Source organism: Nicotiana tabacum, chromosome 19, assembly GCF_000715075.1.
Source record: "Nicotiana tabacum cultivar K326 chromosome 19, ASM71507v2, whole genome shotgun sequence".
NCBI lineage: Eukaryota > Viridiplantae > Streptophyta > Magnoliopsida > Solanales > Solanaceae > Nicotiana > Nicotiana tabacum.
The window spans coordinates 48,112,584-48,184,672 of record NC_134098.1 but is presented as its reverse complement, the minus strand read 5'-3'; the positions used below and the strand labels follow the sequence as shown (position 1 = coordinate 48,184,672).

General features: G+C 40.2%; 2 protein-coding genes across 2 annotated transcripts; one reads left to right on the top strand and one right to left on the bottom strand.

Annotated features, from left to right (window-relative positions):
• The first annotated feature begins 39,196 nt into the window (after positions 1–39,196).
• LOC107784911 (GDSL esterase/lipase At4g28780) lies at positions 39,197–42,559 on the top strand. The gene is made up of 5 exons (XM_016606109.2): positions 39,197–39,515; positions 40,086–40,213; positions 40,756–40,998; positions 41,682–41,934; positions 42,245–42,559. The coding sequence occupies exons 1-5, from the start codon at positions 39,266–39,268 to the stop codon at positions 42,472–42,474; spliced, it is 1,104 nt and encodes a 367-aa protein (XP_016461595.1). The 5' UTR covers positions 39,197–39,265; the 3' UTR covers positions 42,475–42,559.
• A 4,776-nt stretch (positions 42,560–47,335) lies between these two features.
• Positions 47,336–51,749, bottom strand: LOC142173464 (uncharacterized). Its single transcript, XM_075239061.1, has 9 exons — positions 51,423–51,749; positions 50,991–51,296; positions 50,763–50,930; positions 48,615–50,702; positions 48,370–48,554; positions 48,083–48,282; positions 47,778–47,866; positions 47,597–47,689; positions 47,336–47,440 (listed from the first exon to the last, which is right to left on the bottom strand). The coding sequence occupies exons 1-9, from the start codon at positions 51,747–51,749 to the stop codon at positions 47,336–47,338; spliced, it is 3,561 nt and encodes a 1,186-aa protein (XP_075095162.1).
• Between the last annotated feature and the right edge of the window lie 20,340 nt (positions 51,750–72,089).

Sequence of the window (72,089 nt, the reverse complement as noted above, 5' to 3'; positions counted from 1 at the left end):
TTAAGTCTCAAAATACATATTTCTTATAGTTCGAATGGAACAAGTGATCAAACACAACATAACTGGTTTAACATTCCCAACACTCATATACAATCCACATAGTATCTACAGAGCCTCTAAAAATACAAAAGAGAGTAAAGATGGTGTCGGCAACAAGGCCCCGGCTATACCTCAAAAAGTGACCCCAATATAAACAAAAGGTACAATACTTGACCCCGGAATGAAATGGGGCTCACCGAGTCCACTGGGAAGATGATGATGTACCACTAACTGAGATCAACATTGTATGCTATGTATCCACCTGCATCTATTTAAAGATGCAGCGCCCCCGGCAAAAGAGACGTTAGTACCGTCGAATAGTACTAGTACGAAAACCAAACACCAATTTAAGAATTTATAAATACAATATGAATATGATAAATTAACGCGGCAATAGAATAATATAGATAACCGTTGAAACCTGAATAAGCTTATCAAGAGCAATCAATAACATTTAGAGGATTTAAGATGAGATCGTCTGTAACCATCTTCACACAAAGCGGCCCCGCCGCCTCACCCGATGTATGCAGGTGGAGGTGTAAGTACAATACCACAACTCTACTCAAGCGGCCCTGCCGCCTCACCCCAATGTATGCGGGTGGATATATAACCACAGTACCAAGAACCTACACAAAGCGGCTATGCCTTCTTACCCCAATGTATGCTGGTGGAAATGCATCAACGATACCAATACCAACACAAAGCAGTTATGCCGCCTCACCTCAATGTATGCGGGTGGAGGTGCACTCCCACAATACAATAATCCCTACAGAAAACGGTCATGCTGCCTCACCCCAATATATGTGGGTGGAGGTGTATCACAATCACAATCTCTACACAACTTGGCATAATAACTTTCACATAAATCACGACTTGAAACTATAACATATGGATACACAATCCATAGTTTGGAATACATCCTCAATTTATAATGCAATATGATAAGAGCATTTGAAACATGAATTGAACATATATTTTGTATCACAAAACTTATCGGAATACTTGATTTATAATCAACATCTTGGAACTTACAAGTATAATGGGAATTCCAATTCTTAAAGAAGAATTTATCCAACATACCTCACTTGAGCTTCCTTACACTCTAAATGTTCTGGAATATTTAGCAACTTCAATCTATTTTAGAAATATTACAAGCTGGACCAAGATTAGGAAGATGAACATGGTTTTAGCTCACTTGAGCATATTATCAAATACTAGGTGTGCATCAATATTTTAAGCCCACTTTTTGAAGGATTACATATTTCCCCAACCCATTTTCTACCATTCTTAGCTCAACAATCTTCTTACACCATTTGATAACACATGCATGCAAGATTAACAACTCCCATGCCCAAATATTATCTTACTAATTACCCAATTCTAGACAAAATTCGAAATTGAGGGTTAGGGTATAGAACCTTACCTCTAGGGTGAAGATTTAGTGAATTTTCCTTATTAATCTTCAATGATTTGAGCAAGAATTGATGGATAATTGATTGAAGATCACTCCCGCACACTAAGCACTCTCTCTCTCACTCTAAAAGTATCAGATTTTCCAAAAAAAAAATGATCCACAATGCTTATATAACGAGATTGGGTGGGGTTATAAAAATAGGAGAATGGATACTCCGAAATTCCAGATCAGGCTACAGACCTGGCCTTGCGAGCTCTGTAGCGAGCTACAGACCTGGCCTCACGAGCTCTGTAGCGAGCTACATACCAGCCTTTTGGTATTTGAACATAACTTCTTGTAGGAATGTCCAAATGACAAACGGTTTGAAGCGTTAGAAACTAGACTCAAAGGGCTTTAATTTGATAGGTAGATCGCCTTATAAGTCGTTACAGTTTGGTATCAGCATGGGTTTGAATTAGGATCGTGTGCGAATTAAGACATCCTTTCCACTTAATGTATCCTACTTGTTCCACACGAATTCTTTCCATTCACAAATCTCCTTAGTATGTTTCAACACACCATAAACATATACTTTTCATTTCGAAATAATGTGGTTCTATCCCATGGGTCTCCTTTAATACACTAACACATTATTCCCAAATACCGTTGGCGTACTTTAAAATATTAAATCATTGGAAGAATTTTAACGGGGCCTTACAAAATTGTCAGAAGGTAAAGTATGAGCATCAGAGACCTGTTGGATTGTTTCAGAAGTTAGAGATTCCCGAGTGAAAGTGGGAGTGTGTCACTATGGATTTCGTTGTTGGACTCCCACAGAGCGCACTATTCAGATATTGGAGGATATGCTCCACGCTTGTGTTATAGACTTCGGAGGTTCTTGGGATCAGTTCTTGCCACTTGCAGAGTTTGCCTACAACAACAGCTACCAGTCGAGCATTCGAATGGCTCCCTATGAGGAATTATACGGTAGGCGGTGCCGTTCTCCAGTTGGATGGTTAGAGCCGGGGGAGGCTCAATTGTTAGGTACAGATTTGGTAAAGGATGCCTTGGATAAGGTCAATATTATTCAGGATCGACTTCGAATAGCTCAGTCTAGGCAGAAGAGTTATGCCGACCATAGAATTTGTGATGTTCATTCATGGTCGGAGAGAGGGTATTGCTACGGGTTTCACCCATGAAGGGTGTGATGAGGTTCGAAAAGAAGGGCAAGTTGGGCCCTAGGTATATCGAGCCTTTTGAGATTCTTTAGAGAGTGGGTGAGGTAGCTTACAAGCTCACTACCACCCAGTTTATCAGCGGTTCATCCGGTGTTTCACGTGTCTATGCTCCGGAAATATCACGATGATCCATCCCATGTGTTAGATTTTAGCTCTGTCCAGTTGGACAAGGATTTGACTTATGAGGAGGAGCCGGTGGCTTTTCTAGCCTGGCAGGTTGGTCAGTTAAGGTCGAAGAGTTATCCTTTAGTTCGAGTGCAGTGGAGAGGTCAGCCCATCGAGGCATCTACTTGGGAGTCCGAGTCGGACATGCGGAGTAGATACACTCACCTTTTCACTAACCCAGGTACTTTTTTATGTCTGTTCGAGGACGAACAATTGTTTTAAAGGTAGAGAATATGATGACCCGATCGGTCATCTTATGTTTTAGAACCTAATTCTATACTTTGAAGCCTTAAATACCTCATCTTAACCCTCCTTGATTTGCATGCGCAGTCCGGGTATTTTTCCGGAAAGCGTTTATGTTAAAAAAATTGATAAAATATGAAATTTTTGCCTTAAGATCCATTTGAGTTGACTTTGGTCAATGTTTTGAGCAAACGGACCCGAATTTATGTTTTGGCGGTCCTTGTGGGTCTGTATCGTGATTTGGGACTTGGGCGTACGCCCAGAAAGTTATTCGGAAGTCCCTAGCCCGAGTTATCGGACTTTATTGAAATTTGAAAGTTTGAAAGCTTAATGACTTTGAATGTTTGACCAATGTTAGACTTTATTGATATCGGGTCCGTATTTTTGTTTCAAAACCTGGTATAGGTCCAATACTATATTTATGACTTATCTGTCAAATTTGGTGTGAAACGGAGTTGGTTTGACGTGATTCGGACATCCAGTTGTTAATATAGCAATTCTAAAGTTTCTTGAAAATTTCATTTGATTTTGGTGTCCGATTCATAGTTCCAGGTGTTATTTTGGTGATTTGATCTCGCGAGCAAGTTCGTATGATATTTTTAGACTTGTGTGCATGTTTGGTTTAGATCCCCCAGGGCTCGAGTGAGTTTCGAATATTCTACGGAGTGGTTTGAACTTAGAAAACTCAGCCGGTTCTGCTATTTCTGATAACTGGTGTCTGATTTCGCAATTACGAGCTCAATGTTCGCATTTTCGAACATTCCCCAATCCTGTCAGGCTCACATTTGCGAGCAAATTCTTCGCATTTGTGAAGAGTACCTGGGTCAGCATGAGTTCGCATTTGCGATCAAGATGTCGCAATTGCGGGGAGGCCAGAGTTCGCATTTGCGAATATTACTTCGCATTTGAGAAGTGGGGCTGGGGCATGCTTAGTCGCATTTACGATCAATTTGGTCGCAAGTGTGGAAGATCAATATTCGCATTTGCGAACAAGTCATCGCAAAAGGGATGAAAGTAGAGATGGGAGGGCTTCGCTTTTGCGACTGTTTCTTCGCATTTGCGGGGCTCGCATTTGCGAACCCCTGGTCGCAAATGCGATATCTGCGACTGATCAAATAGCTGAGAAACGGGATTTTTGTTCAATCTCTCAAATTTTCAAACTTAGAAACCCTAGAGGCGATTTTCCCAAGAGCACTTCTTCCCCAAATCATTGGTAAGTGATTCTAACCTATTTTCTTTCAATCTTTCATTACATTTCCTAAGATTTCAACCTAAAATCTAGTGTTTTCATGGTAGAAATTGGGGATTTGGGTAGAATTAAGAATTTTTGTAAAATTGGGAATTAAACCTCAAATTTAGGTCTGATTCTAAAATGAATTACATAATCGGGCTCGGGGGTGAATGGGTAATTGGGTTTTGGTCCGAATTTCGGGTTTGGACTAAGCGGGCCGGGAGTTGACTTTTTCAATAATGACCTAAATTGAATCCTTTGCAATCGTGGGTAGTTCCTAAGACTTAATTTGAATCGTTTGGTTGGTAATTTGCTAGATTCTATTGGTTCGGAGGCTTGTTTGAAAGGCAAAGCTATGATTGAGCTTTGAGTGGACCTTTGGAGCGAGGTAAGTGTCGTGGTTAACCTTGACTTGAGGGATTAAGACTTTTTTGTCTATATGCTACATGTTTAGATATTAGGTACAACGTATATGTGAGGTGACGAGTACTTATGCGTTGTTGTCAGGTTAAAGCATGCGGGTGGGACTTGTTCCTTGCAATTATTGCTTACTTTGAGCATGTTATCCATGCTTAGACTAGTTATTCGTTAAATTGATCATTCTTCCCGTGTTTATGTGTTGGTATTGTGGAACTATTGTTGTAGTCATGCTTGTTCTTGTTGATCCTATCTCCTTGTTATTATTTGTTCATTGTTATGTGTAAGGGAGAGTGTTAATGCATGAAGAGTGATGTCGTGCCATATGTGAGTGTTAATGCACGAAGGGTGATGCCGTGCCATATTGTGAGTGTTAATGCACGAAGGGTAATGCCGTGCCATGTTATGAGAGTTAATGCATGAAGGGTGATGTCGTGTCGTATCTACTGATTTACAGTGAGAGTGAGAGTAAAAGAACGAAGGGTGATGTCGTGCAGAATCATTGTTTCATTGTGAGGTTGAGAGTAAAATTACGAAGTGTGATGTCGTGCAATTTTCTTCATTGTGCTTAATTGTTTTTACTGGTTAAAGGCATAGTAACTGTTCTAGTTATCATTTCCGTTTTATCTCTCGTATCTTGTATCCCCTTAGCATGCCCCCTCCCAATAGTACGTGTTTAGCTTTTATTTGTTGTTATCTTGTACATATACTGTTATCTGCACAGGTTTATTATGTGGGTGTCTTGTCATAGCCTCGTCACTACTTTGTCGAGGTTAGGCTCGACACTTACAAGTACATGGGGTCAGTTGTACTCATACTACACTCTGCACTTCTTGTGTAGACTTTGGTACCGGTCCTAGCTGTTCGTGAGGCATAGCAGCTTGGATTTGCTCATTGGAGACTCGAGGTAGATGTGCTGGCGTCCGCAGACCTTGGAGTTCCCTTCTATTTTCCCTATTTTACCGTTTTTTTCCGTATAAAACAGTTGTATTTCTTTCAGAATCTGTTTGTAAAAAATCTTAGAAGCTCATTAGTTGTGACTCCAGATCCGGATTGTAGTATATATTATGGGCATATATGTTTTTTCACACTCGATTTTGTTTCATTTTTGCTTAATTGAATTTATTTGTTAAAACTTAATAACAATTGACTTAACGGTTCTCTAACGTTGTCTTGCCTAGCAAGTGAAATCTTAGGCGCCATCACGGTCCTGAAGGTGGGAATCCTGGGTCATGACAAGTTGGTATCAGAGCACTAGGTTTTCTAGGTCTTACAAGTTACGAGCAGGCTTAGTAGAATCTGGAGGATCGGTACATAGACGTCTGTACTTATCTCTCAGAGGATATGAAGTTTAGGAACAAATTTCACTTCTATTCTTCTCTGTCGTGCGATCTCGTTCTCTCATTGCTAATTGAACATTTCTACTCTTGTTCTCTCGCAGATGGCGAGAACACGTACAACATCTTCAGCTGAGCAGCAGCCAGAGCCCCCAGTGGCAGCTCCTACGAGGGGCAGAGGATGAGGCCGAGTTCGTGCCAGAGGAGGAGGCAGGGGCAGAGCTCAGCCCAGAGCTCGAACAGCAACACCAGCAGTAGAGCCTCAGGTGGAGTTTGATGAGGAGGTTCCAGCCTAGATTGTGCCTGTTGGACCAGCTCAAGTCCCGGAGGGGTTCATCGACACCCCAATGCTTTAGGATGCTTTGGTCCGTTTGGTGGGCCTTATAGAGAGTGTGACTCAGGCCGGTACATTTCCCATGGCACCAGTCGTCTCTCAGGCTGGGGGAGGAGCACAGACTCCCGCTACTCACACACCGGAGCAGATGACTCCCCAGTATCAAACTCCAGCAGCTCAGCCAGTTGGAGTAGTTCAGCCAGTTGTTGTGGCACAGGCCAGTGATGGACCAGCTATGCCTTCTAAGGGCTTATTAAGATTGGACAAGTTCACTAAGCTCTTTCTAGTTCACTTCAGTGGTATACCTTCTGAGGACCCACATGATTATCTTGACCGCTGCCATGAGGTTCGATGGAACATGGGGATAGTTGAGACCAATGGGGTAGATTTTGTTGTATTTTAGATGATGGGTTCCGCCAAGAGATGGTGGAAGGATTTTGTATCGACCAGACCAGCTGGGTCGCCTGCTCTTACTTTGGACCAGTTCTCTCAGATATTTCTTGAGAAGTTCCTTCTTGTCACACTGAGAGAGGATTATCGCAGGTAGTTCGAGCGTCTCCAGCGGGGCAGTATGTCCATCACTCAATATGAGACCCGTTTTGTGGATCTGGCCTATCGTGCTACTCAGAGAGAGAGAGAGAGAGAGAGAGAGAGAGAGAGAGAGAGAGAGAGAGAGAGAGAGAGAGAGAGAGAGAGAGAGGGTGAGGAGGTTTATTGAGGGACTTGCTGAGCCTATCAAGTTGTAGATGGCCAAGGATACCGGGAGTGATATTTCTTTTTAGACAGTTGCCAATGTCGCCAGGTGAGTCGAGATGGTTTTTACACAGGGGGAGGTCAGGGGTCTGACAAGAGGCCTCGTCATTCCGATAGGTTTAGCGGTGCCTTGTCTGGAGGCAGGGGTACCTTTGGTAGAGGCCATCCTCCAAGGCCGTTTCATTCAGCACTCCGACATCCCTTGGTGCTTCAGGTGACCGTGAATCTCATATGCCTTATTTCGACCAGCTAGTCTATAGTGCACCACCAACTTCTATTAGCACACCTCCACTCCAGAGCTTTCAGGGTGGTTACTCAGGCCGACAGAGTCAGTTTCAGGGTCAACAGTCACAACAGCCGAGGTCCTATTGTACTTGTGGTGATCCGAGGCACATTGCAAGATTTTGCTCTCGGGCATCGGGCAGCTCACAACATCAGGGTTCGCGTGCCATGGTCCCGACACTGGCCAGCTAGAGGTAGGGGTGAGGCAGCTAGAGGTGGAGGTCAGGACATTAGAGGTGGAGGTCAGGCAGCTAGAGGTGGAGTCCAGCCAGCTAGGGCCCGTCCTAGAGATGTAGTTCAGAGTGGTGGGGCCCAGCCCCGATGCTATGCATTTCCAGCCATGCCTGAGACTGAGTCATCTGACGCTATTATCACAGGTGCTGTTTCAGTTTGCAGTAGAGATGCTTCAGTTCTATTTGATCCGGGTTCTACTTATTCCTACGTGTCATCCTATTTTGCTTCATATTTGGTTGTGCCTCGTGATTCTTTGAGTGCTTCTGTGTATGTGTCTACACCTATGGGAGATGCTATCATTGTAGATCGTGTTTATCGTTCGTGTGTGGTTACTATTGGGAGTTTTGAGACTAGCGTAGATCTTCTACTTCTTGATATGGTAGACTTTGATGTTATCTTGGGTATAGATTGGCTGTCACCCTATCACGCTATATTGTATTATCACGCCAAGACGATGACCTTAGCCTTGCCGGGGTTGCCTCGATTAGAGTGGAGAGGAACTCCTGGCCATTTTACCAGTAGGGTTATCTCTTACATGAAGGCTCGGCGTATGGTCGAGAAGGGGTGTCTAGCTTATTTGGCTTATGTCCGTGATTCTAGTGCAGAGGTTCCTTTCATGGATTCAATACTAGTTGTCCGTGAGTTTCCAGAGGTGTTTCCTGCAGACCTGCCAGGTATGCCACCCGACAGGGATATCGACTTCTGTATTGACTTGGTTTCGGGCACTCAGCCCATTTCTATTCCGCCATATCATATGGCCCCGCGCAGAGTTGAAAGAATCGAAGGATCAGTTGCAAGATTTGCTTGATAAGGGCATCATTAGACCTAGTGTCTCACCCTAGGGTGTGCCCGCGTTGTTCATGAAGAAGAAGGATGGATCGATAAGGATGTTCATAGATTATCGGCAGTTGAACAAAGGTCACCATCAAGAACAAATATCCATTGCCGAGGATTGATGACTTATTTAATCAGCTTCAGGGCATAAAGGTATTTTCAAAGATTGATTTGAGATCTGGCTACCATCAGTTGAGGATTAGGGCATCCGATGTCCCTAAGACGTCTTTTCGAACTCTATGGGCATTATGAGTTTCTAGTGATGTCATTTGGGCTAACAAATGCCCCAACAACATTTATGAATTTGTTGAACTGGGTGTTCAAGCCTTATCTGGATTTCTTTGTGATTTTGTTCATTGATGGCATCTTGATCTACTCCCGCAGTCGAGAGGAGCACGAGCAGCATCTTCGGATTGTACTTCAGACTCTGAGAGACAGCCAGTTATATGCCAAGTTTTCAAAGTGCTAGTTTTGGTTAGATTCAATCACTTTCTTGGGGCACGTTGTATCAGCAGAGGGCATTCAGGTAGACCCTAAGAAGATTGAGGCAATTTAGAACTGACCTAGAACCACTTCAGCCATAGAGATTCGGAGTTTCTTGGGTTTTGCGAGTTATTACCGTCGGTATGTGGAGGGGTTTTCATCTATTGCAGCCTCGTTGACCGGTTTCACCCAGAAGGGTGCCCCATTTAGATGGTCAGACGAGTGTGAGACAAGCTTTCAGAAGCTCAAGACTACTTTGACTACGGCGCTGATGTTGTTGTTGCCCACAGGTTCAAGATTTTACACGGTATATTGTGATGCATCTCGTATTGGACTTGGTGCGGTATTGATGCAGGATGGCAAGGTAATTGCATATGCTTCACGGCAACTGAAGGTTCACGAAAAGAATTACCCTATTCATAACTTAGAGCTGGCAGCCATTGTTCATGTGCTGAAGATTTGGAGGCACTATCTTTACGGCGTATCGTGTGAGGTATTCACGGATCATCGAAGCTTGCAGTACTTGTTCAAATAAAAGGAGCTCAATTTGCGGTATAGGAGGTGGTTGGAGCTATTGAAAGACTATGATCCAATCGGTGAGAGACCGCTTGCATTAGATGTTCAGGCTTTGGCTAATTAGTTCATGAGGTTAGATATTTCTGAGCCTAGTCCTGTTCTAGCTTGTACAGTCGCTCGGTCTTCATTGTTTGAGCGCATCAGGGAGCTTCAGTATGATGACCCTCATTTGCTTGTCCTTAGGGACACACTGCGACACAGTGGTGCTAAGCAGGTTTTTGTTGGAGATGATGGAGTTTTGAGGATGCAGGGTCGTGTTTGTGTGCCTAATGTGAATGGACTTCGTGAGTTGATTCTTGAGGAGGCTCACAGTTCATGGTATTCTATTCATCCGGGTGCCACCAAGATGTATCAGGACTTACAGCAACATTATTGGTGGAGGAGGATGAATAAAGATATAGTTGCATATGTAGCTCGGTGTCTAAATTGTCAGTAGATAAAGTATGAGCATCAGAGACCTGTTGGTTTGCTTCAGAAGTTAGAGTTTCCTGAGTGGAAGTGGGAGCGTGTCACTATGGATTTAGTTGTTGGACTCCCACGGACTCAGAAGAAGTTCGATACAGTTTGGGTTATTGTGGACAGGCTGACCAAGTCAGAGCATTTCATTCCTCTGGCAGTTACCTATTCTTTAGAGCGGTTGGCTGAGTCTTACATCTGTGAGATTGTTCGTCTTCACGGTGTGCCCGTGTCTATCATTTCTGATTGAGGTACGCAGTTCACCTCGCACTTCTGGAGGGCAGTACAACGTGAGTTGGGTATGCAGGTTAAGTTGAGCACAACATTTCATCCTCAGACAGACGGATAGTCCGAGCGCACTATTCAGATATTGGAGGATATGCTCCGCGCTTGTGTTATAGACTTTGAAGGTTCTTGGGATCAGTTCTTGCCACATACGGAGTTTGCCTACAACAACAACTACCAGTCGAGCATTCAGATGGCTCCCTATAAGGCATTATTCGGTAGGCGGTACCATTCGCCAGTTGGATGATTCGAGCCGGGGGAGGCTCGATTGTTGGGTATAGATTTGGTACAGGATGCCTTGGATAAGGTCAAGATTATTCAGGATCGACTTCGCACAGCTCAGTCCAGTCAGAAGAGTTATGTCAACCGTAGAGTTTGTGATGTTGCATTCATGGTCGGAGAGAGGGTATTGCTCCGGGTTTCACCCATGAAGGATGTAATGAGGTTCGAAAAGAAGGGCAAGTTGAGCCCTAGGTATATCGGGCCATTTTAGATTCGTCAGAAAGTGGGTGAGGTGGCTTACAAGCTCGCACTACCACCCAGTTTATCAGTGGTTCATCCGGTGTTCCACATGTCCATGCTCCGGAAGAATCACGGCGATCCGTCCCATGTGTTAGATTTCAGCTCTGTTCAGTTGGACAAGGATTTGACTTATAAGGAGGAGCCGGTGGCTATTCTAGCTCGGCAAGTTCGTCAGTTGGGATAGAAGAGTTATCCTTCAGTTCGAGTGTAGTGGATAGGTCAGCCCGTTGAGGTAGCTACTTAAGAGTCCGAGTCGAACATACGGAGTAGATATCTCCACCTTTTCACCAGCCCAGGTATTTTCTATGTCCGTTCGAGGATGAACGGTTATTTTTGAGGTGGAGAATGTGATGACCTGATAGGTCATCTTATATTTTAGAACCTAATTCTGCGCTTTGAAGCCTTAAATACCTCATCTTAACTATCCTCGATTTGTGTGTGTAGTCCAGGTATTATTTCGGAAAGCTTCTATGCTAAAAAAACAAAGAAAATATGAAACTTTTGCCTTAAGATCTATTTGAGTTGACTTTGGTCAACGTTTTGAGCAAACGGACCCGGATTCGTGTTTTGACGGTCCTTGTGGGTCCGTATCGTGATTTGGGACTTGGGCGTATGCCCGAAATCGAATTCAGAAGTCCCTAGCCCGAGTTATCGGAATTTGTTAAAATTTGAAAGTTTGAAACCTTAATGACTTTGAAAGTTTGACCAATATTTGACTTTATTCATATCGGGTCCGTATTTTATTTTCGAAACTCGGTATAGGTCCAATACTACATTTATGACTTATCTGTCAAATTTGGTGTCAAACGAAGTTGGTTTGACGTGATTCGGACGTCTGGTTGTTAATATAGCAATTTTAAAGTTTCTTGAAAATTTCATTTGATTTTGGTGTCCAATTCATAGTTCTAGGTGTTATTTTGGTGATTTGATCGCACGAGCAAGTTTGTATAATGTTTTTAGACTTGTGTGCATGTTTGGTTTGGAGCCCCGAGGGCTCGGGTGAGTTTCAGATAGGCTACGGAGTGGTTTGGACTTAGAAAATTCAGTCGGTTCTGCAGTTTCTGGTAACTGGTGTCTGATCTCGCAATTGCGAGATCAGTGTTCGCATTTGCGAATATTCCCCAATCCTGACAGGCTCGTATTTGCGAGCAAATTCTTCGTATTTGCGAAGAGTACCTTGGTCAGCATGAGTTCGCATTTGCCTTCAAGAGGTCACAATTGAAGGGAGGCCAGAGTTCGCATTTGCGAAGTGGGGCTGGGGCAGGCTTGGTCACATTTGCAATCAATTTGGTCGCAAATGCGGAAGATCAATGTTCGCATTTGTGAACAAGTCATCGCAAATGCGATAAAAGCAGAGATGGGAGGACTTCGCTTTTGCGACTGTTTCTTCGCATTTGCGGGGATCGCATTTGCGAACCCCAGGTCACAAATGCGACATCTGCGACTGATCAAATAGTTGAGAAACGGGATTTTTGTTCATTATCTCAAATTTTCAAACTTAGAAACCCTAGAGACGATTTGCCAAAGAGCACTTCTTCCCCAAATTATTGGTAAGTGATTCTAATCTATTTTCTTTCAATCTTTCATTACATTTCCTAAGATTTCAACCTAAAATTTAGTGTTTTCATGGTGGAAATTGGGGGTTTGGGTAGTATTAGGGATTTTTGTAAAATTGGGAATTAGACCTCAAATTGAGGTCGGATTCAAAAACAAATTATATAATCGGGCTCGGGAGTGAATGGGTAATCGGGTTTTGATCAGAATTTCGGGTTTGGACCAAGCAAACCCGGGAGTTGACTTTTGTTGACCTTTTCAATAATGACCTAAATTAAATCCTTTTCAATAGTGGGTAGTTCCTAAAACTTAATTTGAATCGTTTGGTTGGTAATTTGCTAGATTCTATTGGTTCGGAGGCTTGTTTGAAAGGCAAAACTGTGATTGAGCTTTGAGTGGACCTTTGGAGCAAGGTAAGTGCCATGGTTAACTTTGACTTGAGGGATTAAGACTTATTTGTCTATATGCTACATGTTTAGATGTTGGATATAACGTATATGTGAAGTGACGAGTACTTATGCATTGTTTTCGGGTTAAAGCATACGGGTGAGACTTGTTCCTTGCAATTATTGCTTACTTTGATCATGTTATCCATGCTTAGACTAGTTATTCATTAAATTGACCGTTCTTCCCATGTTTATGGGCTTTGTGATAATTGAATACTGATTCTAATGTTGAGGTTGGTATTGTGGAACTATTGTTAAAGTCAGGCTTGTTCTTGTTAATCCTATCTCCCTGTTATTTTTTGTTCATTGTTACGTGTAAGGGAGAGTGTTAATTCACGAAGGGTGATGTCGTGCCGTATGTGAGAGTTAATGCAGGAAGGGTGATGTTATGCCGTATCTACTGATTTACACTGAGAGTGAGAGTAAAAGAACGAAGGGTAATGCCGTGCAGAATCATTGTTTCATTGTTAGGTTGAGAGTAAAAGCACGAAGGGTGATGCCGTGAAATTTTCTTCATTGTGCTTAATTGTTTTTACTGGTTAAAGGCATATTTACTGTTCTGGTTATCATTTCCGCTGTATCTCTCGTATTTTGTATCCTCTTAGCATGTCCCCCTCCCAATAGTACGTGTTTAGCTTTTATTTGTTGTTATCTTGTACATATACTGTTATCTGCACAGGTTTATTATGTGGGTGTCTTGTCATAGCCTCATCACTACTTCATCGAGGTTAGGCTCGACACTTACGAGTACATGGGGTCGGTTGTACTCATACTACACTCTGCACTTCTTGTACAGACTTTGGTATCGGCCCTAGCTATTTGTAAGGTATAACAGCTTGGATTTTCTTATTGGAGACTCGAGGTAGATCTGCTGGCGTCCGCAGACCTTGGAGTCCCCTTCTATTTTCCCTATTTTACTATTTCTTTTCGTTCAAAACAATTGTATTTCTTTCAGACTTTATTTGTAGAAAATCTTAGAAGCTCGTGAGTTGTGACTCCCGATCCGGATTGTAGTAGATATTATGGGCATATATGTTATTCCGCACTCGGTTTGTTTTATTTTGTCTTAATTGACTTTATTTGTTAAAGCTGAATAACAATTGACTTAACGGTTCTCTAACGTTGGCTTGCCTAGCAAGTGAAATGTTAGGTGCTATCACGGTTCCGACGGTGGGAATTACGGGTCGTCACACTTACATTCGGTTCTGTCCCCATGGCCATTCATGAAATGGGGGGTGGACATCGTCGGACCGCTACCACCGGCTCCCGGAAAGGTAAGGTTTCTTTTAATTTTGACTGACTATTTTTCTAAATGGGTGGAGGCAGGTCCTTATCACAAGATCGGAGAACGCGAAGTGGTTGATTTCATGTGGGAAAACATAATTTGCAGGTTCGTAATATCAAAAGAGATAGAATGCGACAATGGGCCACAATTTATTGGTGCAAAACTTACAAAATTCCTTGAATATTTGAAGATAAAGAGGATCAAATCTTCTCCTTATCATCCAAGTGCAAACGGTCAGGCGGAGTCAACAAACAAAGTAATTATTCAAAACCTCAAGAAAAGGTTGGAAGCAGCAAAAGGCAAATGGCCTGAAGAATTGCCCGGAGTTCTATAGGCCTACCGAACAATGGCCAAATCGAGTACAGGAGAAATTTTTTTTTTCCCTTGTGTAGGATACTGAAGCCTTAATCCCGGTGGAAGTAGGTGAACCCACTTTGAGATATTTTCGGGCAGATGAAGAATCGAACAACAAAGCGATGCTAATCAACTTGGAACTGCTCGAGGAACGCAGAGACTTGGCCCATGTAAGAATGGTAGCTCAAAAGGAGAGAATGAAGCGATATTATAATTGAATAGCCAACTTCCGTTATTTCAAACTAGGAGACTTGATTTTGAGGAAAGTAACCCAAAATACCCGGGAGCTCAACACGGGGAAGCTAGGCCCAACGTGGGAAGGTCCCTACCAGATTTCAGCTATCACTGGGAAAGGATCATACGAGTTAAAGAACCAGAATGGAGACAAGTTGCCTAGCAACTGGAACATGGCACACCTCAAAAGATATTATTGATGATGAACATTATTCAAGCAGAAAGTATATGCTGCACTCTTTTTTCCTTCGTTCAAATTTTGTCCTAATTGGGTTTTTCTGGCAAGGTTTTTAATAAGGCAGCAACATAAAGCATACTACGAAGACAACAACAATAAGACCTTCGATAGTAAGGCAAACAAGCAAGCTTACACTCGGGGATGGTTAGATAATCTTTGGTTCGATAGCAAATTCCCATTGGGAAGTTAAGTTTGCTACCGAACAAAGGTTACCCAACCATTCACGAGCACAAACCACTAATGGGTTGTTAGATATTCCTTTGCTCGATAGCAAAAATTTCCGAGGGGAAGTAAAGTTATGTTACCAAGTTGAGGATTATCTGGCAATTCATTAGTGGGATCTTCGAAGATACAAGACTTCCAGTGTTCCAATTCGCACTTTTCACATTCGAACACTGGGGGGGAATGATATTAGGATACGGCAACAACGACTGCCACGTCAATTGGGGAACAAAAATCCAAAAACGCATCATCGAGACCGAGAACTGCGCAGCCAACCCCGTAGAAATAAGTTGTACAAGATAGCCACAAGTAATGGCAATTTCCTTTCAGCATAGCAAATGCTTATGTATTGTTTTTTGAAAATAGAAGGAATAAAATGAAATCCTTTTGTTTTTATCTTGTTTCTTATCTAAACGATGAATAAATTTTATCATTTGAAAGTTAAACAAGTACTTCAAATGTTAGTGCCGTAATGAACAGGAGACGTCCTCTTCAAGAGTATCGTAAACATAAGAGGGCCCTCTCTTATAAAAACCCTTACGTTAAACGGTTGGTTCCAGAAGAATCTATGCCCGGAATAAAAAATGCCTTCGGGGAAAAATACACCCAAAGCCACATATGAAAAGGACGCAAAAATTAAACTTGCGCAAATACTTATAAAAACCCTCACGTTAAAGGGCTGGTTCCGGAAGAATCTCTGCCCGAAATCAAAAATGCCTTCGGGGAAAATTACACCCGAAGCCACGTATGAAAAGGACTCAAAAAGTAAACTTGCGCAAATACTTATAGAAACCCTCACATAAAAGGGATAATGCTCGGAACCAAAGTGCTTCGAGGAAAACACATTTGAGACTACACATAGTAAAGCTCGAACAAGAAAACGTGCGCTGAACTCTTTAGCAAACGCAAAAATTAAAGATTTGCGTGGATGTTCAAACGAAAGTAAGACTCAAACGATACTTGAGCAGAAATATGTCTTTATTTACAAGAACATTCCAAAACGGTGAAAGTTCAAAATGGGAAAAAGAAAAGAAAGTCTAAACTGCAGCGCTTCCGGAACCAGGAGGAAGACAAGTGTCCGCCTTCCCGGGAGAAATAGGTGGGTCCACCGATGGCTCGATGTTTTCCCTAGTTTGGCCTTCAGCATCGTCACCTTCTGGTCCCTCTTCAGTTTCCGAAAACTCTGAATCAAAACTAGAAGAACTAGGAGCATCAGATTGCACTAAGGCTAGCAAGTGGGCCGGTCCCGGGCCTAAACGGGACAAGTGGGCCGGTCCAAACGGTCCCGGGCTAAATGGGCTTTTTGTAGAAACCGGCCCGGGACCGGGAACGTTTGGTCCTGGGCTAAACGGTCCTGGCCCGCGGGCTAAACGGACTAAGTGGGCTAAGTAGGCCCAACATATATATATATATATTTTTAAAAAAAAGATTAAATAGATATTAGAGACAAAAGGATGTTAAAAAAAATATCTAAGGCAATGCTTTGTAAATTTTATTATAGAATTGTGACCTAAATTTTATTTAACATCCTAAATTTTAATATTCAATATTTAATATCGAATATATATGGTGAATAAGATGTATATATAGTATATCGATATGTATATATATATATATATATATATATATATATATATATATATATATATATATATATATATATATATATATATATATATATATATATATATATATATATATATATATATATATATATATATATATATATATATATATATATATATATATATATATATCCAACATATATATATTTAAAAAAAAGATTAAATAGATATTAGAGACAAAAGGATGTTAAAAAAAATATCTAAGGCAATGCTTTGTAAATTTTATTATAGAATTGTGACCTAAATTTTATTTAACATCCTAAATTTTAATATTCAATATTTAATATCGAATATATATGGTGAATAAGATGTATATATAGTATATCGATATAAGATATATATATATATATATATATATATATATATATATATATATATATATAGTAATAAGCTATATTCGATAAGCTATATATACATCTTATATACTATATATAAGATGTATATATAGTATAGTATAGTATAGTATAGTATAGTATAGTATAGATGTATTAGTATATAAGATGTATATATAGTATAGTATAGTATATATATTAAATGTATAAAAAGTTTGGGATTAAAACAAAGTTGGGGGGGTTAAATGGATATTTTATAAATAGCCAACGGCTATTTTTAACAGCCCAACGGCTATATTTTAAAAAAAAATAGCCGTTGGGACCGTTTGGCCCGCTAAGGGACCGGTCCGGTCCCGGTGCCTGGCGGGCTAAATGGTCCCGGGGCGGTCTCGGACCGGTCCCGGGCCTGGACCAGCCCACTTGCCACCCTTAGACTGCACTAGGAGTCAATTTTTAGCAGCTAACTCAAGCTCTCACGCCTTAGCAATTTCGGCATCAAAGTCAATGATACCAGCTTTAGCCTCCTCCAAGGTTATATATATATATATATGAGTAATAAGCTATATTCGATAAACTATATATACATCTTATATACTATATATAAGATGTATATATAGTATAGTATAGTATAGTATATATATTAAATATAATATATATATATATATATATATATATATATATATATATATATAGTATAGTATAGGAAAAAAATATAATTATAAAAAGTTTGGGATTAAAACAAAGTTGGGGGGTTAAATGGCTATTTTATAAATAGCCAACGGCTATTTTTAACAGCCCAACGGCTATATTTTAAAAAAAAATAGCCGTTGGGACCGTTTGGCCCGCTAAGGGACCGGTCCGGTCCCGGTGCCTGGCGGGCTAAATGGTCCCGGGGCGGTCTCGGACCGGTCCCGGGCCTGGACCAGCCCACTTGCCACCCTTAGACTGCACTAGGAGTCAATTTTTAGCAGCTAACTCAAGCTCTCACGCCTTAGCAATTTCGGCATCAAAGTCAATGATACCAGCTTTAGCCTCCTCCAAGGTTTTTCTCCTCATGCTGTACATGGCGTAAGTTTTTTCAACAATGAGGGAAGCCGCTCGACGCTTAAATTCTTCTTTGAGTCGGGTAACCTCGGCAGAAAGGCTTTCCCGGGCGGACTAGCAGATTTGAGGCTGACGTCAAGGTCGTTGACAGTTGAACTAAAGAGCTTATTATGCTCGATAGTTTTCTTGTACTTCTCTTCTGGCTGGGCGTGTTTCCTCCCGACAACAGCAAGCTCTTTGATTTTGGAGTTCAAGGCTGCTTCTAAGTTAGTTACTTTTTCGGCAGTAGCAACCTCGCGCTCGGTTGCAGCAAGAACGGCGTCCTGGACTTCAGCCCATTTGGACTTAGCCTCATCAAATCTAACCCTCAGCGGGCCAATTTCTTGGCTAAGGGTTACCACTTCTTGCTAGCTTTGCTGCAAGAGAGCCTCCAAAACAACGGCCTCAGTAGCTTTGCTTTCCAGTTCCGAGAGGCGGAGAACAGTTTGGTCTCGTTCCCCTAAAAGCTAATTCCGTGCGGAAGTAAATTCTTCCTTTTCACGAATCAACCTTTGAAGGCCCTCAGAAGCACGAAAGTTGGCCTACAAAACAAGAAGAAGTAAAGCTTAGAATACATTCATATAAAAGTAGAAGAAGTAATGAAGCAAGAAAAGAACGTACCGCTGCGGCGTTGTGCATGGCATTGTTCAACAAGCACTCTCCCGAGAGTGCCTGAATCTTTTCCCAGTCTTTTTATGAAGCCAAATGCTTCAGATAATTAGTAAGCTCCACCGGACGGGATAGCAAGTTGCATCCGTTAGAGACCGAAAGAGTAGCGTTCCTCCTCCTTTGTGGATCTTCAGAAAGAGCAGCATAAGTTTGCCCCAAATTCCCATGAACTGGGGACTGTGGAAGAGGAATACCTTCTTCATGGTCAGATGCGGCCGATGGAGGTGATGGAGCAACTGTTGGTGGGAGAGTGGATGAAGATGGAAGTGATATAGCAGTTGCTAGTGTTGGTGAAGTTGGAGATGAAGCTGATAGAGTTGAAGAGTCAGAAGTAGCTGCATCAAATGCATTGCTGGTTGTTGGATGCTTGCAAACCAAAGACGGCAAGGACCTGGTACTCAGCCCTGCAGCACCGGTTACAACAATTGCGGCCCGAAAATGGGAGTTGGCATTTTCTACCAAATCAGATTCTCTCCAAAGTGCCGAGACATCGTCTTCAGTTGGTGTAACTATCTCAACAGGTCGAGTATCTTGTTGAGATGATGAGGATCGTTGCCTTCTATGTAGAGAAACTCGCTCATCACTAGCTTCTTCATCATCATCAATCATCACGGTGTCTATGACCGGCCCGGAAGAAGGACCGGTGGTCATCTTCAGCGAAGATGACTTGGGGGCATCAGTCTTTGCCCTCTTATTCTTTTCCTAGGCCGCGGAGAAACGTCTTCTCTTTGGTTGCTTATCCTCCGGTCGGAGACTCCGTAAAGAAGTGTTTGCGCCCGAAACAGGCCCGGAGATACCTGTTCGAGTAAGTGCTTCTTAAAGCAGCCTCGCTGCATCATCAGGATCAGCCAAAACATCCTCCTTGGGGATAACAACAGAGCCCGCAGGTAGACCTAATTTCGTTAACAAGTTAGAAGGGTTCAACCAAGTTCTCCATATACGAAAAAAATGGAAGCAAGGTAAATTAAAATTACTATGATTTTTGGCCTTCCACCTGTATTTAAGAGCCAGTTCTTTCCACAAACGAGTTTCGAGCGTCGTGACGTCCAAGATCTTCTAAACCCACCGGTCCAAACCTCCCACCACCGGTGGGATCCATCGAGGTGCTGAAACATGCGAAGGGTGAAGAGTTGATATGGCCAGAAAGGAATATCTATTAAAAAGAATACTAAACAAAGAGCTTACGAGTGCGGTTCCAAGCGGCCGGAAAGGATGAAGCCGTTGTCGGAATGATGTCGTTGGTGGTGACTGCAACGAACCGTTCCATCCACCCATGGTCATTTTCATCATCCATGTTGGACAGTAAATCATGGTGGCCACACTTGTAGAGGTTTATCATTCCTCCGCGGAAGATTTTGGGAGAATAGAGATTCATCATATGAGCTAAGGTTAGCTCTTCTCCAGTCTCCTAGCACAAGTGTCGAAGAAAGGCGACCGTTCTCCATACTGAAGGACTTACCTGTGCCAAATACACTTGGTAGCGAAGGCAAAACTTCGCAATCACGGAATCCCCAAAGTAAAAGGGATATGTGTAAAAGTATGTAAAACCTTCTTTGGGAAGGATCACTCGCTCCGATAGATCAGGAGCAATGATATCCAACTCATGGCAGCGGCAGTCTTCCTTCACAGCAGGAATACTGGAAGGACGAATGAAAAAAGGGTACCTGCTAACAACCCATGTAGGAGGGTTAGTAGTAGGGAATTTCTCTTCAAGGTCCTTTGTGATACTGAGTTTTCTTGGGATGATGGAACCCACCGTTAGAGGAGCAAAGTCCTCGGCTTTGTTCTTGTTCTTTGAAGAACCAACACGCTTGGAGGAAGAATCCATTGAAAAGGAAAAAGGAAAAGGTTTTGTGTTTGAAGAGAATTGGAGAAATGATGGAAAACAAAGATGCAAATCGGAAGCTCGAAAAATTATGAAACGCAAAGGAAAAGAATGTTGCGTATAAGTAAAATTTTGGCGGCTAAATTTATGGCCATGATTACCTCGATAATCGCAAAAGTTTTGTTGAATCATGGGATAACGCGTGTTCGGGGCATTAAATGCGGAGAGACGTACGTCTAATCAACTGTCAGGAACCTTCAGAGGGAGATAGTAATTTTCGCCAAAAAGGTGTTTCTACCAACTTCCCGGTAATATGAAGTTATGTCACTGGAAAGCAGGGGGACTATTTGTATAGGATGAAATATGATATGACACGTGGTCGTCTAAAGGGAGGACACATGGAACCCAAGACGGGGATGGCCGAAGACCGAACGCAGCCATTTCGCTTGTCACCGGAAAGGATAACGTTCATAAAGGTGTATTAAATGCTCTGCGTCCGGTAGCATTTAATAGAAAATATTCTGCATCATTAAGAGCGACAGTCCATTATAGAGAATTTGTCATTTGTGCTCACCGTTACGTCTTCACCAATGACACTCATAATTGACATTAAAGGAGGGCACGATCCTAGGACCCCTTTCCATAGACATAGGTATAAATAGTGAGCTCAGTTATCATTGTAAGGAATACGAATTTTCTGGCTAAACATATACTACATTCTATACAAAACTTAATACAATCTTACTTTCTTTCTTTTTGATCTCATCATTATTGTGCCCGAAAATCTCGTTCTCGGAACTGTCATTTCTGTTGTTTCGTCTGTATTTCAAGGCTAAGTATTATACATTTCTTCAATTATTGCATTATTTCAGGATCAAATTAGTTCACTTGTCTAGAAATCACGTATAAATTCAACTGTATCGTTTTACGGGTAAACACTATGAGCAGCAATTACGCTATACAAGAGATTAATGTACTAAGAAAAAGCAGATTCAGTAATATGAATATTAAGAAAACACAGATTTCTTTGTTTAATTGCAATCTTCAATGCTTATGCTAATTTTCTCTCTTCCTTGCTATCATATAGAATATTTATTATTTGTTAAAAATTAAGAGGTGGATGAAGAGTGTTACTAATACTTTTAAGAATGATTCCATATGTAAAAGTTTTACGACATTTTACACTAGCCTCTTCCGTACTTTTTCCGTAGTTCCCTCGGACTACATTTAAAATTAATTGAGTTTCAAGCTAGAAAAACGAAAAAAGCAAAAGCAAAAGCAAAAGAAAAGAGAAGAAAGAGACGAAGTTTTGCTCAGTGAAAACTCTCGAACACTCGTTTCTAGGAGATTAAATATAAGGATTTAAATTATACCCATATAAAGTTAGAAATTGTTTATACCATTACTATAATTTAAAATATTATAATTATCATTTTATTCAGAGGCGGATTCAGAATTTAAATTCTATGAGTTCAAATTTTAAAGTTTTTAGCATTGAACTTATTATATTTTTAATGTTATGAGTTCATATCTACAATTTTTGTAATTTTAATGAATTTTTACATATAAAAATTTACTCCGCGTCAAAAGTTATGGGTTCAGTTGAACCCATTGATACTACGCTACATCTGCCACTGATTTTATCAGACTATCCATTAATGTTTATCGTAAAATTTTATCTTTAAATATCTATAAGTAATATTTTTTACATTGTGAGTACATGTAACTCAAAATTTAAATTGTTTCAGACCATCTTTTCAGGGGTATTTGAAATTTAATCCAAAGCATACGGTATATTAAGCCATGGGAGGGAATTAAATGACCGAAAAAGCAAAAAACTAATAAATTAATTACTCCTACTATTTACAACCTCTTTCGTTTGACTATTAGCCCGTCAAACACATCAATATCAGCGAGTCATTCTCAAATCACTCTCGTTAGTTAGTCAAATCAATAAATACGGTCTTTTATCAAATATTACCTACTAAAGTATGCTTATTAATAGTCATTTATAAACCCTTATAATTTTTCCAACATCCTGTAAATGCTAATCTCTCTACCCCTTTTATACAACTTTTTTTTTCTTTTTCGTGAAGCCGAATAATGACATTTTTTCTTTTTCTTATTGCGACTTTGTAAGGATAGCTTACCTATGGACGAAGTGCTCTCTTAGATGATTTTCTAATTGTTCTCCGATATTTCACATTTTTATAACTATTTTCAATTAATTATTAAGTATTTTTGATAAGTGTAAATATCTTTTATTTTTTGTGTATATAATTCAATTTTATTTAAATAGAACAAACGCAAGAACTGTGTAACAAAGGAAATTGATATTGATAGATAAATTGAAAGCATGTCATCAAATGGGTCAAATGGTTTCGTGGCCATTACAAATTTATTTCTAGTGTTATGACTCATCTTTTTTTTTAATTTTTACATATGCCAACATTGTAAAAAGCCACGAAGGCCAATTACCTTGTCACAAAGAGGAACATGTTCCTCAACTTCTTGGAATCACAAAGAGCAAAATAAAAGGAAAAATTATTATTCCGGTGGTTGCCCTTTTATATTCCCCCACCCCGTTATTACCTTTAATACATCACTTGATATTTCTGTTGCTATATATATATATATATATATATATATATATATATATATATATATATATATATATATATATATATATATATATATATAGTGGACGGCGTGCCACACGATCACTTATTCCTTCGCTAATTTTTTTGCGAAGTTTGTTTTCCTTTTGCTTCTGGGAAGATGTACAGGTCTAGGTACTTTGGCACTCGTTGGTCCCTGGTACTACGGCTGGTGTAGTCCAACATGTCCTGCTGAGTCATTATATTGCCAGCCCCCTTCCCACGTAACGTCTTTAATAGGCAAGCCTACCCATTTGACAAGGCTTTGATGCACCTGATGTGCCCCCGTTGGTGACAAACCTCTGGTGCAAAATGTCTTCAGGAGTAGGTGTGATGGTAGGCTAGAAATTTGTGTTTTAGCCGTATTTTTCTTTTAAATTACTATACTTTATCCGTGTTTTAGCTTAAATAATTGTGATTTGCAATTATTACGTGTTTTATGCATTGGAGGACATGACTCCGAGTCAAGAAGATGATTTGGAGCTAAATCGAACAATTTGAAACTTTGAAGACTAAGTAGAAGCCCAAAAAATTTCTCCGGGATCACATTCGGGGGTCGAGAACCAAGTCTGGATGTCAAAAAGTGAGGAAAAAAATTACTCTACAAAAATGCACTACCACGCCGTGGGGCGCGATGCGGCTCAAGGTGCTAGTGCAAACTTCCTGCAGAGTGAAAAAAATTAATTCTCTGAAAATCCTTACTAATACGGCACAAGGGGCCAGGGGCGGCCCAACCTCATCGGAGGCCTAAAGCAAAATCTTAATAAGAGACCTTAATATATATATATATATATATATATATATATATATATATATATATATATATATATATATATATATATATATATATAATGAACATCGTTTTTAAAAAAATTAGACAAGTGAGGATGTAGAATTAAAAAAAATGAGAACTTAGTTTTATAAAATACAGAAAATTAAATGAATTTAACGTTGATTGCATCACAACTGAAATGGGAGAACCCAGAAAATATAAGTGACTCCTTTTTTTTAGTAAGTCCCTTTCTATATTTGATAACAATTCAACTTTAGATTTTTCTTTTTACCATTAATGAGATGATTTCTAGCCCAAAAACTTCTATGATTTATTTAAGATTACAAGTTTCAAAAGTCTTCCTTTATTTCATAAAATCCATGTCCAGTCAAACACTTTCATATAAATTGGGACGGAGAGAGTATAATTTATGTAAGAAAAATAAATAATAAGTTAGATTATTAGATATAGTTACGTGACCAACTAATGAATAGAAAAATATAATTAAGTAAAAAGTAAAATAAAATAGATAGAAAACTATTTTAGTTATATTAATTAGAGGAAGAAATCGAGTTATTAAAAATTAATATAACAATAAAGAAATAAATTTATAAATAATAAAAGATAATTATATAAATAATATACTACTATATATAGAGAATACTAGTAATTTTGGGTCCCTTAAATTTTTGGGGCCTAAAGCAAGTGTTTCACTTGCTTTAGGGTTGGGCCGCCTCTGCAAGGGGCGCGCATGGGGTGGCGCGCCAATGTATTTTTGCGGTCAAGTTATCCCACTTTGGCTTGAAAAGGGTATTTTGGGCCTGTTCCTACATGGTATAATTACATCAAAAATACGATTTTTAGAGGACTTTTGACCTAGGAAGCTATTGGAGAGCATTGGAGGCTTCAAGACACATGTTTCATCATCCTTCGACCAATTCAATACGCGAGTTTGGATTGTAACGTTGGATTAATATTTTCTATATTCTTAAACTTAGTTGTGATGACTTTCTCCATATCTATGGAGTAGTTTACCTTAGGGTTTGATATGATTTAGTGACTTGATTGTTATCTATGGATTTGATTATTGTTTGATCGCTTGAATTTATTGGAAGAATTTAAACTCTAATTGTGATTTCATTCATTATCGTGTTTAATCAGAAGAGGAGTATAGTATTGAATATTGTTGCTAACACATGCCTTAATTTATCATGATGAATACAAATATCGATGAGCTCATCAATACATGATGAATTCTAGAAGAGGGTAGCAGATTGAGCTTATAAGCCACATTACCATGCGTTGAATGATCTGAAAGGGGCCAAAGAAACGCCTGCTCAATTTGGAATGGTGTTGAAGATGAACTGAAAGTTGTCTATAAGGTCGAAGACGTACATAAACCCAATCTATGATATTAAATATCACATCCCTACGACCTTTGTTGGCCTGAAATTTCATCCTATCTTGTGCCTGCAACAAATTGGAGTTCAACACAGTTAATATTTCATCTTGTTGCCGCAGAGAAGCAGAGACTTCACTGTTTGAAGTGTTGTCCAAGGCAAAACGAGAAACAGTTAGAGGAGGCCTACCATAGACTGCCTCAAAAGGAGTCATCGTGGAGTTGTATTGGGATGAAGTATTGTACCAAAACTCTGCCCAAGAAGCAGAAGAACCCATGTAAAGAGTGTCAGTAGCAAAGCAACAGAGATACATTTCAAGGCATTTGTTTAGCGACTCTGTTTCGCCATCCGACTGTGGGTGGTAAGCTGAACACTTGGCCAATTGAGTGCCCTGAAGTTTTTTGATTTCAGTCCAAAATTTAGAAATAAAAACAGGATCAGGATCAGATACAATTTTGGTAGGGAAGCCATGTAAGCGTACAAACTCTTGCACAAAGACTTCTGCCACGTTTTGACTAGTAAAATTGGTAGATAGAGCAATAAAATATCCATACTTAGACAATATATCTACGATCACCAAAATAACAGTGCGCCCACAAGATTGGAGAAGACCCATGATAAAGTTCATGTAAATTTCTTCAAAAATTATAGAAGGGATTGGCAACGGGGATAGTAAACCCCCAGGTTTGAGGTTTGAATCCGTCATTTGCTGACAAACCTGGCATTCCAAGACAAACTTCTTGACATCAGATTTCATACCCACCTAATAAAAATTAGAAGGCAACCTATTAAAGGTGCGTGAAATGCCGGCATGACTCCCAATTTTGGAAGCATGAAACTCTTCCAACAATATTTGGTGCAAGGATGTATCCCTGGGAATAACCAAACAATTTCGGAATAAAAGGAGACCATCCTGAAATGAATATTGGGACATAGATTCCGGCTCATTTGATAATATCTGTTGAAGTGCTAATAATTCCTCATGAGTTTTGCTTAAAGCTTTAAGCTTGTCAACTAAAGCTAATGGGGGAATGACCAACGCCAAAGGGAAGTAGGCTGGAACTCGAGATAAAGCATCACAACTAATTTTAGTTCGCCAGGACGAAAGTGTATCTCAAAATCGTAGCCAACTAACTTGCTAAACCAACGTTATTGTTCAGGGGTTTAGATAACTTGATTAGTGAGGGACTTCAAGGGCTGTTGGTCAGTTAAAATGATGAAATGCCTACCCGGTAAATATTATCGCCATTTTTGAACACCTTGAGTTATGGCAAACATTTCGCGATTGTAAGTAGAAGCTGCTTGCATCCTGGAAGATATCTTTTTACTAAAGAATGCAATAGGATGACTATCCTGAAAAATAACTGCACCAATGTCAATACTAGATGCATCTGTTTCCACCATAAAATCCTTGGAAGAATCTGGTAAGGATAAAACTGGTACTGAGCTAAGAGCCTCTTTCAATTTGGCAAAAGCAGTAGAGGCTGATTCAGACCACACAAATAAGTCCCTTGAAAAAACAATGATAGTACCTACATAGACCCAAGAAAGTACGAACGTCCCTTATAGACGAGGACAAAGGCCAAGAAAGAATAGCAACAATCTTCTCAGAGCAACTTGGAGGCCTTTCACAGATAGTATATGACCCAAGTAAGAAAGGAAGGATTTCTTAAATGGACACTTCGATTGTTTAACCACCAATGAATTTTCTTTGAGAAGATCAAAGAATGATCTAAGGTGCTTCGAGTGATCCTTCAAGGACTTTCTATAAACGAGGATATCGTCAAAGAAATTGGCGCAAAAATGTCTTAAAAATGGAGTTCATGGTGGATTGAAACATAGAAGCGGCATTAGAAAGACCGAACGGCATAACAGTGAACTCATACTGACATTCATGACTTTGAACTGCGGTCTTTTTGATATTCGATGGATGAAGGCAAATTTGATGATATCCGGCTAAGAGGTCCAACTTAAAAAAAAAAAGCAGTGTGTAATTCATCAATAAGCTCGTCGATCGTTGGATTGGAAATTGTAGGAATTTGAGGAAGAGAATTGTGAAATTTTCTGTATATTTCTGAATGGATTATTGTACAAGAGGATTGTGTATTTATACAACTATTAAATATTTAGATGGAATCAAAAAATAAAAAATAGCCTATGTATTATGTATACTTGTCCTATTTCTACTAGCTCAATTCTAACAATATAACTAACTATTATTCTTTCAGCATGTGAGTCTTTGTGTGCATGTGAGAAGAGTCTAGAATGTGACCATGCTTTGAACGGTCCCGATTAAATCTTCATTATTTTGTTTGTTGGCTGAGATGATACCACGTTACCTGTCACGTGGATTTTCAAAGGATGGACTAAGACCAAGTCTTAGCATTGTTTTGTCCGAATTTATTTTGTCTAAGACCTTCAGTCCTTTCTTCTCTTCTTCTTCTTCTTCTTTATCGATTACTTTATTCTCTTCTTTTGTACCAATTCCTTTCTGAGAAATCAAAGAGTGAGATCGATGTATTCCAACATCCCCCTTCAAGTTGGAGGGGATAGAAGATACCCCTAACTTGCCAAGAATCAATCTGTGAGAAGACTGATCTCGTCCAATTTCACTCCTCACTTTGAGGTTATGAAAACGGTCGATGCAATAGTAATATCCAACAAGAGTCGGGGTCAAATTCCGCAAGGAGCTATATGAATGGGTGTTAGTAGTATATATCTTAGCGCGTGAGTTTGTATATCTAAATTTGCACTTCCGCAATATTTGGTTTTGTTTAAAAATCTAACTAAATTACGATTGCGATTCAAAGAATGAAACTAGAATTTTTTTTTGTTGTTTTCCAAATGATATAAAAGGCCTAGGGCTATGACCTTCATCTAGGTGTTTGCCTAATGGGTTATAAATTTTAAAGCTTGTTTTATTGGTCGGGGTATATTATAGCTGTCAACACTTAAGTACCCACTCAATACCTCTCGGTCAGAAAGTGATTTTGCTAAATTTGGCTTTCTCAAGTCCAAATGGGTATTGAACACAATAGTTGATAAGAAGCTCAAGTTGGATTTTACTATCTCTAGGTTCAACCATTTAATTGGGCTTATCAATCTCTCGATTGACCCAATTTCTTGCTAGCCAAGTTTTTCTAGACTATGTATCTCTTTCTCAAGTAGAGACTAAGTCAAATAGGCATGAATTAATATTTGCAATCATTAATTCTTTAAATAGAAATAAGAACAAGGCTAGATTTACACATGAAGTTTACACACTACGGTTAAGTCATAACCCTAGTGAACATTTAGCTACTCATGCTTAAACTAGAAGAAACTGGAGAAGAAATGATAAAACCCATATTGATAATTAAAATGATGAAATCAATATTCAAAAAGCTCAAACTAGCAAAAAAATACTAAAAAGAGTAAAAGAAACCGTCTACTGTAGCAACTAATGTCAAAAGTTAACCCAAAAAAATGAAAGTCTTCTATTTATACAAAGCTGAAATTTCGGACAACAATGCCCTTTCGGAGGTTCTGCGGCCGCACAATTCCATATGCGGTCCACACTTTTCTTCAGCTTGACAGGAGTGGAAATCTGTGGCTGCATAATTCTGATCTGCGTCCGCACTGCTTTCTTTCTAGGTCTGCACAATTTTGAGTGCGGCCGCACCTTGCTCTTCTGCGGTCCGCACAATTTTGAGTGCGGCCGCGTGGCTCTTCTTCTGCGGCCGCACAATAATTATGTGGTCCGCACTTTGAGATGCAGGTTCTTTGTAGTTTTTCTCTAACCCGGCTTCTGCGGCCGCACAATTTATGTGCGAACCACACTTTTCACATTTCTCTGATGAGAATTTCTTCATGACCTGCGGCCGCAGATGATATTCTACGGTCCGCACTTCGGAGCTTTTATGCCTGTTTTTTGTTCTTTAGTTCAAATTACTCATTCTTGAGTTGGATTTCATCTTGGGAGCTCATCTTCCAATATTTCTGCAATTAAGCATATCTCATTAGTTTTCAGAAACACAATTAAATGCTTTTGGACTAAAACGAGAGCTAAAATGTGCAAAAAAGTAGTTAAAACCCCCACTTATCAACTCCCCCAAACTTAAGCTTTTGCTTGTCCTCAAGAAAATAAAGTAGTTCCCACCTCCACAAGTTAAGAGCCATTCCAGCTAATCAAAGGTGAATCAATCACACATTAATTGAGACCAACAATTACCCACACCACTTATAAATTATTAACAAGGCAACAAGTTAAACTTTTAAGTACAAATAGTTCTAATGCAACACCTGAGCATCAAGAGTTGAATTTATTCATCAAGGAAGCTCGTTCTTTCATGTAGGTCATTTTGGATCCCAAACTCCTCCTCCTCAACTCTTCGTTTGCCTATCTCACTTAAGAATTTAGCGCTCAATCCACAAATTTGTGAAAGGTTCGCTCATCTCTCTCAAAGGAATGTTACAAGTACGGATTTAAGTACCATAGGCTTGCCTCTCATGTAGATCACCACTAATGTAAGCTCACTCGGCTTGAAATCACGTAGGGCTTTTTCGGAATGCAATGAAGGCTTTTGGACTAAGGTTGGATATGCTATGATAGAATGGGTTCATCTTTCCTTAAGTACTCTATTTTCTTTAATCGGCTCATGTTTTGTCAACTCTTTGAGGTATTTTCTTTTCCTTAGTGGAACTAGAGAGACTTAACATCACTCTTTCTTGGTCATGATATTCATTTTCTCCTTCCGTGCTTTCTCCATGTTTTGCATCATTACTTTTCTTTGAATACCTTTAACTTTTCAACTTATTCACTTTCTTTTTGCTTTTTGTTTTCTTTTTCTTGCCTTTCCTTCTCTTCATTTCTTTTCTCTTTTGTCCCTTGATACTTTGATCTCCTCGTCTCTCCCCCAAACTTACGATTTTAACCAATTATTTCACAAGAGTGTTAAAGAAAGCCCGGGTACCAAGAGAGGGTCACGACAAAACGGGTAAAGGCTTGTAACATGGTTGTCAAATGAAAAAGGTTTTAGGCTCAAATGGGTTGACTATGGATAACAACATTGGTGGAAAATGGAAAATTTCAAGCGAGTCAAGGAGAGCCTACAATCAATTCTCAAGCCAAGCAAAACTTAAAATTTCGCCTAGAAACACATTCGGGCCAAGTTCTAGACCATTCACATAGGTACTTGGACTAGCAACAAAAACATCTCACCTCTCATGCAGCTAGATTGTTAAAGACGATAGAGTCAAGGGCCCACAACGACCATATTCAAGATTGAGAATTACTCTGGTTCGACTAAACCACTTGATGATTGCCTAAGTCAACACAAGAGTCAAAAGGTCACTAAATAGAGCTATTTCTTTCCAAAAACCTTATTTTTAATCATAAGCACGTAGTTAAGTGTGTTGGTACTAAGTGAAGCATGTTTGACTCTTCGAGCATGAGTCAAATAGGTCTTTTTATTTATTATTACTACTATTACTACCTAACTACCAACAACGGACTCAATCCCTTAAGAAGGTTGTCACACCATCCATCGTTGGGAAGAGTCACCCGGTTTATACAAAAATCCACCTTTGGAAAGAACTGTGGCATTAAAAAACTAAAGGCTTAGTATCCACTAAAACATAAAAAGAAACTATTAAAGAAAAAAGAAGCTACTACTTCAAAAAGCAAATAAAAAAGAAGCTACCAAGTTTAAAAGAAGACAAACATAAAGATAAAGAAGCTAATAAAGCAAAAAGCTATTAAAAGCTAAACGAATATACATAAAGAGGGATAAGAGAGAATATATACATAACGAGAAATAAGGAAAAAATAGTACTAATTTAATTGCAGGCCAATTTGTCTCATAGTTATCAAAATACATCATTAGAATCATCAAAATGCCAAAGAAACTCCACCCCCTCCCCCCGAATAAAAATAAGCATTGTCCCCAATGCTTAACAAAATAAGAGTATAAGAAGGGCGAGAGTGAAGAAAACTCCCTATGGCTTAGTGGACATCTCCGTGTCCCCAGCAGTGGCACCGACCTCAGTCTCCAATTAGATCCCATCATCCTCAAGTCCGGGAGTAGCTGGGTTGGTGAACATCTGACGGACTGCCTCAGCAGTATTATCAACAAGGTCTGGCTCCTCAGACTAGCCAACTGTTATGGTGGGCTCTGTGGGAACTGGGCCTGGGTGGTGCGGGTCTATCAACATGTCTAATGGAATTTCTCCGGCTGCTACAAGCTTGGTGACCAGTCGCCGGAGCTTATCCACCGATTTCTTTGAAGCTTGTGACTTCTGCATCTTCTTTACTTCTTTTCCCAATTCTTCAATCACGGACCTATGTTGTACCAGAGTAGCCATGATAGTGTTCTGGTTGTCCAGGATCTTTTTCAATGTTTCTTCGACTGTGGGAGGAATCTGGGGTGCCGGAGAGGATGACTGTGCTGCAACCTGACTGGATATGTCAGTCAGCTTTACAGTAGATGTCTGCATTCAGTTGTTGAGGCTCTCTAGTGTCTGGGAGACTCGCAGCGCAGAGAGTGGAGAAGATGGCATCGGTACCGGCTTCAAAGTCGAGGTGGGAGGTATTGAGGCTGAAGGTGGAGGTAGAGGCATGACAGTTGCACTGATAGAAGGCTCTGCTGAAATGGATGGTATATCAGCTGTATCTGTACCCACCATCGATGGCTCATCAGACTGTCCTACGGTGGTAGTCGACTAACCCTTTCTCTTGGGGTTGTGTGCATCCATTAGAGAATACCAAGAGAAGGGCTTCTTTTCCCGAACCTTCATTTCATAGTCTCTGGGCTCTACCTGTGCATCTGTAAGGTACTCAATGATGGTGTTGGGATACGGGTAGGAAGTATCATCCTGCCTGGCGACCACTGACAAGTTGGCCGACATCACGACACCCACATTGATCGGGTACCAGGCCATAAAAGAGGCGACTAGAACTGCCTGTGGAATAGGTAAGTTTGTCTCGTTCTGGCATGGGTCTAGTCTGCTGCATACGAAGGTCTTCCATCCATTCGCCTCAAAATTTAGGGTGTTCCGCTGAATAGGAACCCCTGCAGTGATCTATGGTGGTGGTGGCTCCGAGGCTGCAAGAAGCTCAGCTAGCCAAGGGCGAGCTGCATCACCCATCGCCAGCTTCTCCAAGTACTGCACTGGCTCCACATCCTCAATCCCTAAGTAGGAGTTCAGTGTGATCTGGTCGAACCACACCTTCAGATTTCTCACTTTTGTAACTTTGGTACCTTTTTTGATATGTGCCACATTGGCATAGAACTCTCGGACCAAGTATTCCTTTGCATCCACAACTAACTGGGTGAACCACATCCACCCCTTTCTCTCTTGGAACTGCCTCAACACTTCTAGCTTGTACTTGTCAAGATCTCTGAGTTGGAATTGTCGCTCAAGAGTGAGTGACCTCACCAGCCACCACTCATGGAAACTAGTGAAGGCAGCCAGACTCACAAACTGGTCCTCCCAGACCTCTTTCTTCTTCGACCTCTCAAGGCCGTCAACTGTGGTATCACCTCTTCTACCATCGTCCGGAATATCATCCACAACAGCTGCTGGTGCTTCAGGGACAGGTTTAGAAGAGGGCTCTGAAGCCTGACTTGCACTCTCCGAACCCTCAGAAGTGCTATGCGAGGATGAAGGTTCGTCTCTAAGTTGGAACCTTCCTTGTGGCTACTGTGGCTATGATTGAGCCGCATGCTGCTCTTGCGCTGAGTCGCCCTCTGATGCATCCCAAGATGGGGCATATAAACTAGATTCGGAGGGCTCGGGCTGTCTTCCTCGGCCTACTGTGGCTTTCTTGCTGATTACCCTTTAGAGGGCGAGGGGTAAATTGCTTTTGTCTCAGCCTCTGGAAGGCTGACATGTCACCATGACCTCGAGATTTGACCATTTTCTATAACAAGCAAAAACAGAAGTCAGTTGTAATTCAATTGAACACAGACAGCGATCACAGTGTAAAACCAGAGTACAAGTTAGGGAAGTGCGGTCTGCACAATTACAAGTGCGGCCACAGACTGGGTTGTGCGGATCACACAATTCGGAAGTGCGGCCGCAGTGATGAAACTGCAGTCCGCATAATTTTGAGTGCGACCGCACATCGGAAGTGCGGTCCGTACAATTTTTATTGCGGCCGCACATTGGATACCTCAAAATAACAACTCTTTAAAGACAGAGATTGGTCTGATATGCGGCCTCACACATATTTCTGCTCCACAGTAGAATTTCTGTGGTCCGCAAAATCATGCTTCACCAACTGCCCTAATCTCCACTTCTGCTGACCGCACAATTTCTTGTGCGGCCGCAGATTTCAAAATTAAATCAGGCGGACTTTCTAAGGGTTTCAATTTTTGCCCAAATTCGACATGGTAATAGCAATAAAACATAATAATCAAGATACACATTCCCCAAATAGCAATTAGGAGTTGACCCAACACAATTTAAACCCCACATAGACAGAAAATTTACCTCTAGTGATAAATGGCCTAAAATAACTAACAAATTTTAAATTAAACTAAAAAAATTAAAGAATCCTAAAAGTGATTTGAGCATACTAGATTTGAAGTAATGCAGATGAATGATCACAAATGTTAGGCTTGAGAACAACTACTTTAGCAAGAAATATCAATTTTTACGAATTTGAGCTTAGAGGGGGGGGAAAGTCGAACAGTAGCCCCACAAGTACTATTTATACTAAAGGGCCAAACTTAAGGGACAAGAGATTGAGTGCGGCCGCAGAATTACTTCTGCGGTCCGCACTCTGGTACCTGGTAGTTCAATTGCCTTTGATCATCTACGGTCCGCAGATTTTGGTGCGGACCACGAATTTCATTCTGCGACCGCACTTTGGCTGTTTCTCTGACAAACAAACTTCAGAGAGTTTGCATTTTTCATCTCAATTTGTGCGGTCTGCTGTAGCTTTTCAAAATTGTGCGGTCCGTACTTTTTCCACACTTAGCCAATTTTTTTGAGCACAGTTCCTTTAAAGCACACTCAGTCCTGCAATACACTTCAAATCCAGTTAGCACAAAATAACACCTATCTATAAAAGAAGAAGAGAAAAGGAAAATAAACATGGGTTGCCTCCCAAGAAGCGCCTAATTTAACGTCACGACATGACGCAGATTACCATAACTTCAAATGAATCACTGCCACCATGTGGCCATCATCACCTTATCCCAAATAATGCTTCACCCGGTAAACATTAACTCGGAATACCTCATCATTTTTGTTCTTCAAGTCCAATGCACCAAAAGGTATCACATCCACAATTTCAAAAGGACCACTGCATTTGGATTTCAGCTTTCCGGGAAACATCTTCAATTGTGAGTTGAATAACAATACAAGATCGCACACCTTGAACTCCTTGTTTCAGATGTATTTGTCATGAAGGTACTTCATTTTCTCTTTGTACAAGGACGAACATGCATATGCATGGTACCAAAACTCATCTAATTCATTCAATTGTGCTACCCGCAAGTTAGCGGTGGCATCCCAATCAGGATTTAACTTCTTTAAAGCCCACATGACTTTGTGCTCGAGTTCCACTGGAAGATGACAAGCTTTGCCAAACACCAACCGATATGGAGATATCCCGATAGGTGTTTTTGAAAGTAGTTTGATTAGCCCATAGTACATCATCAAGCTTCTTTGACCAATCCGTCCGGTTAGCATTTACTGTTTTGGACAAGATACTCTTTATCTCCTGGTTGGAGACTTCCACTTGACCGCTAGCTTGAGGATGATAGGGAGTCGTAACTTTATGAGTGATACCATACTTGCTAAGCAAGATGTCAAAAGCCTTTTTGCAAAAATGCGACCCCCCATCACTTATGATAGCTCGCGGAGTACCAAATCTTGTGAAAATACTCTTCTTCAAAAATGCCACCACACTTCTCGCTCCATTGTTGGGTAGAGCAACGGCATCAACCCATTTAGACACATAATCAACCGCGACCAAGATATAGGTATTTCCACAAGAACTCACAGAGGGATCCATGAAGTCAATACCCCACATATTAAAGATATCAATCTCCAAAATGGTAGTGAGAGAAATTTCATTCTTCTTCGAGATTCCACCGGCCCGTTGGCATTCATCACATCCTTTCACCATATCACTTGCATCTTTGTAGAGAGTGGGCTAATAGAAACTGGAAGATATGATAACAACAGCATCGACGTTGAAATTGTACTCCGATAACCTCGACACTTCTTTAGGCCCGATGGGCCTGTCGAAACCATTTTTGCTCATGAGTCCCCGGTTATTTTGACCTCGATTGTTTCTCCTTTCACTTCACATAGGGTTTTGTCCAGACCCGTTACCCATACGATCACCATTGTACGGTTGATATCGATCTCTACTTGACCTTAGTTCACGATCAATGTTTCTTTTAGATTTATCACTAACTCGGACGGGATAAACAGACCGGAAGGGGCCCCAAGCTGGTCATCTTCGACCTTAATTTTTGATTGGTATCGGTTATGCACGTCGGCCCAAGTCACAGCCGGATATTCTACCAGATTGTATTTCAACTATTGCGAAGCCAATGACCTTCGAGTATTGAGTCCTTGGGTGAAGGCTTGAACAACCGAATCGTCTGCCATCGCGGCAGGTCTATCCCTTCCATTTGAAACCTTGACACGAACTCCCTGAGCATCTCGTTATCTCTTTGCTTTACCTTGAAAAGGTACGACTTCCTAGTTTCGATCTTGATGGCTCCGGCTTGCGCTTTTACAAAAGCATATGCAAGCATAACAAATAAGTTAATAGAATTGGGGAGTAAGTTGTGATACCATATCATAGCTCCTTTTGACAAGGTCTCTCTGAACTTTTTCAGCAGGACAAATTCGATCTCATCATCCTCCAAGTCGTTCCCCTTGATGGCACACGTGTACGAGGTCACATGTTCATTTGGATAAGTTATTCTATTGCACTTAGGAATTTCGGGCATGCGGAACTTCTTTGAGATCGGCTTCGGAGCTACGCTCAGAGGAAAAGGTATTTGAACAAACTTTTTGGAGTCTAGGACTTTCAGTATTAGTGATGCTCCGGGAATTTGGTCGACCCTGGAGTTGTAGGTCTCCACCTTCTTGTCGTTGGCTTCGACTTTTTTCTCTCCTGTTTCTACCCGTTTTGTCAATTCCTCGAGAATATTTATTATCTCAGGGTTGGTCCCGGGTTCAGCTTCATTTGGCCTATCCGTGGTTGGTTCATTTCTGCGAGTATTTTCTCGGGATGATATGGGCTCAACTCTACTGGGAGCGTGGCTTTGGTTCTGCAGTTAGGCTATCGCTGCCTGCTGAGCCTGCATCATTTCGAGGATCACCCGTAAGTTGATCCCATCTCCTTCACCGTCACGAGTATTTTGGGTTACCGATCGGACTCCGCCGCGAATATTGTTCTCAGGATCGGTAGTCAAATTCGTGTTAATGGCCACATGTGAGTTGGCATCAATCGGGTTCGCAGCCGGAATTCCGTTGGGATCAGCAAGGGGCACCTCGTTACCGGGCACCATATTGTTGTTCTCGCCATGGTGGCAAGACTCATCATCCGTGTTTAGAGGGGAAGATTGGGAGTTCAACATTTTAAACTTTGACCTGAAATCAAAGACACTTCAAAGAATAAGTGTGAAGTAGAGTATGTTATAGTAATTTATATCAAATTGCCACTATTATCCTTAGCCCGACGGTGGGCGCCAAATTGTTTACCCTCAAAATTGAATAATAATTAAATTTGTAAGTGGTTTTAAGGATATGCGGATTAATTTGATACAAAATGATATATTGAGTTAGAATATACAAGTAAAGATACAGTAAATTCAAATCACGCGGGGAGGATGATTCCAGCCTTATTGAAACATTCACCCTCGATCCGGGCTCAAAGTGGACAATATTAATGAACCAGAGAAAAGGCTTACAATAACAGTAAAAATAGTAGTATATTGCTTTGGAATGTGTGTTACCGTCCGTCTAATAAATTATCAGACCCCCTTTATATAGTAGGGGAATCCTACTCTAAGTAAACTCTATAAAAGGTAAAAATCTTATGTTTAACTGATTGTCGGTTCTTCATCGATACGTGTCGAGATCCACGCCGTGATATCCGATCGGTCGCAGATGTTACAGCCATCTCGAATCATGACCCCGGTATTCTCGAGGGCAGGCAACGTGCCCCCGGATTCTGATTCGATGAGACATTTGTTTCGATTCTGATCCTTCGCAATCATATCTCGAGCTCATTTTACCCTATTGGAGACCGGAGTGTATCATGAGCTCGGTTTTTACCCATATATACGACAAATGATATTAATGTGGAAAATGTAATATAGTAATATGGTGTGGATATTTTACATAGTGAATAATAATGCATGGATTGTTATGTGGAGATTGGTTACTTTAAAAGCTTTTTTGTCTTTAGATACTCTTATCCACATATTCATACAACTATTCGTATAAAATTATACAAGTATATATTAGTGATATGATGTTTGGTTTCCTGTATTACACTCCACATAATTTATGTGGAGCTCAATAATAATCACCGGACACCAAACGATGTGTTAAGTGTACGAAATTATATTAGTAACGCGGACTTCTACGTTGGGAACCGAACAATATAAAAGGTATACTGAATTTATACTAGGATTAAACAGCGTTATCCCTCAATCAAACAACCCATAATTACATGCAAGGTGGACTTTAAATTTTTAGGGTTCGTTTAGTACGAGGTATAAGAAGGTATAGTGCTGGTATAAAAATTTAATATCACCTTAATACTTTATTTGGTTAACAAATTTGATATAAGTTATCTCGGGATTAAATTAGTATCGGGATAACTTATACCTTGTAGAGGGTAGGGTAATTAGTGCCGGGTAGGAGTGGCAAACATGCGGGTCGGGTCGGATATAGTTCGGGTCGAAAACGGGTAATGAAAAAACGGATAAATTATCCGACCCGACCCATATTTAATACGGATAAAAAATGAGTTAACCGGCGGATAATATTGGTAGCCATATTATCTATGACTTCTTGCATATGATCACTTTTGGGATAATTCTTAGTCTCCCTAACTTGAGGAACCCCCAATTTGAGGCTTTACAAATGTAAAAGTTAGACCCATTGGTTATCCATTTTCTAAATAGATAATATGGTTCTTATCCATATTTGACCCGTTTTTAAAAAGTTCATTATCCAACCCATTTTTTAGTGGATAATATGGGTGGTTAACTATTTTCTTTTAACCATTTTGCCACCCCTAGTGCCGGGATAACTTATACCTTCTTTTTACAAATTATGCAATTGTCATTTTTAATACAACATATCAAACAGTGGATAAAAAGCAATACCAGAATAACTGATCCCAGCATAACTTATTTCAGCATAACTTATTCCAGTATAAGCCGTATTCAAACCAAACGACCCCTTAGAGTTTGCTAGTACTATAGTACTTGTAGCTAGCTATATGCTCAATTGTCAATGGCATGGTACAGACTAGACATGAAGTAATTACTCCAAAGAAGGTCGTAAAAGCAGTTGTTAAAGCTTGTTCTTTTGCCCAGTTAGCCCCAGAGTTTACTCACTCTCATGCTTTTGGAAAGCTACCTATTTATTATGCTTCAACCAACAACGGGAAAAACAATCCAATACCACCTGTATAAATAAATGCCTCAGTACTTCATTCATTTGCATTAAGCATTTCCCAAACACACATACACACACATACACTTTCAAGTAGTAGTTCCCAATGGCTAATTTAGGTTTTGCTACCACCTTGGCTATTTTCTTAGCCATGGTTAGTACTGCAACTTTTGTAACATACACTGAGGGTGCTGCTCGTGCTTTCTTTGTGTTTGGTGACTCTCTTGTTGACAATGGCAACAATAACTATTTGGCAACTTCTGCACGAGCTGATTCTCCACCTTATGGCGTTGATTATCCCACTCACCGTCCTACTGGCCGCTTTTCCAATGGCTTGAACATTCCTGATCTTATAAGTGAGTGTCAGACTTCATTTCTTTCTTTAATTTGTCTTTGTGTGAAAGTAACTGCTAAACTTATAACCTGGTCAAACTGGTTTATAAGCATATTTTGGCTTATTTACGAGTTTGATAAACACATAATGCTTATACGTCAAGTGTTAATAAACTAAAAACAATCAAATTAACCCATAAGTTGGTCAACCCAATTTATGATTTTTTAACTTATAAGCATTTTTGGTTTCACCAAATTTTTTACTATTTATTCTTAATATTTTTTTTATTCTTAATATACCTTTTCAGAAGCAAAACCTGAACTTCCACTTCACTCCATATCCTTCTTCTTTTTTTTATATAAAAATACTTTTAGATTTATAATTATTGTTAAAAATTTAAGGATATTTTGGTCAGATCAGTATTTTTTTGCCAAAATATATCAACTGTTTATTATTAATTTCAGCTCTTGATACAAACACGTAATTCACTTTTCAACACTTAAAAAACTTATAAGTTACTTACTATCAGTTTTCCAGACGGGCTCTAAATCTTTTACTATTTTTTTTTTATTATGGAAATGTGAATGGATAGGCCAACAGCTTGGTGCTGAGCCAACATTGCCGTACTTGGACCCTGCGCTTACAGGAGATAAGTTGCTGGTGGGAGCAAATTTTGCTTCAGCTGGAATCGGAATTCTTAATGATACTGGGATTCAGTTTGTAAGTCCAAATATTCTGAATGTTATTTTTCAAGTCCTTTTTGGCTTTTGAGGGAAAACTCATTAAGAGCATAGCAGAATTGACACTCTCTATCGTAAGTTAAGGGGAGCCTTGGGATCAATAAACGGGAAAGTGGTTATACGGTTATAAAAGCAAATTTAACTAATGTACACGGCCAAAGCAAAATGTTATAATCAGTTGTCTGCTTTATTTTATTATAGTTATCTTTAGATGATCTAATTATGTAAAGAATATTTTATATAAAAGTTAAATTCTTTAAAGACTGATCAAGATAGATATTTCTTCCTGTAATTAATGGAGTGTTTTCCAACCCTTTTTTTCCCGTGAAGTTTGATGTTGAAGAGGCAACATGAGAGAGACCACTCCCCAAAATTATCAGCTTCCAATTTTAATATGGTTGACACACATTTTTAAATCTTGCAAACCATTGAACCTAGTTAATTAACGTGTTTAGTTAATTTGTATTTGCTCTTAATTTGGTTAAAGTAACTCTAATTGGGGTTTGCTTATATATATAATAGGCAAATATAATAAGAATGCCGAGGCAACTAGAGTTGTTTCAAGAGTACCAGCAGCGGGTGAGTGCTCTAATAGGAGCAGAACAAACTCAGAGGCTAGTAAATAATGCGCTTATCCTCATCACTTTGGGTGGCAATGACTATGTCAACAACTACTTCCTCACACCAGTTTCCGCCAGACGTATTCAATACAACATTCAGGATTACTCTCGTTACCTTGTCACAGAGTACCGCAAGATCTTGAAGGTAATGAATTAATTACTATAAGAGAACCAGTGCCAAATGGCAATTATTGGGCAACTTTTGACTTAATTGTTTTCGTAAGTTTAAGTCAATTTTGACTACCTTCCATTTCAGCTTTTTACCAAGGATCTGTCTTTTACTCTTTTGTAACGTAAAAGATTGAGTAATGAACTAGAGTTCTTTCCTATTTTTTTTACCTAAAAATTTGAGAGTTCAAATTATATAAACTATTATTACTCTATTTTTCATGTTATTAGATCATGTTGGTTATAAACAGTTACCAAATTAATTATTATTGTATATGAGTTTAAGTAATATACACTATCAATGTAAAGATTTTTTACGATAATATATTACATTTATGTTGTAGCAAATCTTATTTTCACAACTATAATTTTCACATCTTAAGAGGTGTACCTGCAGATTTCCTTTGAATAACTTGATAGTATAAAAAATTCTTTACCTTGGTGTATATAACTTATATGCGGATAACCTTACTTGAGATGTAAATTATCTATGCACAAAACTTAAACTCAAAATATCCACCATTAGACATATATAGTCATTTTGAACTCGTTCTCTAATCCAAAAAGGGGAGAGGAAAATGGGCTTTTTTTTTCTTTCTTCTTCTTGATAATGAAGTAGAAATTGTTGAGCAACTAGAACCATTGAATAATTATGTGCAGAAACTAGATGATCTGGGAGCTCGAAGAGTGCTAGTGACAGGAACTGGACCATTGGGTTGTGTCCCAGCTGAGCTAGCAATGAGGAGCTCAAATGGGGATTGTGCAAAGGAACCTCAGCAAGCCGCAGCAGCTTTCAATCCACTCCTTGTCCAAATGATTAAACGTCTCAATCAAGAACTTGGCTCTGATATCTTTGTTGCTGTTAATGCCATGGAAATGCAGAACGACTTCATCAACAATCCCAAAGCCTTCGGTATGCTTACAAACTATCAACAAGTAGTTACACTTAGATCTTTATGATAATTATTACTAACTAGATAAAAATCGTAACTAACATGTCACAAGACATTTTAAAAAAAAACAAAAATGTCACAAGAGATTAAAATGCAATGCCAATATAAAATAAAATAAAATAAAATATATATTGTCAGTCTATATAGAAATTAAACATTTTAATGATTATCCTTCATGTAAACCAAAACAAATTACGATAATCTTTTAAGCAAATTAAATTAACTAATCAACAAAGTTTATACGGAAAAATTATATAATATGTTGAACAGGTTTTGTTACATCAAAGATAGCATGTTGTGGACAAGGTCCTTTCAATGGAATTGGACTATGCACAGCTGCATCAAATTTATGCCCCAACAGAGAAGAATATGCGTTTTGGGATCCTTTCCATCCATCGGAAAAGGCGAATAAGATCATTGTTAAAACAATTTATTCTGGTTCGGACAAGTACATCACACCTATGAATTTAAGCACCATTATGGCCATCGATTCTGTGTAGTATATATGTACTACTCTAATGTTTGATAACAATGAAACAATATGTATTATGCAATGTTCTACGTTGTCTTACATTTTACCGTTAATGTGTTTTCTGTGTACTCTATACGGGTCAGAGTGCTAGTTCGACGCTCTTCCATCTTTAATTCTGCAACTTTGTTAAATATATAACCCGAGCGAGAAAAGGATATGGCAAGTGTATTTTGTTAATTACTAATATATACAGCAGCTTTACTTGGTTTTGTTCGACATTATTTCTTGTTTAAGTGCATGACCGGAAAAGTCCTGTGGTACTGTTGTGTCAGCAAGCAACTGATTTTTAGTAGTGCTTAAGTGATACCACTAAGGAGTGTGTTGGGGAAGATAAGATCCCTTTAGTGTAAAGAATTTCACCGTTATATATTGTGAGACATAAACAATCTAATTAAAAATTCGACCTAAGTATAGAATGGTGAAACTTAATAATCTTTATAAAATATCAAATGGCATTACTTTAATCAAGAAAATATACATGAATCTATGAAGAATCGATAAGTCGTTTTGAGTACTAGCCTTAATTTCTGTGTTCCGAGACCTCTCATAACTTCATTTGATGTTATATGACTTGTGTGTGTGGTCCGTGTCGTTTTCGAAAAGTTTTTATGTGAAATTTAAAGAAAAAGTATTTTTTGACTTAAAATGAGGTTTGAGTTGACCACCTGTGGGATTTTACTAAGTTGTTCTTGTTGTTGTTGTTGAGTAGACCACGGTCAACGTTTTTGGTAAACGACCTCGAATCGGTGTTTTGACGATTTCGGTAGTTTCTTATGATGTTTTTGGACACAGACGCATGTTTGGTTAGGGTCCCGGGTGACCCGAACGCGTTTCAGTGCATTATGTGAAAGAATGTGAAAAATGAGTTTTAAGTTGAAATCTTGAGTTTTGATGATCGATTCTTGTTATTTGATGTTATTTTGATGGTTTGAGTTAACGAGCGAGTTTGTATGATATTATTACACTTGTGTTCATGTTCGGTTTGGAGCCCGAGGGGCTCGGGTGAGTTTTGGATGCACTGCGGATTGATTGGGAATTGTTGGTGCTCAGTAGTTGCTGATGCAAAGTTGCATGTCTCGCATTTACGAGATCCTAATCGCAATTACGAGCCACGCATTTGCGATGTCAGGCTCGCAAATGCGATCATGGGTTGGGGGCTGGCACTTCGCATTTGCGAAGTAAAGTTCGCTTTTGCGAACGTAGCTAGGATCGCATTTGCAATCTCAGAACCGTATTTGCAACAGAGTACATAGTGAGAACAATTTCGCATTTGCGAAGCATTGCTCGCATTTGCGAGTGATATGTCGCACTTGCGACTTCTGTGGGTCCGATGCACTAATCGCATTTGCGATCAGTGTTTCGCAATTGCAACGTCTGCGACTGGGTAAAAGATGAAAAAGTCGGGACTTAGCTAATTTTACACCATTTTCAACCCTAAATACTCTAAAGGCAATTTTTGAAGAAGATCTTCTTCCCAAATTCATTGGTAAGCAATTATAACTAGCTTTCAATCAATTTTAACTACTTTCCCATGAATTTCATCATCAAATCCATGAATTTCAAGGTAGAAATTGGGGATTTGGGGTACGATTTAAGTATTTTGTGAAATTGAGATTTAGACCTCAAATTTAGGTCGGATTTCGAAACAAATCACATAACTGGGATCGAGGGTGAATGGGTAATCGGTATTTGGTCCGAATCTCATATTTCGACCAAGCAGGTTCGGAGTTGATTCTTGTTGACGTTTTTCAAAATTGATCAAATTTGATCATTTTTCATTCATGGGTAGTTTCTAAAGCTTATTTTGGATTGTTTGATCGATAATTGGCTAGATTTGGTTGGCTTGGATGCTTGTTCCAAAAGAAAAGCCATTGCTGGTTGTGATTTTATTGCGGAAAGAGGTAAGTATCGTGGGTTACCTTGATATGAGGGAATTAAGGTAGAATCCAGCCTATTTTCTATGTGAATTATGCGTTGGAGGGGGGAGGGGGAGGGGCGTATATACGAGGTGACGAGTGCATATGTGTTGGCCATTGAGATAAGCATATGGGTGAAATAATTATTTTAATTATACCATATTATTTCCTTTACTATGCCTTCCATGCCTTAGATGGATTGCTCACTCCTTGACTAGTTGCTTTCAAGTTATTTATTATATTGAATTGTTAATATATTGGGTGTTGAGAATGTGAAACTTGTGATTGGTTGTTGACCCTAATTGTGAAAAATTCTCATATGACGAGCGGATTTCAATTTTATTATTGAAGTTGAATTGCTTCCCACCTTACTTGGTATTGTGTTATTGTGAATTCTTGGTGAGGAAGAGTGAAAAGTACGAAGGGTGTTGTCGTACCTTGTTTGCATATTGATGTCATATTAAAGCACAAAGGGTGATATCGTGCACTTGCTTGCTATATTATCATTATCATATGAGGATGAGAGTAACAACATGAAAGGTGATACCGTGCACATGCTTTAATTATACTACATGGTGAGGATGAGAGTAAAAGTACGAAGGGTGATGTCGTGCACTTGCATTTATGATATATGGTGAGTATGAGAGTAAAAGCACGAAGGGTGATGCCGTGCAATTTGTTGACTTTGCTTGATTTGATATTTGAGTTGTGAACTTGAGTTGATGGTTTCGGTATTTATTTTGGAAGAGGTTTTCTTAGTGATTCATACTTTTTGTTTCCACTGGTTTCCCCTTTTCTATATGTCCCTACCCTATTGTTACTTTTGATGCTCTATTTGTTTTTTGCATGGTTATATGAATATATGCACAAGTATATATATATATATATATATATATATATATATATATATATATATATATATATATATATATATATATATATATATATATATATATGCACAACTGCGGCCTCGGGCCCAAGTATACCCGTTACTACCTCGTCGGGGTTAGGCTCGACACTTACTGAGTACATTGGGTCGGTTATACTCATACTACACTTCTACACTTCTTATGAAGATTTTGATGGTGGTACAAGCGATGTCCTAAGAGGCACTTAGCGGATACCAGATAGTGATTGGAGGTTGAGTTGCACCCCATTCGTAGGCCCTAGGGTCATTTTCCTATTTTTTTCTATATTGTTTCCATGTTATTTTGGACAGTGTTATATTTCCTTCAGAACCTTCTATTTAGCTGGATCTAGACGCTCATGTGCTCGTGATACCAAATCTTGGGATGGTTTACATTATGTTATGGATCAATTATCATATATTTATTGCTTTTCTTTCTGTATTATCTTGTTGTGTTGTCTTGTCTAGCAAGCGATGTTAGGCGCCATCACGACCCGGTTTAGTTGGGACTTTGGGCCGTGACAAGTTGGTATAAGAGCACTAGGTTGCTTAGGTCTCACGAGTCATAAGCAAGCTTCGTAGAGTCTTGAGGATCGGTACAGAGACGTCTATACTTATCTTCTAGAGGCTATAAAGCTTTAGGAAATTTCACCTTCTTTCTTTCTCTATCGTGCGACTTTATTTTATCATTGAGTCTGAATTATTCTATTTGTATTCTCTCATAGATAGTAAGGATACGTACCGCATCAGTAGCTGATCAGGAGTCGGAGCCCCAGGTTGCAGTCACTACCAGGGGTAGAGGCCGGGGCCGAGGTAGAGCCAGAGCTCAGCCTAGAGCACGTGCAACAACAACTATGGCAGAGCCTCAAATCGAAGAGGATGAGAAGATCCCTGTTTAGATTATGCCGGTTGGACCAGCTCAAGTCCCAGAGGGTTTATTGCTATCTCGGTACTTCAGGATGCCCTAGTCCGACTGGTTGGTATTATGGAGAGTGTGGCCCAGACCGGCGTGTTCCCTATGGCACCAGTCGTCTCTCAGGCTAGGGGAGGAGCCCATACTCCCGCTACTCACACTCCAGAGCGGGTTTTGTATAATATTTTGCTGATTCATGTATCCTCTAAACTTAGAGGTAGGCTTAATTAATTCCTCGAGAAACATTTTACGTTGCTAAAATAATTTCTCAGAACAGTGTCTAGAACGACTTAAGCCCATTCGTGTATTTCTGCTGACAATATTATTGCAGTCTTATTTTTAACATTTTTTGCTCTTATTTCCTACAAATAGATCCTATGCATAGTAAATTTGGATTAGCTGAGCCAGATCTATCGTATTAGATGATTATACTCAAAAATATCTCAAATCAAGGTAGCTGCCCTTTTTGGCTATGCTTCTATGATGCGACCTTCTCTATATTACTCCAATTTATTGCTTTTATTTTAAGCAACTATACCACTCGGCAGCCATTGCCTAGTGGTTAATATATAAATAAAATCCCAAAATGGGTCCAAAGCTTACAAGATGTCCAAACCAAAATAGAAGTTGCATGAAGCTACTAGCTATTAAAAAGATAGAAAAACTAAAATCTAATGAATTAGCTATTACAACATGATAAGTTGAATGCTTCCTTCTCCTATTAGTGTATGTGAATCCAATTGTCATTGAAAAATACCAAGCAGCACCTATCAAGCTCTCACCAGGCGCCAGGGTATACTGACCATAGGCTAAAATGAATTTCAAACATCTCCACCACAGAGTTGAAGCCAGCATAGTCTTCCAAGTGTAGCTACTATATGATCTCCATATGCAGTGGACTGATTTTGTCCAAGTATTAATCATGTGCTCACTCATTAAAATTAATGTGTAGAAGAGGAGCCTGGCTTTAGACAGGCTTTGCAAGGCAAAAGCCAGGCTTGAGCTGGCTTTAGGCAGGATTTGCAGGGCAAAGGCCAGGCTTGAGCTGGCTTTAGGCAGGCTTTGCAAGGCAAAAGCCAGGAATGAGCTGGCTTTAAGCAGGCTTTGCAAGGCAAAGGCCAGGCTTTGAAATTGTGCCTTTTTGCGATCTTGTAAGCTCAGATCCTTCCCTACTAGAACCTTTAATGTAGACATCATTCTAAACATTGCTAAACCATCCTCAGATTGAACATTAAAGCATGTTAATACCACTGAGAAATGATTCAACAATCTCCAAAAATACCATATGATGGGTTCAACATTTTCCTTAGCATTTGGACATATCAGAAGTAGGATAAATTGTACCATCCCACACCTTCTTATCGCATTTTTTCTGTACACTATCAAAGCACATCCAGAATGAGCATGGGACTATGCTAATACCATTGGAAAGTACCTTAATAGCATACTGAATGAGACAAAGAAACATGCATGTTTGTGCAGAGTCCAATCCTGTGAAGCCATCAGTCAGGGGTTCTTCTCTTTGCTATCCTAACCCTAAGGTTAGGTGATTGAGATTTGTCTAGATTGATCAACCTCTTCCCTGCACTAGGCAGTTCAGAGAATGAATGAAACTCAGATGTACCTGTAAAAGAGAAGACAATGTTAGCTATAAAATCTTCCACTGAGTTGCCTTCTCTTAACACATGTTGAAAGATCACATTGAAGTTGTCCTTCATCCCTATAATTTTCTTCACATCCTGTGCAATTACCTAAGGGGGATCCCATTCCCCTTCTATCGCCTTATTCATCACCAATGAATCAGTCTCCAATATGAGAGGGTGAAGATCATGCTCCACACAGTATTCCAACCCTTGAAAAATAGCCTTAGCTTCAGCTATCACATTAGTTGTCACTCCCAGGTATATTTCCCTAGCATACACCACACCACTTTCATCATCCATCACACAAAATCCTAGGGAGCTATGTCCAAGATTTCCCTTTGAAGCTCCATCAGTATTACATTTGTGCCAACCATGAAAAGGAAGCTGCCATGTTACTCTTGTAATGATCAATATAGGTTTATATCCTTCAAAGTATTGAATCATGTCTGGCCATAACAATGGAATATTAGGGATCCAAGCTTACCTCACCCTTGCCAGTTGATGCAATGCCCTATTTATCTCATGAATCACCCTATTTGTGGACATTGAACCACCATGTTTACCTGCATTTCTTCTCTTCCAAAGCTCCCAAGTGATGATAGTTGGTACTGCTTGAAATAGTGGCTTTAATTTTGGACAACACTGAGCATACCACCAATGCCTTATAATCTGCTTCAATTAAAACAATTGCACAAAAATTCCAGCAACCCCCATGAACAAGTTCCATACCTTAGAGGCAGTAGGACTTGTGACAAATATATGCTCAATGGATTCCTCTTGGGGATGCTGACAACACCAACACCTAGACATCACCATTTGCCCTTGCCTCCTCCACGTGTCATCGGTGGCTATTTTCTGCCTCCACAATCTCCACAAGAAGAAGGATATCTTGAATGGCAAACCTTTAATCCATATTAACTTGAATTCCTTATTAGGATCAGCCCTATGCCTTAATATTTTCCAAGCACTGCTAACACTGAACTTGCCTGAAGGAGTTGGCATCCAATATGTCCTATCCCAATATCCCTCACTGCCTTCATAATGCACATTTAGCTTTATATGTTCTGCAATTTCCTCATTGAAAGTTTGATCTAGCAGTTGATCATCCCATGCTTCCCCTTGCCGCAGTTCTGCCACCTTTTGAAGATCTTCATTGATTGGAAAGTCTTCAGGTAATACGTGATAAAGTGCATCCAATCCAGTCCAATTTTCATGCCAAATATTAGTTGTTCCACTCTTCAATTCCCATACGATCTCATGTTCTACTTCTTCCCTAGCATTCAGCATTTGTCTCCAAACATGAGACCCTCCCCTAAAATGCACCACTATTGGTAGCTCCTTCTTGCAATACTTATTGCACATGAAATTAGACCACAAAAATTTTGTGGTCCTAAACCTCCACCATAGTTTAGCAAATAGTGCCCTTGAGACATCATGTAAGGACCTAAAACCTAGGCCCCCTTCCTCTCTAGGAAGGCAAAGATTTTGCCATGAAGCCCAGTGTCTGCTTCTCCCTTCTTCCTTTATGCTCCAAAAGAACCTAGCAAAAGTCTTATGTAGATGCCCCAGGATGTTGTTTGGTGGATCAAGGACTGATAACATGTGAACTGGCATACTTTGCAACACACTAGAGATGAGTGTTGCCTTTTCTCCAAATGACAGCAACTTTCCTTTCCATGAATGCAATTTAACCTTCACCTTTTTGATAAGATCCTCATAATAGTCCTTCCTCCTTCTAGTGTAAAAAATAGGACACCCTAGATATGTGAAGTGGAATTTACCTCTTGCAAATCCTGTAATAGCTCCAACTGCCTGAAACAATCCATTAGAAACCTTTGAAAACATGTAGTATGAACTCTTATCTTTGTTGATCATCTCACCTGATATCTTCTCATAGTTCCCCAACACTACCATAATCTTGCTCAAAGAGGGAGGATGAGCAGATGCAAAAATTATCATATCATCAGCATATGCCAAGTGGTTTAAAGGATCAGACAACTTAGGCATTCCAAATCCCACAAATGACTTGTCTTCAAAGAGCTTATTCAAAAACCTGGAAAGTACCTCAGCTGACAGAATGAACAATGCTGGAGATAGGGGATCCCCTTGTTTCACACCCCTTATCGACTTAAAGAACCCCGAGGACTGCCCATTCACCAATACTGAATACCAGTTATTTGACATCAAGTTCCACACCATGTTGATGAAGTATTCAGAAAATCCCATCTTCCTCAGAACATGCAATAAGTACTTACATGAAACCCTATCATAGGCCTTAGCCATATCAAGCTTGATCACCACATTAGCTGGCTTTCCCCTTAACCTTATGTCAGTGATAATTTCTTGAGCCAATAAGATTTTCTCAAATATACTCCTACCCTTTACAAATCCAGATTGATTAGGAGTTATTAGAGATGGAAAAAAACTCTCCAATCTATCATATAACACCCTAGACAAGACCTTGTTAATGAAGTTTCTCAAACTAATAGGTCTTAAGTCAGAGAAGGTCTTAACTCTAGGTTTCTTGGGCAGCAACACTAGATTGGTGTGAGTGATGGATTTAGGCAATGCAGCTCTTCCATAGAAGTGTAGCACCGTGTTGTGTTTATCAGTACCAATAACATCCCAGCATGTTTGATAAAACATGTCAGTGAATCCATCAGGACCACTAGCACTCTCCCCACTAAGCTCAAAAACCGATGCCTTTACTTCTTCAATTTTTAGCAATCTACTAAGTTCCAAATTCTGATCCATAGTGACCATTGAAGGTACATTATTGAGCAAGGAAAATTCATAAGCATCACCTTCATTTGTGAACTGTTTTTGATAGAAGTCAACTGCAGCTGTAGCCAATTGCTCCTAGTCTTCAATCCATACCCCACTACCACTTTTGATCCTCTTCAGTTGCAATTTCTTTCTTTTGCCATTGACATGATTGTGAAAGAAACTTGTATTCCTATCTCCTTTAGCAAACCAAGTCATCCCAGCTTTTTGCTTCCAATACTGCTCCTCAATACTCAAGTATTTCTTCAATTCAGATTGAGCCTTTTGAAGCACAATCCTATTCTCAATTGTAGGCTCTTATTCAAACAATATCTCCTTCACCCTAACAATGTCCTCCAAAATAGCCAATTGCTTGAAGATATCACCAAATGTTTCCCTACTCCATTTTGAGAGTGCTGCCTTCACCCTCTTGATATTCTGCTTGAACATCAAAAATGGATCCCCTATGAAATCAGCTTCCCAATTCTGCCTCACCACATCCATAAATGTAGCATGCGTAGTCCAAAAGTTCAAGAATCTAAAAGGCTTGACAAAATTGGTTATCTGCACCCCATATGTCATTAGCAATGGTGCATGATCTGATCCAGTTCTGATTAGATGCTCAACTTCAATAGTTGGCAACATGTTCTGAAATGGAAAATTCACAAAAATCTTATCCAATCTCTTGAATATACACTCAGCATTGGATCTCCCATTCCACCATGTGAATGGACTTCCTTTGTACCCTTGCTCAAACAAACCACAAGAGTTTACACAAAATGCAAAATCCTCATATTCATGAGGGTGTACTAGAAGTCCCCCTATTTTCTCATCTTCATGCAATATCACGTTGAAATCCCCTCCTACCAACCATGGTAATTCCATATCACTTGCTAAGTAATATAAGTGATCCCACAAATCCAACATCTTCATTGCTGAACATTTTGCATAAACAAATGTCATCATCATGTGCTGCCCCAGGTCATGGTGAAACACTCTCACAGTCACCTGTTGCTCAGTATCCTCCACTAATTCCCATTCCACTACTACATCGAAGAACAACCATATTTGCCCATTAATATTTGCATAAGCAGTCTCCATATTCAACCTCCTTTTATATCTATCAATGAGTCCCTTCTTTTAAAAAGGCTCCATCAATGCAACTACACAACAATTATGCTCCCTATTCATGTTGATCACCCTAGGAAAGTCCTGTTGTGTATTCACAGACCTTATGTTCCATATTAATGTTTTGATCATCATCATTTAGATAGAGAAGCTGCCCTCCTGGGCATTATTCTTGAAGGTTGTGGTGGATCTTTACTCTTATTCTTCTTAATTTTTTTTACCTCTTTTAGCAATAGTTGTGGGTGATAAATCCCCTTCTCTAGCCACTTGTTTGAAGTTTTCTGCAGTTGATTCATCATCTCCTTTATCCTCCATTGGATTTTGTCTCAATATGTCTTCATCAATTGGTGTCACATTGTGTGTAACTAAATCATGTAAATGTTGTAGATGAGTCTTAAGTGGAACATTAAGATGTAGATGCGTAATTTGATCAGTGCCAGATTCCATAGGCACTTCCTCTATTTTCCCAGATGCTCTTGGAACAATTGCCCGCTCATCAGCCTGTTCATACTCCTTGAATTGTAGCTCATAGACACTGCCTAGCCCAGGCGTTACTGTAGCAGTCTGCTCTGAAAGCACTGTTCTAGTGAGATCACCACCATTCCTATTGCCTGAAATTTGGTCTGAACCCATTATATCATCCCTAATCTTCACATCAACATCTCCATCAAGTTTGTTCTCTGATGCATACACCGGAACACCATCTACATAGGCCAAAATCTCTCCAGTTGCACTAAGGTTGGGGTTTACTGTAGCTGCCTCATCAGGTGAACCCGGCTTTAGGCCTGGCATCGCCAGCCTAACGCCTGGGAGCCTGGATTTAGGCTTGGCATCGCCAGCCTAACGCTTGGGCAGCCTGACTTTAAGCCTGGCATCGCCAGCCTAACGTCTGGGGAGCCTAGCGTCGCTAGCCTAACGCCTGGTGAGCCTGGCTTTAGGTATGGCATCGCCAGCCTATCGCCAGGTGAGCTTGGCTTGTTATCCTTCTTCACCTTGTCTTCTGTTGTCTTAGTTATGCCCACCTGATCATCCTTAACCTCAACTACATCGCTCCTTAAGACCTTTGTAGAATTTACCTTACTAAGATCCTCAATCTGCCCAGAATCTTTAAATGTTTGAGATGGAATCTCATGACAATATTGGTTTGTGGTCACATTGAGTTGTTTTAGCTCCTCTTTGCTAGTCCCAAACCTTCTATGAACCCAGTCAATTATGGACTGAATCCCAGAAGTAGTAGGACCATCTTTAGAACTGAAGACTGGTTTTCCCCCACCAAAACCAGTTGGTTGTTCTCGTTTATATCACTCCGTTCCTCCTCTAATACTGCAAATTTATTCCTTGCTTGAACCTTGTTTGTTTGATCTTCTTCGACCTCCACCAGTGCAAAGTTATTAGTAGTGTGCACCTGCTGTACACAAGCATTCACTGGCACGATTGCATTGCCAGTTTTCCCTTATACCTGGGTTTTGTTATTTTTGTTGGTTCCCCGATTATCCCGAACTTCCTTCCACTGTTCACCTACGTTCCTGACTACTTTTCCACTCGTGAAAATCTTTAAAGGGGTAGTGTGATTATTGGTTTTTCCTTGTTCATCAGCAGTAGTATTCCAGTTGTTCGACTCAGCAAGATCATTCCTTTTCTCGCTGCATCGATTCTCAATAAGCTCAGGGTGCAAACGCCAACATTTAATTTCATCATGTCCTTGTAGTTTACACTCCTTATAATATTTTGGTAGCATGTCATACTGAATTCTCACCCATTTTGTTTGAACACCACCAGTAGCTTCATCATCAATATCCAATCGCACCTTTTTAGGTAGTTCTGCCAACAAATCGACAAGAACTTTTACCCTTGCGCAACTCGGCCTAGTTTTGTTTGTAGTTGCCGCGTCAAGACACACTGGCCTTCCCACAACTATAGAGAAAGAACACAGAGTTTACTTTACAAAAACGTAAGGCAGCAGTCCAGGAAAAAAAATCCACGCCATCGCCATTGGAGTTTCTTCACCTGCCTTAAATTTTGCATCGTAGATAAGAGTACGCAATTGGTATCCGTACCCATCTTTGGCTTTGATGTAGTACGTACTCTTCGATGTGAAATCGAAGAAGTCTTGCCATAGAGTTAATCTAATTAACACATGACGATCTCTATGGAATCCGATATTACACTCACCTTTAATACCACGTTGAGTTGGAATTATTCGGCGAAGCTCATGAATATCTGGAGATCCATATAAAAGCTTGCCAATGACAGCATATTGGAGGCCTTCAATCACGTTCATTCGATCTACTTCTGCCTCTGTGAATTTAACCACTGGTTGGCCATTCAAATACACTGCTCGTCGCAGTGGAATGGGTTGAATTGAAGCTGCAGCAGTAGCCATCGCTGGAGGATTTAAAGAATTTGGTTTCAAAATCTTAGAGTAATCTAGAGGAGTTGGGTTGGAGTTAGTTGTTGTATGTTGTTGTGCAACATTGGGGGAGGGCAGACCAGCCAGAAAAGATGGTTGGTCGCCGGCCATTGTAGCCATTGAAGCCTAAAGCTCCAGCTTGTCCGCGATGAACAGTAACGAAGTCACTGTTCAGGGTATGGTTTGCCACTGTTCACTACTACAATAACGGCGGAAATTTGAGAGAAAAAATTCTAAAGAGAGAATTATTCTATTTTCTCCAATTTATTGCTTGTGACTGGGTTTTGCACTTTTTCCTTTTTCTTAAAGGAGCTCTTCAAGTTAAATTCAAAGTTGTTCTTGGGAGCGGTTGCTAGGGGTGGGCATAAAATCTGAAAAATTGAATTTCGAACCGCACTGAATTAATTCGGTTTTTTCAGTATAGTTCGGTATTTCAGTATAACGGTACGGTCCTCGATATTAGGATCTTGAAATTTCGGTATACCAAAATACCGAATTTTAAAAAAATTTCATGTAGGACCTATACTGCCCAGCCCAAGTGTTAATGTTGTATCTCTACACTGCCCGTCCCAACCCAATAAGACTAGGCCCAATTTCCTTACCCTATTTCCCTAGTTTCACTTCACTATAGGAATTTGTAATTAGAAACCTAACCTATACTGAAGAGATCGGCTATGAGAGAGAAATCAGATAAGTGAGAACTAAGAAACCTAAGTACTGGAGTGCGATAGAGACGACGTCGCAACGACTTCACGACCTCGGCGCCGATGAATCTCAAGTGTGACTGCTGGTTTCCTCATTTTTTTCCTTCATTTTTCAATCCCTAATTCTTCAAAAAGGTTCATAATTTTTCATTCTTCAATCTTTAGTTTTTTTATAATAATAGTTGTACTGTTAGAGAAGAAATATTATTTTAGTAAACATCTCAAAATTTCTTGACTACTGTATATGCCAGATTTATTATGAAGCTTTAAGCACCTAGTAATTAAAATATAGAGCTGGCTTTCTTTGCGGCGGCAGGTTGGGTGGGAGATGGGGGTTGAATGATTCATCTCAAACTTTATTTTGAGCTATTGATATCGTGGTCAAGCTTTTTGTATAACAAAGTGCACATTTTTAATTCAATAAGACCATTGTTATTCTTATTTCCAAGTCTTTGTTCCACATCATATGAAGGGAAGATAGTTAGACATTTAAATTGAGATCTGTTCGGGTGAGTTGGTTTAGGCCCAGTTCAATGACTTTTGATGAACTTTAACTCATCATTTTTAACTCACTAGATTTATTGTAAATGTTGTAAATAGTTTTCCATTTAAATTTCTCTATTATTTATGAGTAATTGGCTATATTAAGGTTTATGCCACCTTTTAGGATCATGTAAATGATCTTTCCTTTATCTTTTACAACACATAATGTATTATACTTATGATGTTTACTTTCCTTTTGAACGTACTGCAAAACTTCTCCACTCTGCTGCTTTGGAATAGCAAAGCTCACTACCAAACTGGAGACTAAGCTGGTACTCATAATGAATGAATTAAGGCATGCATGTAAATTATAATGTGCTTGAAGATGTGCACATTTTCTATATTTTATGGGTATTAGCACGAGAGATGTACAATGTACTTATGTCATCTTTTGTGCTTATTGAATGCCCTATTATTATGCATATAGAACACTTTTAGTTAGTTTGATTATCTTCTTTTATATCAATTTGGATCATTTTTTCATATCATGGTATTTTAATCCACTCCACGCTGAAATAATGAAGATCTATGTTATTCAAAGGCTTACTTCTTTCCCTGATTCCAATTTACTGTTGTTTGCACTTAAGAGTGTCCAAACAATGACTTTACAATTTACTAAATATAGTAAATGCGAATGTCATCAAAAGTCATTGGGCATAAATCTAGTGAGTTAAAAATGATGAGTCTGTTCCCAAAAGTGTTCAATTCTATGAGCAAGTTCTCAATTTGTTAGCAACTTAGCATTAGTCTCAATTTGTTAGCATTAGTCTTAATTTGTATTTATATTTATTTTAATTTTGTATAGATGGAAGATGAAAGTAGAATAAGTGATGACGGTTCAACTGAAAGACCTATTAATGAAGATAGCAACACCAACACAATTAATACTCAAGGTTCTAAGAAAAGAAAAGCCATGCAACCTAGATCCGAAGTTTGGCAATATTTTGATAAATTTGAGGTAAATGGGGTCAGTAAAGAAAGGTGTAGATATTGTAAGCAAGCTTATGCTGCTAATACATTTAGGAATAGAAAAACAAGATTGAAAAATTATTTGACTAGATGAAAAGAATACCCACCTAACATTGATAAAGATAATAGTCAAACAAAGATAAATTTTCAATCTTACCAAAATGATGGAGGATCACTTTGGAAATTTGATCAAGAAGTTGTTAGGAGGGTCTTAATTGAGATGATAGTTACTGATGAACTACCATTTAGCTTTGTAGAAAAGGAAGGCTTTATGAAGTTTATGAGAATAACTCAACCACTATTCCGTCTTCCTTCTCGTAGAACAATAAATGTGTCAAGCTCTTGTTTGTGTTCAAGATTGGCTTAGAGAAGAGAAAAATTATATTAGTGTTGAAGAAGACTGGGAGTATCTTGAGGAACTCGAGCTTGGTAAGTTTTAATATTTTATGTGTATTTTAGTTCAAAATAATATATCATACTTGTTTATTTGTATGACATATTTGGTCGAATTATCTTTAGATATAGAAAATAATTGAAGCACTACTAGCATTGTTTGATGTGTAGTTGCAACTTGCAACTTGAGTGGTAAGTTTAGTACTCTATTTGTTTGGTGATATACTTTTGTAGTTTTTATCATCAAAAAATAATATTCTAACTTATGATTTATCTTTATTTTTTATTAGGTTCAAGTGCAATCATGCCTCGTGCTCCTAAAGTACACTCTCATATTTGGAAACACTTTGAGGTGATAGAAGATAACAGAGAAGTTCGCAAAGTTGAGTGAAAGTATTGTGGTCGAGTCTATAATGTTCATCCAAAGAGGGATGGCATATTTTGTTTAAGGAAGCATATTAGGCGTTGTCTTGAGCGTCTTCCTGAAATCCATATTTAAGAATTAAGACTAAGTTGATTCGAGACTATTAGTGTAAACTTGAATTGAGGGATGCCCTCTTTGTTTTTGTTGTACTGTGTTTAATTTTGCTGCTACTTGTTAGAGTCTCTGTTTTTGTTTAATTCTGTTGCACTGTGTTAAACTTGAATTGTGGTTATTTGAGAGTTAGACAGAATTGGCAGATTTGAATTGTGCATTGTTGCACTCGTTAAACTTGAATTGTGCACTATTTCACTCGTTATTTGTGAGTAGGGCGAAAGTTCGTCACATAGTGTTGCTGCCTTGCTTGCTTATTTCGTGATTATTTAGTGTTGCTGGCTTGCTTATATTAAATCGAAATCGTATCGAAATCGTACCGAACTAAAATAAAAAATATCGAACCATACCGAAATAATTTGGTACGGTATTTGGTATACACAATTGATAAACCGAATACCGAAATACCGAACCAAAATTTTTAAATACCAAACCGAAGTACTGAATGTCCACCCTGCCGGTTGCTTCACCTAATTTTCGAACTACTAACTTTTCCTAATATTCAATTGGACACTGCTGCAAATTATCCAACCGATCTACAGTAAATATATGGACATGGATAATCTATTTCAGTTTCTAAGAAAAAATAAAAAAAATTAGAAGTATTAACCTAAATAGCCGCAATTGCCGCACATTCAAGCACTTATACTAAAAATAGTCTGCAGATGTACAATATATATAATATTCATATGTAACATGAGAATAACCCTGTATAATCAGTGTGTAATTTATATACCGACTAAAAAATTAATTAGTGAATTTGGCTAGCTATTTGTGTAAGGACCCCATAAAATTATGGACATGATAGAAAGGTGATTAGATTTGGAATTTTTAAATTTAAATCATTTTGGCATATAAAATATGATGTTACTTCCTTTGCTTCTTCTTGCTATAATTTTTGAATTGTCATACTTCAGAAACAATTAAAATGATTTATATGGTGGACCAACTAATTTCTCATTAAGGTTTAGTTAAAATATTAATTGAGTGTTAGTTATTATAGCATAACAGGAAAAACTCAGCCGGGAATCGAACAATATAGCTAGTGATACTATGGTTCAATCGATCGACTTATGGTCGTTTAACCATTGTGTCAACAGCCAATTAACTTGTGGATGAAATAGTTACAAATCTGTAACGATCGATCATTTTATTTTCTAGATTCTCGTTCCCTTATTTAATACTTCTCATATGTGATTTTACTATTTTATGACCGGGGATAATTGGTTTAGTTTTGGAAGGGTTCGGGTTGAATTCGGAACACGTAGTTCCATAATAGTGACTAGGCTATCCAAGTTTGACTTGAATCAACACTTTGAGTAAACGACCTCAGAACCGGGATTTAAAGGTTCCAATAGGTTCGTATGATAATTTTGGACTGGGGCGTGTGTTCGGATCGAGTTTCAGATGATCAGAGAGCGTTTTGGAGCTTAATGTTGAAAGTTGGCATCTTGAAGGTTTTAGAGATTCCTAAGTTTGGTTTGAAGTAGAATTTGGTGTTATCAATGTGCGTTTGGGATTCCAAGACTTGAAATAGGTTTTATGGTTATTTGTGACTTTTGCGCAAAATTTGGTGTCATTTCGAGTTGTCTAAGCATGATTCGTTGCATTCGGAGCTAGTTGAAGAAGTTTGAAGTTCAAAGGTTGATTAATTTGGTTTGAGAGTAAGATTCTTGGTTTTGATATTATTTTTTGTGTTCTGAGACTTCGAGCAAGTTCGGATTATATTAATGAACTTGTTGGTGCATTTGGATGGGGTCCTGAGTGGCTCGGATGTATTTCGGACCACCCAGAGTTAAGTCCAAAATGGCAGATTTTTTGGTGTTGGTTTCCTTCTTCGTAAACGCGGAGAGAGTCTCACGTTCGCGGTGAAGGATTTGGTCTTGGAAAAATTTTGTGCTTCGCGCTCGCGAAGGTGGGGTCGTGTTCGCGAAGCTTGGGGGCTATGAAGCTTTGCGTCCGCCAAGTGTAGAACGCGATCACGAAGAAGGAACTGGAGCTGGGGGATGTCAGGCCATAGGACTTCGCGTTCGCGACGGGCCCTCCGCGTTCCCGGATGGCCATCGCGATCATGTGGCTCCTATTCCATTGGCATAGAGGAAGTTCTGGACGTTGGCAGCTTTGCCTTCGCGATCGCGACGGGACTTCCGCAATCGCGGAGAAGGAATACCTGGGTAGAACCTTGTTTTAAAATCGGGACATAGGCTCATTTTTCCCATTTCATATTGGTTTGGCCAATTTTAGAGCTTATTGGAGAGGGATTTTCACCTAGCATTTGAAGGTAAGTGATTTCTACTTAATATGAGTTTAATACATGGTATATGGATAAATTTTAACATAAAAATTACAGAAATTATGAGATTATGTTGAAAAACCTAAGGTTTGGTAAAAATGGTATTTGACCACGAAATTGATTATAAAATTGAGTATAAATTATATATTTGAGTTCGTAAGGTCATAAGTAATATTTTTCTACAAAAAAATTCGGAATCCAAGCATGTGGGCTCGGGGGTACTTTTTTGAACTTTTCGAATTGGGTTAGAAAATTACACTAATAGATGAATTATGATCATTTGAGTATATATTGATTAGTTTGTACGATTTTTGATTAGTTTCGGGTTACTCGGCGTTGTTTTGAGGCTATTAGTGTGGTTTGAGGGCCGAGTAGAAGATTTGGAAGCAAGGTAAGTCTCTTGCATAATCTTGTAAGAGAAAATTATCCCCGTAGGTACTTTAATTATTATTTGCTACTTGTTATTGGGGCTACGTATGCACGAGGTGACAAGAGTCCGTACGTGGCTAAAATCATATTTATGTCCGGGTAAACTTAGGACTTTATCATGCAATAATTATATTACTCGAACTCAACTTGTTAGTTTAATTACTTATATTTATAATTGAAATTTGATTAAGGGGGTCATGTTAGGACGAGCTTCATTACCTTGAGTTTGTTTTGGTGGAGTACTGGATTGTTGGTGAAATCATGTCTTCTTTATTTGTCTATCCTTGTGTTGTAATTGTTTGACCCATAGTTCAAAGAGTTTCTCCATTTCTTGTGGATCGGGTCGTACGCCTCGGCAGTGCTATGAAATAGCATTATTGATTAGAATGTACGACCTCGGCAGTATATTTGAGATGCATCTATGGTTCGCGTTGGTCGACCCTCGGCAGTGTACACAATTATTACGGATCAGGTCATACGACCTCGGCATAATTCGTGCGTAATATCGCTAGGAGTCTGAATATACGTGAGATTTCCTTTTTCTTGGCTTGAGGCTTGATCTTTACTTGATGTTCCTTATTTGTTTGAGATAGTACATGTTATATGAGGATTTCATATTGTCATTGTGTTGAAAGATCATGTTAGTTACTATTTCTTATTTTATTATTACTGTTGTGTTTTATGCCTATTTATAATTCATGTACTTTATTTATTTGACCACCATTAAGTGTCGATGTCGGCTCCTCGGTTAATGACCCGACCGGTCATTTTGCTTCCTAGGTCTATGTTCCCCTAATTAAGACTCCACGTATGTGCCTTTACTGTTTTATGACTTGCGAGGATGGTTGACTTGGGTTTGGAAGGGTTCGAATTAAAATCGGAATACTTGGTTCCTTAATCATGGCCTAAGATGGCCAAGTTTGACTTGAGTCAATATTTTTAGTAAACGACCTTAAAACCGGGATTCGACGATTCTAATAGGTTCGTATGATAATTTTAGACTTGGGCGTGTGTTCGGATCAGGTTTCGGATGATCCGAGAGCGTTTCAGCACTTAATGTTGAAAGTTGGCTCATTTACGGTTTTCAAGTTCTTTAAATTAAGTTTGGAGTATACTTTGGTGCTATCAAGGTTCGTTTGGGATATCGAGCCTGGGAATAGTTCTGTATGGTGATTGATGACTTGTACGCAAAATTTGATGTCATTTAGAGTAGTCTAAGTATGATTCGGCGCGTTCGGAGTAAGTTGAAAAGCTTGAAGTTCATAATTTGATTCAATTTGGTTTTGGGGTGTGATCGTTAGTTTTGACGTTGTTTTACGCATTCCGAGGGTTTGAAAAGGTCTGTATTATGTTTATCGACTTATTGGTGCAGTTGAACGGGGTCCCAGGTGACTCATGTGTGTTTCAGACCGCCTAAAGCTAAGTCCAAAACGGTTGCACTTGCCTGTTCTGGCTTCCCTCTTCGCAAAGGCAGAGATTGCCTCACATTCGCGAAGAAGGAATGGGACTGGGAGAGGTTTTGTTCTACGAGTTCGCGTAGAGGAACTCGGGATCGTGAAGCTTTGGGCCTTTGATCTTTGCGTTCGCATTCCTATGCCAGCTTTCGCATAGAAGAAGTTGGGGTCGGGGGGTCGCTGGCCAATTGCCCTTCGCGTTCGCGAAGGTAGGTCCGCGTTCGTGAAGCTTTGGTCAGGAAAGCCTTCGCGATCGCGGTGACTTCTTCGCGTTCGTGATGTACATTTTTGGGGGATTGGACAGTTTGACTTCGCGATCGCGAAGAAGGATCGTTGGGCAGAGACTTCATTAAAAATGGGACTTTGGCCACTTTTGTTCATTTCTCGCATCTTGTAACCAATCTTAGAGCTTTTAAGAGAGGAATTTCCGCCTAGCATCTTGAGGTAAGTGTATTCTACACAATGCGAGTTTAATACATAGATTATGGATAGATCTTAACAAGAAAATTATAGAAAATTTTAGTATTTTGTGAAAAACTTAGGTTTTGATAAAAATGAGATTAAACCACGAAAATAATTATGGAATTGAGTAGAAATTTTATATTTGGGTTCGTAAGGTTATGGGTAACTTTTATTTACAAAAATATCTGGAATTCGGGCACGTGAGTACGGGGATGAATTTTAGGAATCTTCCAATTTGGGTTGGGTAATTACTCTAATAGTTAAATTATAAACTCTTGAGCATATATTGATTAATTTATACAATATTTGGCTTGTTTCGGATTGCGTGGCACCGATTTGAGGCTTTAGTGTGAATTGTGGATCGGGAAGAGAACTTGAAAACGAGGTAAGTTTCTTGCCTAACCTTGTAAGAGGGAAGATTTCCCGTAGGTGCTATAAATGACTATTCGCTAATAATTGTGGGTGCTACGTGCGCACGATGTGACGAGAGTCCGCATGTAGCTAAAAATCATGCTTATGTCCGGGTAGTTTTATGACTCTACCATGCATTACTTGTATTAGTTGTACTCAACTTGTTAGTTTAATTACTTAAATTATATTTCATATTGGATAAAGGATTTGTAAAGAATGAGCTTCATTACTTTGAGTTTTGGCGAGTTACTTGGTCGTTAATGGAAATTATGCCTCCTCGTGTATTATTCTTGTAGTAGCCGTTAATCAGAGTTCGTAGAGTATTATCTCTTCCTTTGGATCGGGCTGAATGCCTTGGTAGTATAATAGATACATCTATGGTTTACGTCGGTCGACCCTCGGCAGTGTACATATTATTCTGGATTGGGACGTACGACCTCAGCATAAATCATGTGTGATATTGCTCAGAATTCGATTATACTTGATATTTCTTCCATGACTTGAGAATTTATAATTACTTGATGGCTATTATTTGTTGAAATTAGTATGTGATAATTGGAGATTCTAATTGATATTTAGTTAAAGAACCATTTACTTATTGTTCATTAATTCGTTATTACTTATGTATTCCATGCCTATTTTGAATTTCTGCACTTTATTCATTGACCCTTAGTAAGTGTCCATGTCGGTCCCTCGTCATACTTCTTCGAGGTTAGACTAGATATTTACTAGGTACATGTTGTTTATATAGTTACTGGGTACTAGATACTTACTGGGTACACTTCTGCACTAATCGTGCAGGATCTAAGGCAGGTGCATCTGGCGGCCATTGAGGCACGTACCGCCGCTACCCGGAGACTTAGTGGTGAGCTGCTCTCTATGCCCGTTCTGCAGTGCCCGGAGTCTCTTTTTGTTATATTTATTTTTGTCTATCTTACTCTAGACAGTAGTATAGGAGGTTTTATATATTCTACTAGGTTGTTCGTGCACTTGTGACACCAGATTTTGGGAGATTCTAGTATATATTTTTATGGTTTTGATTATTAAATTACCTATTAATAGTTCTCTTATTAAATAAAATCAATGACTCTAAAAAAATATTAAAATGAACAATTACATGGATAGTGCATTGTTGGCTTGCGTAGCGGTGACGTTGGGCACCATCACGGCCTATAGTGGGAATTGGGTCGTGACAGCTTGGTACCAGAGCTCTAGGTTCACATAGGTATCACAAGTCATGAGTGTGCCTAATAGAGTCTTGCGTATTAGTGCGGAGACGTCCGTACTTATCTTCGAGATGCTATTGGGTATTAGGAAACTTCTCTTTTTCATCTCCTATCGTGCAGTTGATGTTGTGCTAAGTATCTTTCTCTTATTCTCACACAGATGGTGACAACGCGCAGAAGATGTACCCGGCGGTGGAGGAGCTTCTCCCCTGTTACTAGAGGCTGAGGGAGGGCTCCATCTCCTACCAGAGGACGAGGGCATCCTAGAGTTGCTCATGTTATGCCTCCAGTGGATCCAGTGGAGGATCCTATTATTGAGGAGCAGGGTGAGGTACCTGCAGCTGAGCTGTCCCTGGCGGATTTCATGTTCGCACGGGGATTCCATGAGGTCATGGGTCGTATGTTGCGGTTCATGGACTCTATGATGCAGGCTAGTTTATTTCCATCGAACCCAGCCACATCTCAGGCGGGAGGGGGAGCACAGACCCCTACCACTCAGGTTCCAAGGCATACTGCTGCCGTATATCAGACCTCGGGTGCACTACCAACGGGTGGGGTTCAGACAGTTGCAGTGGCTATATCAGATCCTAGACCAGCCACGTTTGGCGATCCGCAGAAGCTATTGGATAGATGGACCATGCTACAACCTCCTTCCGTTGGCGGTGAGTGAGATGAGGACCCCCAGGACTTTATTGATCGTTGCAGGGACAGGCTGCACAACATGAGAGTACTGGAGTCCCACGGGGTGGACTTTACCATATTTCAGCTGGAGGGAAGGGCCCGTAGATGGTGGAAGTCCTATCTTTACAGCAGACTATCAAGTTCTCCTCCCACCCTCTCAGAGGAAAGAGTTACGGGGTTAGTTCGAGCGGCTCCAGCAGGGTCAAATATATGTGACCGATTATGAGGCGAGATTCTCTGAGTTGTCTGGCCATGAACTTATGATACTCCCCGCCGATGCAGAGAGAGTGCGGAGGTTTATTGCGGGCTTGCACTATGGTATCCATGTCACTATGGCCCGAGAAATTGATATGGGGACTCCTTACTAGTAGGTTGTGGAGATAGCCCGAGGGATCTAGGGTATTCGTCACAAAGGCCGAGAGCAGGTGCCGAGGGACAAGCGGCCTCAATATTCTGGAGGGTTCAATGGTGCTCCGTTTGGGGGAAGATGTCAGTTTGAGAGGGGTCAGTATAGCAGGCTCACGTATTCAGCACCGCCGCCTTCTCGAGGTGCTCCAGTGCTGCCCTATTTTAGCGCAATTCAAGAGAGCTCCTACCGTCCACCGGTTATTCAGGGTTCTTCCACTGGGTGATCAGGTCCCCAGGGCCAGTCATCTCCCACACCGAGAGGTTGCTATGAGTACGGGGAGCTCGGTCATGTGAGGAGATTCTGCTCCAGGATTCGGGGCAAGGCAGTACAGCAGGGCCAACTGCCCATGATCACTACACCAACTGCTGCACCAGTCGTCCGACCAGCCTGAGGCGGAGGGCAGGTAGGTAGGGGTCGCCCTATAGGTAGAGGCCAATCAGGTGGAGGTCCAGCTAGGTTCTATGCCTTTCTAACCAGACCAGGTGCAGTAGCCTCAGACGTCGTGATCACATGTATTATTTCTGTCTGCGGTAGGGATGCTTCGGTACTATTTGATCTAAGGTCTATGTATTCATATGTTTCATATTTCTTTGCTCATTTTTTGGGTGTTTCTCGTAAGTCCTTAGGTGCTCTTGTATATGTATCCACGCCAGTGGGCGATTCTATTATTGTGGATCGAATTTACGAGTCCTGTATTGTGACTTTCGGTGGTTATGAGACTAGAGCGGATCTTTTGTTGCTCGACATGACTGTATTTGAGGTCATCTTGGGCATGGACCGGTTGTCTCTGTATCATGTTGTTCTTGATTTCCACGTCAAGAGTGTTACCTTGGTGATGCCAAAGTTGCCTAGATTGGAGTGGAGGGGTCTATCTATCAGTACATCCAACCGAGATTTTTCTTTCTTGAAGGCTCAACATATGGTCGAGAAGGATTGTTTGGATTATCTCGCTTACGTTCGGGATACTGCTGCACAGACTCCCACGATTGATTCAATGCCCGTGGTGCAGGAGTTCTCCAATTTGTTTCCTTTTGATCTACCATGCATGCCACCAGATCGTGATATTGATTTGGCGCCAGGTACCTAGCCTATCTCTATTCCACCATATTGCATGGCTCCGAAGTGTTCTATAAGATCAACGTGAGATCTAGGTATCATTAGCTGAAGATTTGTGCTTTGGATGTTCCAACGACGGCTTTCCGGACTAGATATGGCCACTATGAGTTTCTAGTGATATCCTTCGGCTTGACCAACGCCCCGGTGGCATTTTGTGGATTTGATGAACCGGGTGTTCATGCCATATCTTGACTCATTTGTCATTGTCTTCATTGATGACATATTGATCTACTCGCGTAGTATGGAGGAGCACGAACAACATTTGAGAGTTATGCTTCATACCTTGCGGGAACAGAAGTTATATGCTAAGTTCTCCAAGTGCGAGTTCTGGTTAGATTCTGTGGCATTCTTAGGGCATGTTGTATCAGGCGGGTGTATTAAGATAGATCCTAGGAAGATCAAGGCAGGCCAGAGTTAGCCTCTTCCTACCACAGCGACCGAGATCAAGAGCTTCTTAGGGTTAGTATGTTATTATCATTGATTCGTGGAGGGCTTCTCATCTATTGCTGCACCTTTGACTAGATTGACCCAGAAGGGTGCTCTGTTCCGATGGTCTGACGATTGCGAGGCAAGCTTTCAGAAGCTCAAGACCGCATTGACTACAGCATCGGTGTTAGTGTTGCCTTCCGGTTCAGGGATGTATACTATGTATTGTGAAGCTTCACGCTTTGGCCTGGGATGTGTTTTGATACATAAGGGGCGAGTTATTGCATATGTTTCACGTCAACTGAAGCCCAACGAGAAGAATTACCCCGTACATGATTTGGAGTTGGCCGCAATAGTTCATGCTCTCAAGATCTGGAGGCATTATCTTTATGGGGTGTCATGTGAGGTTTACACCGATCATCGCAGTTTGCAGCATTTGTTCAAGCAGATGGATCTCAATTTGAGGCAGCGCATGTGGCTTGAGTTATTGAAGGACTATGATATTACCATCTTTTTATCATCCGGGCAAGGAGAATGTGGTTAGAGATGCCTTGAGCAGAAAGGCGAAGAGTATGGGTAGTTTGGCATTCATTTCAGTGGAGGAGAGTCCATTAGCTTTAGACATGCAGTCCTTGGCTAATAGACTTGTGAGGTTGGATATTTCATAGCCCAGTCGAGTTCTTACATGCGTCGTGGCTCAGTCTTCATTATTTGAGCGGATCAAGGCTCGTTAGTATGATGATCCACACTTGCTGGTTCTTAGAGAGACAGTACTACATGGTAGTTCCAAGGAGGTTACTATCGGTGAGGATGGTGTTCTACGACTCTAGGGACACCTATGTATTCCTAATGTTGAGGGATTGAGGGAGAAGATCCTAGAAGAGGCACATATTTCTCGGTATTCTATTCATCCAGGTCCTACGAAGATGTATCGCGACCTGAGGCAGCATTATTGGTGGCGGCGGATGAGAAGGACATAATTGAGTATGTAGCGATATGCCTAAATTTCTAGCAAGTTAAGTATGAGCACCAGAGGTCAGGTAGCCTACTTCAGCAGAAGGTTATACCAAAGTAAAAATGAGAGCGCATCACTATGGATTTTGTAGTTGGATTTCCGCGGACGTTGAGGAAGTTTGATGTCGTTTGGGACATTGTCGATAGGATGACCAAGTCGGCACACTTTATTCCAGTGATGACTATGTACTTGTCAGAGAGGTTTGCCCAGATTTACATTTAGGAGATTGTCCGGTTGCATGATGTGCTTGTTTCCATCATTTCAGATAGAGGCCCTCAGTTCACTTCACACTTTTGGAGAGCAGTACAGAGCGAGTTGGGTACCCGGGTAGAGCTCAACACAGCCTTTCATCCTCAGACCGACGGGCAGTCGGAGCGGACAGTGCAGATCTTGGAGGATATGCTCAGATCATGTGTGATTGACTTTGGAGGGCAGTGGGATAAATTCATGCCTTTGGCCGAGTTAATTTATAACAACAGTTATCAATCTATCATCGAGATGGCTCCATTTGAGGCTTTATATGGTCGGCGATGTCGTTCGCCCATCGGATGGTTTGAGCCCGGCGAGGCTAGGTTATATTGCACTGATTTAGTGAATGATGCCTTGGATAAGGTATAGTTGATTCAGGAGCAACTTCGCACAACACAGTCCAGACGAAGAGTAACGCGGATCAGAAGGCGCGTGATTTATCATTCATGGTGGGTGAGAAGGTTCTCTTGAGAGTCTCGCCGATGAAGGGAATCATGAGATTCGGGAAGAAGGGCAATCTGAGCCCAAGGTTCATTGGCCCGTTTGAGGTGTTGAGGCGAGTTGGGGAGGTTGCTTATGAGCTAGATTTTCCTCCCAGTCTATTGGGAGTTCATCCGGTTTCCACGTATCTATGCTCTGAAAATATCATGCTGACAGGTCGCATGTGTTAGACTACAACACGGTTCAGCTATATGAGAGCTTGGGTTATGAAGAGGAGTCAGTTGCCATTGTTGACATACAAGCTCTCCAGTTGAGGTAGGATTTTCGGAGGGAATTTATGCGGTGCATTTTGCGATCGCATAACGGTCTACGGGATGCATAACTACCGCAGACCCAGGCAGGCGACCCCCAATTCTATGATCGCATATGCGACCGCACAGTGTGTTTTGGAGCTTCATTATTTTGGTTTTATAAGCCCGACCCCATTCTAATAAAATACTATTGGGGGTCATTTTGAAGGGTTTCATCTGATATTTTAGAGAGTGGTGAGAGCATCTTAGAGAGAGAAAGTGATGACCTAGTCATTTGTTCATTAATTCTTGTTCAAGGCTTGAAGATTTCATAAGGATCTTGCTAGGGCTTCAAAGAGGTAAGAATTTCTTCCCCCAATTCTTCAATTTCGATTTTTGGGGTAAAAGGTGGGACATTAAGAGTATGATTCTTGGGTGTAAGAGTATCAATTATACATACACATACCAATAAGGTTGTGGAGAGATTGTAGAGTTCAAATGGGTAAAGATTGGGTTGAAAATGGTAGAAATCTTCATAGATTTTAATTGAAGATTTGAGGGTCAAGTTGATGTCGGAATTTGGTAAAATTTATATGGTTGGACACATGGTTGGATGGGCATTCATATTTTATAACTTTTTTCGGGTTCTGAGACGTGGGACTCACGAGCGATTTTTGAGTGCAATTTCGGAATTTTATAGGAAAATTAATATTTCCTTATGGAATTAATTACAATAATTGGTATTGACTGAATCAAATTAATTGTGGCTAGATATGAGGCCTTCGGAAACCAATTCTCGTGGCAAGGGCATAGCAAAATAAAGAATTACACGATTTGAGGTAAGTAACAATTCTAAATTTGGTCCTAAGGGTATGAAACCTTGGATTATGTGTTATATGATTAGTTTTGGAGGTGACGCACATGCTAGGTAACGGGCGTGTGGGCGTGCACCGTAGGAATTATGACTTGGTCAAGTTCCATGGAACTGTATAGTTGAATAATCTATGGTTATCTGTACATTCTCCATGTAGTAGAGAAATTGAAACACAAATCATGTTTAGATTATGCATTGGCACGGTAGGGACCCACAGAGGTCATGCACATGTTGAATTATTTACTAAATTGTTGTTTTGTACTCAGTCACAGTTTACTTATTTATTTTATCTCAGTCTCTATTGTTCATTATTGATGCATCGTATTATTATTGTTTGGGTTGATTTGCATGATCATTGAGAGCCCGAGAGACTGGAGAGATTTTTGACTGAGTGAGTCCAAAGGCCTGATTGTGAGATATTATATTATAGCACGTGAGTTATCCGTACAACACGTGAGTTCTCCGTGTAGATTCAGAGATTGATACTATAGCACGTGAGTTGTCCGTGCAGCACGTGAGTTGTCTATGTGGATCCAGAGATTGATACTATAGCACGTGAGTTGTTCGTGCAGGACGTAAGTTGTCCATGCGGATCCATATATTATACTATAGCATGTGATTTGTCTGTGCAGCACGTGAGTTGTCCATGCGGATTATAGCGCTTGAGTTGTAGGAGCCCCTCCGGAGTCTGTACACACCCCCAGTGAGTGCAGGTACCTACTAAGTGCGAGTGTTGAGTGCTGAGTGAATGGGATGGCTAAGTGACGGTGGTCCTGAGAGGATGCTTTTGATTTCATTACTGTTGCACTTCAGCTGTCATATATCACTATTTTGAAAAATTTCTGAGAGAGATTATCTTATGTTTCAGTTGAACTTGACATGAAATTACTGTTTTTGGCCTTAAATGTTGAACTTGAAAGCTTACCTACCTTATTATGTTGGAAATTACTGTAATTGGACTCAGCTATGAAGCTCGTCACTACTTTCAGTTCTTTATTTAGTATTGTTACTTACTGTGTTGGTTGTACTCATACTATACCCTACACCTCGTGTGCAGATCCAAGTACTTCTGGACACGGCGGGTGTTAGTGTTTTATCTGTTGGAGTTTATCGAGGTAGCTGCTTGGCGTCCGCATACATTGACTCTTGTCTTTTCAGTTGTTGTACTGTTCTATACTTTGTTATCATTTAGATACTCATGTACTCAGTGACACCGGGTTTTGGGAATGTATTTTATGTCAGTGATTTGTGAGATTTCTTCCGCTGATTTTAATTATTATGTTTTCAAATTTAAAAGATATGTGGGTTATTAAGAATGTTGGCTTGCCTAGAATTGAGATAGGCGCCATCACGACGGGTGAGATTTTTGGGTCGTGACAAGTTGGTATCAGAGCCAGGTTACATAGGTCTCACGAGTCATGAGCATGTTTAGTAGAGTCTTGCGGATCGGTACGGAGACGTCTGTACTTATCTTCGAGAGGATGCCGGACCCATAGGAAAATTTCACTTTCTTGTATTCTATCTTGCGAACTTGTTGATTCCGGAAAACTAAAATTTTGTTATTCTATTCTCTCATAGATGGTGAGAACACGTACTACCGGATTAGATGATCAGCTACCAGTGCCACCAGTTAGGGCCGCGAGAGGCCAGGGCCGCAGTAGAGGTCGAGGTGTAGCTCGTACAACAGTTGGAGCAGCATATGTAACACCACCAGTTGCTCCAGCTTAGGAGCAGATTCCAGATATAGTTGAACCAGCACGACCAGCTCAGGCACCAACGATGCCTATTGTGATTCCAAGCCTTCACGAGGCTGTAGCACAGATATTGATTGTTTGCATAGGCCTTGCTCAGGTGGTTTCGGCTCAGTCCGTACCAGCCACTTCTCAGGCTGGGGGAGGTACTCATACCCCTATTGACCGTACTCCATAGCAGGTAGTGCAGGGACTTCAGATACCGGAAGCACTACCAGCCCAGCCGACTGCAGCTGCTCAGGCCGTGGTAATCCCTGTTATGGCAGATGATGAGCAGAGGAAACTTGAGAGATTTGGGAGGCTTCGACCTCCATCATTTAGCTATGCTGAGTCAGAGGATGTTTAGGGCTTTCTGGATAAGTGCCAGCGGATGCTTCGGACAACGGGTATTCTGGAGACCAATGGGGTCTCGTTCACTACTTTTCAGTTTTCTGGGGCTGCCATCAGATGGTGGGAGGCCTATGAGAGGCGCATGCTGGTCGTTGCAGTACCACTTATATGGCAGGAGTTCTCTATTCTCTTTTTGGAGAAGTTCGTGTTGCAGTCTCGTAGGGAGGAGCTGCGCAGACAGTTTGAGTTGCTTTGGCAGGATGGCATGTCTGTGACCCAGTACGAGGTGAGGTTTTCTAAATTGGCTCGTCACGCATTTTGGTCGGTTCCCACTGATAGGGAAAGGATTATGAGGTTCATTGATGGCCTCACGTATCAGCTACGGTTGCTTATGACTAGGGAGAGGGTATCTAGTGCCACTTTTGACAAGGTGGTTGACATTGCTCGGCAGATAGAGGTGGTCCGTAAAGCCACGAGGTTCGGGCGGTTTAGGTGGTATACCTTCTGGGGGACAGTCCTACCACAGCAGGGGTCGCCCTTATAGGTCCGCTCAGACGACTCGTCCAGCTCATCGTGGTGCATCAGTTAGCCACGGTTCTTACAGTGCTCACTCAGGCCAGTCTTCATTCAGTGCACTACCAGCGCAGAGTTCTCATCATGCCTCATCCGCTCAGGCTTCTACAGGTAATTCCTCGGGTTATCAGGAGGAGCAGTTCTGTCAGAGGAGGGGGGTTTTCGAGTGCAGAGAATTTGGTCATTTCAAGAGAGATTATCCTAGGCTGTTGAGTGGGGCTCCACAACAGAGTTCTTGGCAGACGGCACCAGCACCAACAGTTACACCACCCTCCCAGCCATCTCGGGGTGGGGCTCAGTCAGTTAGGGGTCGCCCAAGAGGGGGAGGC

Bases quoted from the DNA above. Each gene is read 5' to 3' on its own strand.
- LOC142173464 (XM_075239061.1), bottom strand. From the start codon at position 51,749: ATGGAGACTGCTTATGCAAATATTAATGGGCAAATATGGTTGTTCTTC. The intron at 47,867-48,082 runs GTGTGGAGCATG...TCTCTTTTACAG, and splicing joins TTTTCAAGGGTTGGAATACT to GTACATCTGAGTTTCATTCA. The intron at 47,441-47,596 runs GTGTGGGATGGT...AGCAATGTTTAG, and splicing joins AGAAAAAATGCGATAAGAAG to AATGATGTCTACATTAAAGG.
- LOC107784911 (XM_016606109.2), top strand. From the start codon at position 39,266: ATGGCTAATTTAGGTTTTGCTACCACCTTGGCTATTTTCTTAGCCATG. The intron at 40,214-40,755 runs GTAAGTCCAAAT...TATATATAATAG, and splicing joins ATGATACTGGGATTCAGTTT to GCAAATATAATAAGAATGCC. The intron at 40,999-41,681 runs GTAATGAATTAA...AATTATGTGCAG, and splicing joins AGTACCGCAAGATCTTGAAG to AAACTAGATGATCTGGGAGC.